The sequence below is a fragment of the Nicotiana tomentosiformis genome, chromosome 4 (genome assembly GCF_000390325.3).
Source record: "Nicotiana tomentosiformis chromosome 4, ASM39032v3, whole genome shotgun sequence".
In the NCBI taxonomy this organism is placed as follows: domain Eukaryota; kingdom Viridiplantae; phylum Streptophyta; class Magnoliopsida; order Solanales; family Solanaceae; genus Nicotiana; species Nicotiana tomentosiformis.
Window position 1 is genome coordinate 9,155,562 of NC_090815.1, and position 72,089 is coordinate 9,227,650.

Below are 72,089 nucleotides of genomic sequence, written 5' to 3' on the forward strand. Positions count from 1 at the left end.
GCATGACCCTCGGCAGTGTACATATTATTCTGGATCAGGCCGAACGACCTCGGCAGAATCATGTGTTATATCGCTAGTAGTCAGAATATTCACGAGCTAATCTTTCCACTGATGCCCAAAATTTTATATGGTATTTCTTATTTATTTGATAATGACACTTGGTATTTTCTAAGTTGTTCAGGTAGAATACAAGATTTAGAAATTCATGCTTTAAAAGAAGTAATTTGAAGATTATGTAACTTACAGATTTACCCATCATTGCTGTATGCTTCATATCTGCTCATGTTTTATTATATTATTTTATTGGACCTTTAGTAAGTATCGATGTCGACCCCTCGTCACTACTTCTCCGGGTTTAGGCTAGATACTTACTGGGTATGCGTTGATTTACGAACTCATACTGCACTTCTACACTAAATATGCATGATCTGACAGGTTCATTTGATGACCACCTTGGTGCGTAGGCGCACCTGTTGAGGAGACTTTATGTGAGTTGCATTCCAGGATATGCATCACAGTCCTCCGAGTCGCCATTGTATTGTTTATTTTATTCTGTCTTATTACATTTGGGGACAAATATTGTATTATTATTGTACTCCTTAGAAAATGGTCATGCACTTGTGACACCGGATTTTAGGGGTTCCTATGGGTTGTTTGTTATTGTAGTTGTGTAAATATTATCATCTATCCTGTAAATTTTATTTCATTTGATTTAAATACGGAAAATTATGATTTCAAAATACTAAAACAAGTAATTAAGTTGATCAATCACAGTTGGCTTGCCTGACGCCGGTGTTAGACGCCATCATGACCTTTAGTGAATTTTGGGATCGTGGCAGCTTAGTATCAGAGCGTTAGGTTCTCTTAGGTTGAGCAAGTCTAGTAGAATCTTGCGGATCTGTACGGAGACGTCTGCACTTATCTTCGAGAGGCTACAGGGCTGTTAGGAGTACTTCTCTTCTTGATTTCTCGTCGTGCGATTTTATTTCCATTGAAGCTTATGCCTTTATTACCTTCCTACTGATTCTTATACGATGTTGAGCGCTCGTGTCAATTGGGCATCGAGGAGTTGCTGTGGTACTACGGACGTGGAGCAGGATGTTTCTCCTTGCGTGTTCGAATGAGTTATTATCGTCTTCTGGTGGAAGGGTGTTCTGTCATCTCAGCCCGTTATCAGTATTGCCTATGATTTTGAGGTCGTGCACGAATTGTTATGGTATTCGTGCATTGTTATCACACAGTGTTGGTGTAGTGGTAGGGTGCTTATTTATGGATCACGGTAGTGAATGACTCGAAAGGAGGATTTTTCAGTTCACGACTTAGAGGTTCAGCATTTAATTCCAGCGAAGGAAAGGTAATCGGACTATGGATGTTCAGGCCTTGGTAGATGGAGTAACGAGACTTGATATTTTCGAGCGTGGTGGAATTCTCATTTGTGATGCGGTATCATCGTCCTTGTTTGAACGCATTAAGGATTTGTCGGTGTTATGGTCTTCTTTGATTTTTGCCTTCAGGGTAGGGTGTGGTGAAATGGTGCCTAATACGCGGTTGATAGAGATAGCAATGTGTAGCGATTTCCGAATCGAATTGGTGATTCTAATGCTGATGGCTCGAGAAAGACGATTTTCCAGGAGATTTAGAGTTGGTAGCAATTCATTAGTTCTGGTTCTACAGGTATGGATTTGATTTGAGGCAACATTTGGGTAGTGAAATATGAGGCAGGACATGGCGGGAGGTGTCTCGTGGTGGTTGAATTACTAGCAGGTCAAGTATGAACAACATAGGTCGAGAAAGGAGATGGTTTAACTGAAGTAAGAGTGGCAGATTAGCATATGAAGTCTGTGGTAGAATAGCCGCGTACCTTGAGAAAGTGTAGAACGGTTTGGGAATCGTGGTGGAAGGTGATTTGGTCTACGGATTTTATTTGAAATGGTGATTACTGTACGGAGAAAGATTTAATATGGCAGAAAGGAGTTTGCTTGAAATGAAGAGGGGGTGAATATTTGATTATCGTTTCAGATGCAACATGACTTGAGTTTGGAAGGTATTGTTAAACTTTCAGTTGATGTCTATGGGGAATGAACGGACTTGTACAGCTGGTGGATTAGCACGGGCTCAGGAGGGTTTACTAATTTCGTGGTAATTGTATGTAACACCCCGGAAAATTTTGAAGTATTTCAGTGTAAAGCCCCGTAATATTCGCAAGTGAATTCAAGGTTTCGTGGTGCTAGAGTAGGCTTATGTGTTTGAGGATGGTAAAGGAAAATACACCGGAAAGTAAAGGAAAATATTTGGCGGAAAAGCGCGTTTATGCGACAAATTATGCGGCCGCATAATCACTCTGCGGACCGTATAATGGCCGCAGAGTGAAGCAGTAAGTTTGGCCAATTTGAGGTCAGTATTGCGGTCGATTGTGCGACCGCATAATCGATATGCGGACCGCATATCGATCGCATAATCCCTCTTGAGTTTTTGCAGAGGGAGTTTTGCGGTGCATTATGTGACCGCAGAATGAGTATGCGGACCGCATACTGGTCGTATACCTGGGCCGTAAGTTCAGGCCCCTGAGGGCCATTTCTGCGGTCACTTTACAGACCGCATAACCATTATGTGGTCGCATATGCGACCGCAGACCTGTGTCGGGGCACCCATTTTCTTAATTTAAAACCCGACCCCCATTCCGTTAAAATACCCCTTAGGTCTATTTTGAGTTCCTTTTCAGGTGTTTCTAGAGTGAGAGAGAGAGGGTTCAAGAGGGAGGGTCTAAGTTTTCATCAAATTGATCTTCAATCATCACTCAAAGCCTTGGAAATATTCAAGTAGAGCACTAAAATTCTTCACCCTAAAAGGTAAGGCTTTATCACCCCAGCTCTTAATTTCAAACATAACTATAATGGGGTATTAGTGTGATACTTCATGGGTATGAGGGTGGTTCATCTTGCATGCATGTGATAAAGAGTGTGGGAAAAATAAAAAGTAAACTAGAACCATGAACGTTTTCCTAATTTTAGGTTCAATTTATATATTGCTAAAATAGATTGAGGTTGCTAAGGGTTCCGAAAAATTGTAGAGTCTAAAGAAGCGCAATTGAGGTATGTTGGCTAAACTTTCTCTCTTGGAATTGAATTCCATAATATTTCTGTAAGTTTTAAAGTGTGAGTTACGTATTAAAAGGTTATGGCTTTGAGTCGTGTTTCAATGAAATATAGAATTGTCTAAAAGCTTTTGTACTAAATTCATGCCCATTAGTGGCTGCTTTAACTAATGCTTTAATTTATAAATATATCCAGTGTGATTCGAGTTCTATATACTCATGTGTTGAAATTGTACATTGTCATTTCTGGGGGAGAGTATTGCAAGAGTAAATGGTGTATTGACTGTTTATGATTTTTCATGTGTGTTTCTATTGTTGGTTGGTATGCTTCATTTTTTGGGAAGAAACCATTTGTATTTGAAGTTTCCATTTCAAATGGATTTGAAGTATATGATTTTTAAAATATCCTATATGTTGATACTTGATGGTGATTTTTGAAATTGAAAGAGGTGAAAGTGTGGAATATGAAATACGGCCATCGTGCCAAGAATAAAGAATCTTGTGAATGGCCTAATGAGCCAAGGAAATATTGTCGTTGTGAATGACTGGAAATACTAATGAGAATTCATACAATGTGAAAGATGTTGAGGTGAGTACAATTATATTTATGATATTTCTGTTTGCAAATCAAATCAAAACTATTTTTGGGAGCATCATTAGCAATACCGAGGAAGGGTGGGTCATAAGGCCCATACCGGAAAACTACACGTGCCGGTGTAGGGGTGGATTGTGATATTATTCCCCTTAATTGGGATGAAACTGAAACCTTCGTGGATTGGAAAAGTCAACCCGCACGGCATATGTAGAAAGGCGGCCTAGCTGATCGGGTGGAGATCAGACGCCATATTGCGCATATGGTGGTACTACTCTTGGTAACAACTTTCTTTCGTATCACATGTCAAACCACATTGTTCATGGGGAGATGGCCTAGCCGATCGGGCATGATCGGACTCCGTACTAACAAAGACGGTGGTATATCGGTGCTAATGATCTCCCAACCAAAATTATATATGAAGTTTGTATTTTGGAAATTATTATGTTTTAACTGGACGTTTGGATATTGTTGATTGTGACTTGATGTTTTTATGTGTTGCCTTTTCTTATCTGGGCATTCTATTTTGAAAGAGGATTTTTAGCCATACATACTAGTGCTATTCGACAGTACTAACGTCCCTTTTGCCGGGGGCACTGCATCTTTAATGGATGCAGGTGGTTCTTCAGCAGGCGGCATTGATTAGTGATAGCAGTACACTCTTTTCAGCTGATTGGGTGAGCCCCACTTCATTCCGGGGTCATGTATCTTTTGTTTCTCATGTACAGTGTTTTGAGGTATAGCCGGGGCCTTGTTGCCGGCATTTCCATATTACTCTTCTATTGTATTTAGAGGCTCCGTAGACAGGTTGTGGGTTATGGTTGATGTTGGGAATTGAACTAGAAATGTTGGTACATGGAAATTATATTTTTTATTAAATCTATAAACTCATAATGTTTTGGAAATTATGAATGAAGCTACTAATGGGAATGAAAAGGGAGTTGTCAATAAAATCTTTTCAGTGATTGATTAATGGAGTACATCTCCTCTTTATTCATGGATGAGTTTGGGTAGAAGTAAGCCTTATAGGCTTGCTTGGCCGGGTTCTCTCAGTTGAGCGCCGGTCGTGCTCCCTGAGTTTGGGGTGTGACATTGTACCCAGTGAAGCGCCGTTGGAAGATGTCGGCATGGAATGTCACAGGTGGGTTACCTCGTGTGAGCGGGTTAACAGTACGGGATCATGGCGATTAAGAAAGAGGAATCGTTGTGGGCTCTACATTATGTGATGGTAGCTTAAAGCTAAGTGGGCTCCGTCTACGATTGGATCGCGTGGTTGTCTACTTGTGCGGGTTTTGGTTATCGATGCGTTGCTGGATTATTTATGTAACGACCCGGCCGATCATTTTTGAGAGTTGTAGCCCTGTTCCCTCATTTATTGCTCATATTTTATAGCTGTTATGTGACTTGCCAGGGTAGTCAGTTCGAGTCCGGAGTGAATTCAGAATGAAATGAGACACTTAGTCTTAAGGTTGAAAGCTTAAGTTGAAATGATTGATCGAATATCGGTCTATGAGTAAACGACTTCATAATAGAGTTTTGATGGTTCCGTTAGCTCCGTTGGGTGATTTTGGACTTAGGAGCGTGTCCGGATTATGATTTGGAGGTCCGTAGTGGAATTAGACTTGGAATGGCGAAAGTTGAATTTTTGGGAAGTTTGAACGGGAGTGGACTTTTTGATATCGGGATTGAATTCCAATTCTAGAAATTAGAGTAGGTCCGTAATGTCAAATGTGACTTGTGTGAAAAATTTGGGGTCAATCGGACGTATATTGATAGGTTTCGGCGTCGTTTGTAGAAGTTAAATTTCCTTAGTTTCAATAGGCTTGAATCGGGGTGCGATTCGTGTTTTTGAAGTTGTTTGATGTGATTTGAGGGCTCGACTAAGTTCGTATGAGGTTTTAGGACTTGTTGGTATGTTTGGTTTAGGTCACGGGGGTCTCGGGTTGATTCCGGATGGTTAACGGATCAAAAGTTGAAGTTGAGTGATTGCTGAAGTTGGACCTCTATTGGTGCAACCGCACTTGCAAAGCATTGATCGTAGGTGCGAGCTCGCAGGTGCGGGGCGTGATGCGCAGATGCGGTTTGCGCAGATACCGCCGAGGTCACGGTAGGGGCAGAGGTGCAGCTTGTACAACAGCTAGAGCAGCACCTGCAGATCCACCAGTTGTTCCAGCTCAAGAGCAGGTTCCAGATGTAGTTGAGTCAGTGGGGGCCATCTTAGACACCAGCTGTGCCCATTGTGATTCCAGGCCTTCAGGAGGCTTTGACCGAGATATTGACAGTTTGCACTGGCTTTGCTCAAGTGGTATCGGCTCAGGCCGCACCAGCCACTTCTCAGGCCGGGGGAGGTACTCATACCCTCGCTGCCCGTACTCCAGAGTAGGCCATGCAGGGACTTCAGACACAGGAGGTACTACCAGCACAGCCGGTTGCAGCTACTCAGGCCCCGGTGGTCCCTGTTATGACTGATGATGAGCAGAGGAGACTTGAGAGATTTGGGAGGCTTCGGCCTCTATCATTTAGCGGTGCTGAGTCAGAGGATGCCCAGGGCTTCTTGGATAAGTACCAGTGGATTCTTCGTACAACAGGTATTCTGGAGACCAGTGAGGTCTCGTTCACTACTTTTCAGTTTTCTAGGGCTTCCTTCAGATGGTGGGAGGCTTATGAGACGCGCAGGCCGGTCGGTGAAGCACCACTTACATGGCAGGAGTTCTCCGTTCTCTTCTTGGAGAAGTTCATGCCGCAGTCTCGCGGGGAGGAGCTGCGCAGAAAGTTTGAGCAGCTTCGGCAGGATGGCATGTCTGTGACCTAGTACGAGATGAAGTTTTCTGAGTTAGCTCGCTATGCAGTTTGGTTGGTTCCCACTTATAGGGAGAGGATCGTGAGGTTCATCGATGGCCTCACGTATCAGTTGCGGTTGCTTATGACTAGGGAGAGGGTATCTGGTGCCACTTTTGACGAGGTGGTTGACATTGCTCGGCGGATAGAGATGGTCCGTATCCAGGAGCGTGGTGAGAGGGAGGCCAAGAAGCCTTGAGGTTCGGGCGGTTTTGGTGGTGTATCTTCTGGGGGCAGTCCTACCACAATATGGGTCGTCCTTATAGGCCCGCTCAAACGACTCGTCTAGCTCATCGTGGTGCATCAACTAGACACGGTTCTTACAGTGCTCACTCAAGCCAGTCTTCATTCAGTGCACTACCACCGTAGAGTTCTCATTATGCCTCATCCGCTCAGGTTTCTAAAGGTAGTTTCTCGGGTTATCAGCAGCAAAAGTTCTATCAGAGGAGGGGTTGTTTCGAGTGCGGAGACTTTGGTCATATCAAGAGAGATTGCCCTAGGTTGTTGAGTAGGGCTCCACAGTAGAGTTCTCGACCGATGGCACCAGCACCATCAGTTACACCACCCACTTGTTCGTATGTATGATCGTATTTTGCTCATTATCTGGATATGCCCCGTGAGTCCTTAGTTTTATCTGTTCATGTATCTACGCCAGTGGGCAATACTATTGTTGTGGACCGTGTATATCGGTCGTGTGTAGTGACTATTGGGGGATTCGAGAATAGAGTTGATCTATTATTGTTTAGTATGGTGGACTTCGATGAGATCTTGGGTATGGATTGGCTGTCTCCATGTCATGTTGTTCTGGATTGTCACGCTAAGACTGTGACGTTGGCGATGCCGGGGTTGCCAAGGATTGAGTGGAGAGGTTCTCTAGACTATGTCCCTAGCAGAGTGATTTCATATTTGAAGGCCCAACAGATGATTAGGAAGGGTTTCTTATCTTACTTGGCCTTTGTGAGGGATGTTGGTACTGATACTCCTTCTATTGATTCTATTTCGGTGGTGCGAGATTTTTAGGATGTGTTTCCTGTAGACTTGTCGGGCATGCCGCCTGACAGAGATATTGACTTTGGTATTGACTTGGTGCCAGACACTCAGCCCATTTGTACTCCACTGTATCATATGGCACCGACTGAGTTGAAGGAATTAAAGGAGCAGCTTCAGGAACTCCTTGATAAGGGGTTTATAGGCTTAGTGTGTCGCCTTGGGAAGCACCGATTCTGTTTGTGAAGAAGAAGGATGGTACTATGCGGATGTGCATTGATTATAGGCAGTTGAACAAAGTTAAAATCAAGAACAAGTATCCTTTGTCGCGCATTGATGATGTATTCGACTAGCTTCAGGGAGCGAGGGCGTTCTCTAAGATTGACTTGAGGTCTGGGTATCACCTGTTGAAGATTCGGGACTCGGATATTCTAAAGACAACATTCAGGATCCGTTATGGTCATTATGAGTTCTTTGTGATGTCTTTTGGGCTGACCAACGCCCCAACAACATTCATACACATGATAAACAGTGTATTTAAGCCTTATCTTGACTCGTTTTTCATAGTGTTCATTGATGATATCCTGGTGTACTCTCGAAGCCAGGAGGAGCATGCCCAGTAATTGAGGATTGTGTTGCAGCAGTTGAGGGAGGAGAAGCTTTATGCTAAGTTCTCCAAATGAGAGTTTTGGCTTAGTTCGGTTGAGAAAGATAGAGGCAATTCAGAGTTAGCCCAGACCGTCCTCAGCTACGGAGATTTAGAGCTTTCTCGGCTTAGCCGGTTATTATCGTCGCATCGTTGAGGGTTTCTCGTCTATTGCATTGCCTTTGACCAAATTGACCCAAAAGGGTGCTATTTTCAGATGGTCGGATGAGTGTGAGGAGAGATTTCAGAAGCTCAAGGTTGCCTTGACCACAACTCCAGTGCTAATTCTACCTTCAACTTCTGGTTCTTATACAGTGTGTTGTGATGCTTCCCGGATCGGTAATGGATGTGTTTTGATGCAGGAGGGTTGAGTGATTACTTATGCTTCGCGTCAGTTGAAACCCCATGAGAAGAACTACCCTGTCCATGATTTGGAGTTAGCTGCCATCGTTCATGCATTGAAGATTTGGAGGCATTATCTCTACGGTGTGTCTTGTGAGGTGTTTACAGATCATCGGAGTCTCCAGCACTTGTTCAAACAGAAGGATCTAAATTTGAGCCAGCGGAGATGGTTGGAGCTGCTAAAGGACTATGATATCACTATTCTGTATCATCCCGGGAAGGCCAATGTGGTGACCGATGCCTTGAGTAGAAAGGCAGTGAGTATGGGTAGCCTTGTGTTCATTCCTATTGGTGAGAGACCTCTTGCAGTTGATGTTCAGGCCTTGGCCAACCAGTTCGAGAGATTAGATGTCTCGGAGCCCAGTCGGGTTCTAGCCTGTGTGGTTTCTCGGTCTTCTTTATATGATCGCATCAGAGAGAACTAGTATGATGACCCTCATTTTCTTGTCCTTAAGGACACGGTGATGCCAAAGATGTTACTATTGAGGATAATGGAGTATTGAGGATATGGGGTCAGATTTGTGTGCCTAATGTAGATCGGCTACGTGAGTTGATTCTTGAAGAGGCCCACAGTTTGCGGTATTCAATTCATCCAGCTGCCGCGAAGATGTATCATGACTTGAGGCAGCATTATTGGTGGAGAAGAATGAAGAAGGATATAGTGGGTTTTTTAACTCGGTGCCTCAACTATCAGCATGTGAAGTATGAGCATCAGAGATAGGGCAGATTGCTTCAGAGGTTAGAGATTCCAGCGTGGAAATGGGAGCGTATCACCATGAATTTTGTAGTTGGGCTCCCATGGGCTTCGAGGAAGTTTGATGCTATTTGGGTGATTGTGGATCGGCTGACCAAGTCCGCGCACTTCATTCCAGTTGGGACTACTTATACTTCGGAGTGGTTGGCTGTGATTTACATCCGAGAGATTGTTCGCCTCCACGGCGTGCCAGTGTCCATCATTTTAGATCGGGACACGCAGTTTTGGAGAGCCGTGCAGCGAGAGTTGGGTACCCAGGTTGAGTTGAGCACAACATTTGGGGTTATTGGGATCAGTTTCTGCCACTCGCAGAGTTTGCCTACAACTACAGCTACCAGCCGAGCATTCATATGGATCCGTATGAGGCTTTGCATGGGAGACGGTGTAGATCTCCGGTGGGTTGGTTTGAGCCTGGTGAGGATAGGCTATTGGGTACTGACTTGGTCCAGGATGCTTTGGACAAGGTTAAGATGATTCAGGAGCGGCTTCGCACGGCGTAGTCTAGACAGAAGAGTTATGCCGACAGGAAGGTCCGTGATGTTGCTTACATGGTTTGGGAGAAGGTACTGCTCAAGGTTTCACCCATGAAGGATGTTATGAGGTTCGGAAAGAAGGGAAAGTTGAGCCCTTGGTATATTAGGTCGTTCGAGGTACTTCAGAGGATTAGGGAGGTGCCTTACAAGCTTGCCTTGCCACCTAGTTTGTCGAGTGTGCATCTAGTATTTCATGTTTCTATGCTCCGAAAGTATGTCGGCGATCCGTCTCATATTTTGGATTTCAGCACAGTTCAGTTGGATGGTGATTTGACTTATGATATGGAGTCGGTGGCCATTTTGGGTCGGCAGGTTCGTAAGTTGAGGTCAAAGGACATAGCTTCAGTGAAGATGCAGTGGAGAGGTCAGCTAGTTGAGGAGGCTACTTGGGAGACCAAGCGAGAGATGCAAAGCAGATATCCACACTTATTTGGGACTCCAGGTATGTTTCTAGAACCGTTCGAGGACGAATGTTTGTTTAAGATGAGGGGATGTAACGACCCGATCGATCATTTTTGAGATTTGTAGCCCTATTCCCTCATTTACTGCTCATACTTTATAGCTGTTATGTGACTTGCTAGGGTAGTCGGTTTGGGTCCGGAGTGAATTCAGAATGAAAATGAGATACTTAGTCTCAAGGTTGAAAGCTTAAGTTGAAATGATTGACCGGATGTCGATCTATGCGTAAGCGACTTCGGAATATAGTTTTAATGGTTCCGTTAGTACTGTTGGGTGATTTTGGACTTAGGAGCGTGTCCGGATTGTGATTTGGAGGTCCGTAGTGGAATTAGACTTGAAATGGCGAAAGTTGAATTTTTGGGAAGTTTGACCGGGAGTAGACTTTTTGATATCGGGGTTGGATTCTGATTCCGAAAGTTAGAATAGGTCTGTAATGTCAAATGTGACTTGTGTGCAAAATTTGGGGTCAATCAGACGTGTTTTGATTGGTTTCGGCATCGTTTGTAGAAGTTGAATTTTCTAAGTTTCAATAGGCGTGAATCGGGTTGCGATTCATGTTTTTGAAGTTGTTTGATGTGATTTGAGGGCTCGACTAAGTTTGCACGAGGATTTACGACTTGTTGGTATGTTTGGTTGAGATCTCGGGGGCCTCGGGTTGATTTCGGATGGTTAACGGATCAAAAGTTGAACTTGAGTGATTACTGAAGTTGGACCTCTGTAGGTTTAACTGCACCTACGGAGCTTTGATCGCAAGTGCAGGGTGTGATGCGCAGATGCGATTTGGAGGGGAGTGTGCAGGTGGTCGCAGGTGCGAAGAGCTTTCTGCACCTGCGTGGCCGCATGTGCGGCGAGAGGTGCGCAGAAGCGGAAGTGGGCAGATGAGCTGGGACTGCACAAGTGGCATGCTCGCAGAAGCGGAGTGAGGGACCGCAGATGCGTGGGTGATGTCGCTTCTGCGATGCCGTAGAAGCAGTTAAGTGTCCGCAGAAGCGGAAAGCCTGGCAGATTATTAAAACAAGGGTTCGCTATTTTGGCTTCATTTCAAACATTTCAAGCACGGTTTAGGCGATTTTTGAGAGGGTTTTCGAGGGGATTCTTGAGGTAAGTCCCCTGTGCTCATTTTTTATAAATAATATTGCTTCCCCATTGATATTCTCACCTAGTTGGTGTGTATTTAAAGTGTAAATTGGGAGTTTGAGGTTAGGAATTTGTTGAGTTTGATTTGGGGATTTGAGTGACAATTTGGTATTGGATTTTGATAAATTTAGTATGGTTAGACTCGTGGTTGAGTAGGCTTTCGGGTTTTGTGACTTTATCAAATTTTGAGACGTGGGCCCAGGGGCCGGCTTTTGAGCCGATCTTTGATTTTGATTAATAGCTTAGCATTTTCTTATGGAGTTGATTCCTTTAGCCCGTATGGATTATATCGCATTGTTTATGGTTAGATTCGAGGCATTCAGAGGCTGTTTTGCGAGGCAAGGGTGTGTTGGAGTAGAGATTTTCTCGGATTGAGGTAAGTAATAGTTCTAAATTTGGTTCTGAGGGTACGAAGCCCCGAGTTACGCGTCAGGTATTTGGTTTTGAGGTGACGCACATGCTAGGTGATGGGCGTGTGGGCGTGCACCGTAGGAATTGTGACTTGGTCAAATTCCGTGGAACAGTGTAGTTGAACAATATGTTGTTATCTGTACATTCTCCATGTAGTAGAGAAATCGAACCACAAAATCATGTTAGAAATCACGTTTAGACTATGTGTTAGCAATGTAGGGACCCACATAGGTTGTGTATAAGTTGAATTATCTGCTAAATTGATATTTTGTACTCACTCACAGTTTTACTTCTTTATTATATCTCAGTCTCTATTGTTCCTTGATGACACATTGTATCATTTCTGTTGGGGTTGACTTTCATCACTGGGAGCCCGAGAGATTGGAGAGATTGATGACTGAGTGAGGCCAAGGGCTTGATTGTGAGATATTGATTCTATAGTACGTGAGTTTTCCATGCAGCACGTGAGTTTTCTGTGAAGATCTAGATATTATACTATAGCACGTGAGTTGTCAATGCGGATTATAGCGCTTGGGCTGAAAAAACCCCTCCGGAGTCTGTACACACCCCTAGTGAGCACAAGTACCTACTGAGTGCGAGTGCCGAGTGCTGAGTGAATGGGAGGGCTGAGTGACTGTGGCCCTGAGAGGATGCATTTGATTTCATTATTGTTGCACTTAGATTCCATGTATCACTGTGTTGAAATTTCTGAAAGATATTACACTCTGTTTCACTTAAACTTGTCATGGAATAACTGTTTGTCCTAATTTATCGAAGTTGAGAGCATGCCTACTTTCCTATGTTGAAATCACTATAATTGAACTATAACTGTGAAGCTCGTCACTACTTTCAGTTCTTTATTTAGTCTTGTTACTTACTGAGTTGGTTGTACTCACGCTACACCCTGCACCTTGTGTGCAGACCCAGGTGCTTCCGGTCACGGCGGCTGCCGAGTTGTGGAGTTTGGATTCTCAGAGACTATTGAGGTAGTTGCTTGGCGTTTCGCAGATCTTGTTTCTCCTTCCCTATCTTTCTACTTATTGTATTTAGTTTTAGATTATCATAGATAGTATTTTCCAGACTTGTGATGTATAGATGCTCATGTACTCTGTGACACCCGGGTAGTTGGGAACTTCCATGTTGTATTTTGGGTTTCTATCCAGTTTATGAAATCTTTTATTATTTAAACTGCCTAAATTCGTTTTCTGTTAAAAGTGTTGGAAATATTTTTAAATGTCGGCTTGCCTAGTACCACCATAGGCGCCATCACGACAGGTTAGGATTTTGGGTTGTGATAATTTATGACTAAGAAAAGAAAATATCAGGAGTAATTCGAGCAAGGAACTTGATGAATGTGTGTTATACTTTGCCTTATTGATTGAAGTGTAGGTTTTGGGAAGACTCAGAGTTTATGCTTCTTGTGGATGTAATGTACAAGGAAACAAATTCAGCTGGTTGCTTCTTTGAGAGGGTGTTCGTGTGCTAGCAGAACATTGAAGTTTGGTTATATTCGGGATCAGGTCAGAGTGGGTGACTCTCAATAACGGTCCTAGTGGGTTCAAGGATTAAATTTTAGTGCTTGAGGATTTCGGGTCCGTTGAGTGGTTAAGGATCGAGTTTTCATAATGGATTATGAACATGACTTGAAATGTTTGATGTTATCATCGGGTATGCAGTGCAATATTGGAGGAAAGGAAGAAATAGTCTTGGATTCGCGGAATGTCTTGCAGAATGGGTGTACCAGTTGGAGATGTTATTGTGCGCATAAGGAGAGTATGAAATGGTTTATGAGTATTGAGACGATATGGTCTCGTGATGTGGGTCGCCCGAGATGAGTGCGGATTTGGCTCGTTACGTTTTTGAATGGAGCTATTATTATTTCTAAGGCAAGTCAAGAGTAAAATTGGAAGAAGTTGGGTCGGTTAATAATGGCTGAATTAGTATGATTGTGTCAAAGATCAGTTCCTTCAGCATGTGAAGTTATACATGTGGTTTGTGGTTGTACGCTCGGGCTTTACATCTACCACAACTTGATTGATTTGGGAGGTATTTGATTCAAATGGCCTTGTGGTGTAAATGGATTTTGGAGAAGTCATAGCAGTTTAGATCACGACTTGAGGTTTGTATTTTCTGCAGCTTGGGAATTCAGTTGCGTGTTGCATTGGTTCTTCTGAAATGAGCTAAGTGAAAGGTTTCTAGCCAATGAAGTGCTTATTCTACTAGTTGTTCAGGGGTTATGATGAATTCTTGTATTCTCACGTAGCGGCATGATAGGTGCAGTGAGTGGAATGGGAATTTGAAAGTTGAGGATCAAGGCTGCAGTTCGGTGTTGACAAGAATGTCACAAGCTCAGGTTAGCCGGGAAGAATTTAGATGTTCAGAGTAAGCTGACATTATCATAGTGTCGCATGGGAATGGTGTTCTGTGAAAGGAGCATTGTATATTGATTTACGGGTTCTTGAATTGCCTTACAGATTAGTCCGATTGGTGGTATGGATGTACAAACTTTGCTACCTGGTGCGGGAGGTCGTAGGAGTGTACCCCACAGGGAAATTTGTATAAGTGTGACATGTTAGTCACTTGATGGTTAAGGATTGAGACCAAGGATGGAGATTCTGGTACTATCCTAATGTGAGAGTTTATGTCTAAAAGGCACTCCATTCCTTTGGTTGTGGACTATGAGAGTTTGTTCTGAATTGGACGGTCGCTCATGTGTGTCATGAATAGGGCCATTGTGGATTCTTGAAATGTTAGTAGCCCAGTATGGTATGATCAGAATCAGTTTGAGGTCCGTTGGTGGGTCTAATGTGAATGTGTGCTTTAAGTCAGGTCGGATATGTTCATTCATCATAGCATTACTTACGGAGGAGTCGTCGGGCATTTAATGTTATTCCCGTCGTCAGCTATTCCATGTTAATCTCTATTATGCCATGTGGGTTGTGAGACGACTTGATTATTCGCATATGTGTTGAGGTCCCGTGTAGCTTGTGGTGTTATGTGAGCAGGATGGTTCTCGAGATGCAGATCATTTATTGCACCTTAGTTGTGCTTGGGTTTCGTAGCGTATCGCGCTATCCGTCTCCCCAGGATTTGTATTATGCGCTTGGCTTGTTTGTGGTCGATATTCGGGTATTTTGTAAGTATAAGCATTACGGTTTGATGTGTATGTTTTCTTCTTGATTGTTATGGGCGGATCGGGTGGCACACCGCCACGGGTATATTATTTGGATCGGGTTGCACACCGCAACAACGAGATGTTGATCATAGTTCCTTACACTTATTTTGTGTGCCTTGTTTTTCATCCCCGAGGTAGGTTCATAGCATCTATTCGACCGTTTTATTCATTATGCAGGCTGGGTAATTCCCTGTCAAAGTTCGTTCTTCCTTATGAATTATATTCGAGTGGTAGCTTGTTGGCGCTTTGATGGTGCTGCATAAGATCTTGGTCAGTGTTTGAGGTGACTCATTGCCTGAGCAGTTTGTATTGGGTGAGACGAGATTATTGGACCTGAAATTAGTGCAATCAGATTTATATAAGGTATATTTAAGAGCAAATATCATTATTTAGTTCAGAATGAGGTAATGGTCCTTGTCAGGAGGAGAGACTCCATGATTTGTTGATTCGGCAAGTGGTTATTAGTTTCTACGCATCTCTTCCGTCGTGGAAGAATTGCGAGAGTTGGAACATGACTTAGAAAATGTATTGCGGGCATCGAATTCGTGAAATTGTGGCTATTGTGATCGGAGGATGTTATTATGGGCATGCGAATTATGCGGTGCATGGTATAATTTCATTAAAAGTGCACGATTATATTTTGGTACAGTGTGTAGTGATTGATGCGGTGTTCGTATGTTAGAATTGGGTCTCGTGAGAATTCAGGATGTTGGAATTTGGTTCTTAGGCTTGTTAGCCAAGGTTATAAGGAAGATCTTCAGTCTGGATCAAGCTAATGTGCTCCACTGGGTTGTGGTGGCACGGGCAGGTACCCAAGGTGTTAAACAATGATTTTGGACAACTCCGCAGCAATTCTTAGCACGTTCAAGGACGAACGTATGTTTAAGTGGGGGAGAATGTAATGACTCGATCGGTCGTTTTGAGCTCTAGCGCGTTGTTCGACGGTTTGAGGCCTTGAGTAACTTCACTTCAGGTATTATGACTAGTACGTGTGGTCAAAATTGAATTTCGGAAGTTCTGGATTGATTTGGAAAGCAAATTTTAATTTCGGAAGCTTTAAGTTGGAAGAATTGACTAAGGTTTGACTTTTGGGTTAATAACATCGGAAATCGGGATTTTAAGTTCCAATAGGTTCGTATGATGATTTCGGACTTGGATGTATGTTCGGGTTGAGTATCGGATCACCCGAGAGTATTCTGTACACACCTTTACAAATTGTATTTCATCACTATTTGTCTACTTCCGTAGAAACTAACTAGTAAACAATAAATTCTAGCCATAATCATTTATTAATGATCATTAATAAATGATCACCGGAGAGTATTTCGGCGGCTTATTGTGGAAAGTTGGCATTTTGAATTTATAAGAAATTCTTAAGTTTGACTTAAAGTGGATTCTAATGTTATCGATGTCTGTTTAGGATTCCGAACCTTGGAATAGGTTCGTATTGTGATTTATGACTTGTGCGAAAAGTTTGGCGTCATTCCAAAATATTTTGGTATGATTCGAACGTGCTCGTCAAAGTTTGGAAGTTTGAAATTTTAATGAAGGATTTTTATCATCGATTCGTAGTTTGTATATTGTTTGTGTGATTTTAGGCCTCGAGAAAGTTTGCATCATGTTTTGGTAATAGTTGGTATGATTGGTCGGGGTCCCGGGGAGCCTCGGGTGAGTTTCAGATCGATTTGAGCCTTGATGGAGTTGCTGGGAATTTCTTATACTGGTGCAATCGCTTCTGTGAAAGTTTGGTCACAGAAGCGACCTCGCAGAAGCGAGGTGAGGCTCACAGAAGCGTCTTGGGCAGCCTGGGCGTGAAGTCGCAAAAGCGGAGGCGAGCAGCGCACCTGCGTGTGCACAGAAGCGAGGCCAGTGCCGCATGTGCGGGAAATTGCGCAGATGCGTGAGGCTGTGTCGCACCTACGGTTGCGCAGGAACGGAAGAATTTCTGCAGGTGCGATGGGCTGCTAACATTGGGCTTCCGTAGGAGCGAGACTGGTTCCCGCAGAAGCGGGCTCACATGTGCGCATGGAGTTTCACAGGTGCGGAATATCAACTGGGTAGAATATATATGCTAGCCAATACTGGATTTGCTCATTTCATCTCATTTTTCTCTCTTGGAGCCGACTTTGGGGCGATTTTGGAGAGCTATTTCATCTACCTCTTGGGGGAAAGTGTTTCAAACCCACTTTTGATTATATTTCATGATCATATATGGAATTTTAACATGCAAATTAGTAAAAATTGGGGAATTTAAAAGAAACCTAGAATTTGGTATTTTGAACTTTTGACCACCAAATTGGACATGGACTTATGAATAAATTATATATTTGAGTCCGTAATACCAAATTCTAGGTTTCTTTCTTATGAATAAATTATATATTTGAGTTCGTAATTTTATAGGTAATATATATCTCTGAATGTTTTTGGAATCCGGGCACGTGGGCCCTAGGGTTGACTTTATCGACTTTTCGAGCGGAGTTGTGGATTGTTATTAATTGATTACTTATGGGTAATAGAGCATATATTTATGTATTTGCACATTTGTTTGACTAATTTTGAAGAGATGGGCATCAGGTTGAAGTGTTTGAGTGGCATTGGAGCCGGTTAAGGAACGTCGGAGCGAGGTAAGTTTCTTGTCTAATCTTGTGAGGGAGAAACTACCCCTAGGTAATATTTATTGTTATGTGCAACTAGTTGGGGTGCTATGTACGTACGAGGTGACGAGAGTCCGTACGTAGCTAAAGCATGTTTATGTCCGGGTAGACTTGGAACTTTTGTCATGACCCAAACCGATGGACAGAGACGAGCACTCGATATCTTACTCAACCGAGTACCAACGTAACGTGTCTTTTTTATCATACTATCATAGATAAATGAGCTTGAGAGATTGTCATGAGATAAATAGGATAAAACATGAGGAAACACTCAACATTGGACGACCCAACATGTACTACAAACTTATACATATGACATATGAGCCTATAAGGCCAAAATGATCACTCGTACACTGAACATAGGCCGACAAGGCCATATAATCTTTCATGTATATGACATATGTCTACAAGCCTCTAAGAGTAGATAAACACCATAAAGGTCTGGACAGGGCCCCTCCATAATCATACTGACCAAATAAGCAACTCTGGAGTAAATGGAGCGCACCAACACCTTCTGCTGAGCTGATAGCCTACTTGGAGGACTCTCACCCTATCTATCGGGACCTGCAGGCATGAAACATAGCATCCCCAGGCAAAAGGGACGTCAGTACAAATAATGTACCGAGTATGTAAGGAATGAAAATTAGTAAATAATAGACATGAGAGAAACATAGAGTAAAGGACTCAACATGTATGTCTGAATAGCTCTGTGAATCATTTCATATTTATAATGTCATGCATATGCATATAAATGTCATACCATGCATAGGTATATGCGTTCATAATATCATCATGCCTCTGAGGGCATCCCATCATTTCATCTCGGCCACTATGGGCAAATCATCAACGTATACCAGCTGATCAGGTGGTGGTACGTATATAATATCGTAACATTTTTTCCATATCCCATGTACATATAATATACTTGTATATAGAGCCATCTGGTCATGGGTCAATGTGCATGTATATAAATGCATGAAATGCATAAGAAATACGTTAGTAAGATTCCTCAGAATGTCATAAGATCAATATGCCTTTGATTAATATCATAAAATAAACTTTATTAACTTACGTATTTTCTGAGACCTGTGAACAGATGATAGAATAATAGGACACATGGGGAATCAAGAATATAGGCACTTCTAGTACTTCTATGAATAGAGTCTTTTATGAAAGTTGTGCATTTACTCGTTTCGTTTGTATCGCATGGATTATGCCAAAAGGAAAGAAGGGATAGCCTTAACATACCTGAGCTGGTTCTCTTGACAATCCCTCTAACACACGACAATCGCGACAAAACGCGTGTCGGCAAGATCGGAGTAGGAAAAACTCCGTATGATATTCTTGAGAACGATTGCACCGTATTCCCCTAGAATCGCAAATTCTCACGTTGCTAAGATATTGATTCATCTCGTAGGAAATTTGAAGCAATCACGTTGCTATTGAAAAATATGATCTTTGCTGAAGCATTTTCATCCATTAGTAAGTGTGACCATCTTCATTTGGTGATTTTAGAGAAGACTTTTGTATTAGTGGGTATGGGCCCCACTTGTAATGACTAAGCCACAAAAATTCCTCCAAATGTGCCACCTTACCATATAACTTAAGAGTCACTAATTGACTAAAGACGTTGCTGCCATATTAAAGTTCCATAAGCTTATCCAAAGATTTTAACTAATTATTCACCAATTTCTTAATCAACTTGTTAATCTCCTATTAACTAATAATTGACCAATTACCCACATAATTAAGAATTATCTCAAATTACTTATAATACTACTCATTTTTAATACACTTTATACATCTTGCTATCATGGTCATGTGGTACCTTGCATGGCACTAGTCCATAAATATGGGGTATTATAGCTTGGACCGTATTATATACCAAAATGTCAAACTTCGACGAAATTCATTTTCTTCGAATTGCTTACCCTCTCACCTTCACGAATTTACTCATCACTTGTTTGAAATAGCATAATTATAATCTCAAAATAATCTCATTCCCGAACTTACGTCGATTAACTTATGACGAAACTTTAACATACAAAAATGTGGGATGTAACATCTCATTTCCGAGCTTCCATCAATTTACTTATGGCGTCATTTCACGTACGAAAACATGGGGTGTAACATCATTCCCCCCTTTGGAACATTCGTCCTCGAATGTTGACTGATGCACTTTATCATTCTCATAACCCATATCTCTTACGAATACTTTAATACTCTCCTTGCTATTTAGGCAACTGTTTTGTGAATAAATCTAAAGGCCAGGGCATTCCCACCTTTAGGCCTCTTTATGACACCATGGCCTATGGTCAGAATGCTTCCAATCTCGTAACTTTTGCTACCTTATGTCATGCAGCCTGTACGATGTTTTCCTTGTATATGCGCCTATGTGACTCTTCCCTTCAGCTTTTAGCCAATCTCTAGGCCTCACTTTGTGAACATATATAGAAATATGACAAGATGTCCCTCTGGGCATCATTAGCTTTACTACATCTAAATGCTATTAGTCTTAGACTCCTTTGAGTTCATTCAGGCTATACTGAGCTTTCTATAACTTAGAAAAACCATCAGCTCTCTTGTTTTCATGGGCTTAATCCCGAGGACTTATCCATTCTCGTCATCTTCTCCCTTGCCTTTCCTTATCCTTACTCATGTCTTTCTAATACCTTGTCGCTCTACCATACTTTAGCTTGCGACCTACACATATCCATTTATACTACTCGCAACCTTCCTTTAACTTGCTTGCACCATAGATTTCCTTATGTTATTCTGGAATATCAAGCGAGACATCACATCGTCTCTAACTCTTCTTTACTCTCTTAATTAGACTTCTCAATACCTAGAAACTATAGGCTGGAAAATATGCCACTAACAACGCCGCTATCATTCCTGGATACTGAATCCCAGTGCTTCTAGCCTTCTATCCGAAGTATGGACTACTCACAACCTTCTGCATTTAAGTATCTCGTACGTTGTTCATCTTTACCTTACTTACCTTAAAGTCTCACATTACATCTTCTATCTCTTTTATGACCTCCCTTCCATATAGGTATCATTCACATCCACAATTCGAAGCTCTATTATAATACTTGGACCTCTGGTGCATACACAATCCGGTGGGAGCTTCATACTGACTTTTGATGAGGCTGGTACTCTTCTAACTGGCTTTCTTGTAGAGCCGTTATAGAATATGGTTGTTGTATTATCTCTCTTGTACCTCTGATATTAAAAGTAATTCTGCAATGTTCTCAATCATGATGTCTATAACTTTCTGGTCCAATAATCAGACTCCTAATTTACTTAGTTGATGTAACCCTTTAGTTTCCTCTTCCTTCTGATCGGCCTTTATGTAGGCTTAAGATATCTCTCGATCTGCGGCTTCTGGTATTAGCTATTACTTTAGCCTTTCATGGGCGCTATAGAATATCCATGATACAATCTTTTAACAATTCAATCCTTTGTCTATGACCTGAACTCAATTCTTTCTTAACTTATACCGGAGTCTTCTACGGCTGTATGATTGTCAACATATATGATGCATGGATAATACTCTGAAATCTTAGGCGCATTCATAATGTAATTAACTTGGGATCATTGAACGAATAATTCCTTTCGTCCCTTCTTAGCTTTCTTTAAACAAAAGAAATTACTTTTCCTGGTCTTTCTGCCCCTTGGTGCGTGCATACTTAGCTTATCTTAGTTCCCACACATGCCGGAATTTTTGTACAACTCATATAATCTCGAATATTACTTTTGATTTTTACTCCCCATTCATTAGCCACAATAGCTTCCACTTTCTTATGGAGTGCATACATTGTTGTTGTGAGACTGTTGTTACAAGACCATTTCCTTTTTAGGTCACTGTGCTTAGGTTGAAGCCTTCTTCCTTATTTCCTCAGGTAGTGTTTCATTGTAGCACTTAGGGAGGACCCTTTGAATCTTGTAAAGCTGCAAGCTTATTACATCGTATACCCGATAGAATTTTTGACATTCTTCCTCGCCTATAATTATCCGTAGTTACTTACCTCCCCGCCCTTGTGCTTGTAGGGTTGCTTCTGCACTTATATTTTGACTATCTTCCCAGTGGCACTCTCTTTTGTTTCCGTAACACTCATACGGTACCTTTAACTACCCCAACTCCTATCTGAATATTTTTTAAGGGTCACGATGTCATATCTGCGAGATTGAATTCCCCATGTTGGGGTTCACTATGTTTATCTTGCACGATATGTTGATTTGTCTGTATCTTCTTGTCTATCCATAACTAGGCTCTTCCTGAATCAACTACTAACTACTCGTTGGCCCATTCTCATATCAATATTCCGCGTAATCTTTCTTGGGTTATTTCCTTTGTCTTAACTTACGTCTCGCACTGGCTCCTTATTTATCAATAACATCCCAGGCAGGAACCCTTACTTCCTTTCCTTGACGTCGTGCTTGCATAATGTTCTAGAATCGTAGCATATATGTAGGATTTGGATAAGTGTAATCTCATTCCTTTCTCATGTTTATCGTATTCTTCCTTTACCATTCCATAGTTACTAGGACCACTTAACTCTGACTTAATGCCACATCACTCCATATTCTCCCCTTTAGGGGAGTACTCAGATTTAGAGCTACGACAATCTACCTATAGATGTTTTACCTCTCCATCTTTGGCGTCTTTTCACATCATCGATGACCTTTACTTGCCTTGCGGTAATACTTCTGTACCAAGGATTACAAAATTCTTTACTCACGAGGGAGACACTTAGTGTAACTGGCACACATAGTCCCTTAAGCTTAACTTTGCTCACATTGCTTGCTTTAGGGAAGAGTCTTCCTAAATGGCCTTTGAAGGTTATACTTCTATCGTCCATTCTATTATCACCGGAACGCAATCTCTGAAATTCTCATGATGCCAACTATTATCAAATCACTCAGTCCATAATTCATGTTTAGTTTACCTTGTTCACCAGCCCATACTGATTTGTATTACTCTGGAGTCTAACGTTTCCTTCTGGTAAACACGTTAGAGTGACGAACTTATTTCTCGAAATGAGGATATGACTTTATTGCCTATACTTTTTTGTTGTCTCAAGGCCTGTCACTTCTCGTCTTTTCCTTCCCTTGACTATAGACTCTGTAATACTGTTATTTTTTTATCTATCGTTGTCATCCATGTATCACACCTTACTCATAATGCTCCATTAATTCTCTTCTTATTTCTTGCTAACATTTCTGTCTATCACTTTATTCTGAAAACTTCGACAAGATATTCTTTTGCTTTTAGCTCCCCTTGCTCCATCCACTAGCTCTTCGAGTTGCCTAATATCCTCTCTCTACTAGGGACGGGAGCCACACTAAGGTAATATTTATCCCTTCCAGGCTTTCAGTGCCTATTTTTGTAGTACTCATATCTAGCTGTACTATTTTAGAGTGCACCATTTGGGTGTCTCACAAGGAGATCTATTAGCACATTTGCAATATCCTTCGAAAATGTTAACTAACGCACACAATCCATTCACCATTTTGGGTTACTCTAACCCCAGCCGGATCCTGATATCCGTCCTTCTCTTATACTACTTCTGTTATCCCCCATAGGGCATAAATGAGATGGGTGTGGCCAATTGTACATACATATATCACTGTTGAAAGTAACTCAAAATGCTTATATTTCTCTGCTTGAATTGTAAATACTGATAATCTTCTGGGCGTCTTGTACCCTTCTTCACCTTGCTTCTTTTACTTATTGAAACTGGTATCTAGCTTCTGAATCTCTCATTGCCTTTCACCATAGGGGTGGATAGATATTCTTGCCTTAAGGCTCCTTATCAAGAGGCTTACACGTCTTAGTACACACATGATCTGCTGAAGACCTCACATTTATCCATCATAAGCATGATGCAAAATCGAGTTCCACTAACTCAACTCTTCCACAGCTATATCTCTTACCAATCATCTTTCGGGATGTAGGTATCATCTTATTACAAATAAAATAGAATTTAGGAATCTGAATTCTTACAAGTGAGCTCTACCACACGATCTAGAGTAAGAAGAAAGAGTGACAGTCCTAAATGCCCTATAGCCTCTTGCTTATAAGTGTGGTGCACAACACACCCATAAATAAAACTTTACTAGACACGGCTTGTAGACTCCCTAGGACAAAACTGCTCTGATACCACTTTTGTCACGACCCAAACCGATGGGCCGCGACGGACACCCGATACCTTACTCAACCGAGTACCAACGTAACGTGTCTTTCGTATCATATTATCATAGATAAATGAGCCTGAGAGGCTGTCATTAGATAAGTAGAATAAAACATGAAGAAACACTCAACATTGGACGATCCAACATGTACTACAAACTTATGCATATGACATATGGGCCTATAAGGCTAAAATGATCACTCATACACTTAACATAGGCCGACAAGGCTATACAATATTTCACATACATGACATATGTCTACAAGTCTCTAAGAGTAGATAAACACCATAAAGGTTAGGACAGGGCCCCACCATACTAATCAATACATGACAAAATTATACTGATCAAATAAGCAACTTCGGATCAAATGAAGCGTACCAACACCTTCCGTTGAGCTAATAACCTACTTGGAGGACTCTCAACCTGTCTATCGGGACCTGTGGGCATGAAACGCAGCATTCCCAGCCAAAAGAGACGTCAGTACAAATAATGTATCAGTATGTAAGGAATAAAAATTAGTAAATAATAGACATGAGAGAAACATGGAGTAAAAGACTCAACATGTATGTCTGAATAGCTCTGTGAATCATTTCATATTTATAATGTCATGCATATGCATATAAATATCATACCATGCATAGGTATAAGCATTCATAACATCATCAAGCCTCCGAGGGCATCCCATTATTTCATCTCGGCCACTGTGGGCAAATCATCAACGTATACCAGCTGATCAGGTGGTGGTACGTATATAATGTCGTAACCTTTTTCCCATATCTCATATACATATAATATACGCGTATATAGAGCCATCTGGTCATGGGTCAATGTGCATGTATAAATGCATGAAATGCATAAGAAATACGTCAGTAAGATTCCTCAGAATGTCATAAGATCAATATGTCTTTGATTAATATCATGAAATAAACTTTATCAACTTACGTATTTTCTGAGACCCATGAACAGATGATAGAATAATAGGATACATGGGGAATCAAGAACATAGGCACTTCTAGTACTTCTATGAATAGAGTCATTTATGAAAGTTGTGCATTTACTCGTTTTGTTTGTATCGTATGGATCATGCCAAAAGGAAAGGAGGGATAGCCTTGACATACCTGAGCCGGTTCTCTTGATAATCCCTCTAACACATGACAATCGCGACAAAACACGTGACGGCAAGATTAGAGTAGGAAAAAATCCGTATGATATTCTTGAGAACGATTGCACCGTATTCCCTTAGAATCGCAAATTCTCACGTTGCTAAGATATTGATTCGTCTCGTAGGAATTTTGAAGCAATCACGTTGCTATTGAAAAATATGATCTTTGCTGAAGCATTTTCATCCGTTAGTAAGTGTGACCATCTTCATTTGGTGATTTTAGAGAAGACTTTTGTATTAGTGAGTGTGGGCCCCACTTGTGATGACTATGCCACAAAAATTCCACCAAATGTGCCACCTTACTATATAACTTAAGAGTCATTAATTGACTAAAGACTTTGCTGCCACGTTAAAGTTCCATAAGCTTATACAAAGATTTTAACTAATTATCCACCAATTTCTTAATCAACTTATTAATCTTTCATTAACCAATAATTAACCAATTACCCACATAATTAAGAATTATCTCAAATTACTTATAATACTACTCACTTTTAACACACTTTATACATCTTGCTATCATGAGCATGTGGTACCTTGTATGACACTAGTGCATAAATACGGGGTATTGTAGCTTTGACCGTATTTTATTCCAAAATGTCAAACTTCGACGAAATTCGTTTTCTTCGAATTGCTTACCCTCTCACCTTCACGAATTTACTCATCACTTGTTTGAAATAGCATAATTATAATCTCATTTCCGAACTTACGTCGATTAATTTACGACGAAACTTTAACACACGAAAATGCGGGATGTAACATCTAATTTCCGAGCTTCCATCAATTTACTTATGGCGTACTTTTACGCACGAAAATATAGGGTGTAATAACTTTATCCTGTAATAATTGAATTATTTGAACTTGTTCTGCTAGTTTAATTAATTAAAGTTATAACTGAATTTGATTTAGCAATAAATATATGTATAATAGGCTGAGCCTTAACACTTTGAGTGTGGGCGAGTAAATTGAGAAGCGTAAAGATTATATTCGTTATGTGCTCATGTATTGTGTTGTAAACACATGTCTCATAATTCGGTAACTTCTTTTATTTCTTGTGGAGCGGGACGAATGCCTCGGCAGTATATAGATACATCTATGATCCGTGTCGCATGACCCTCGGCAGTGTACATATTATTCTGGATCGGGCCGAACGACCTCGGCAGAATTATGCGTTATATCGCTAGTAGTCCGAATATTCACGAGCTAATCTTTTCACTGATGCCCGACATTTTATATGATATTCATTATTTATTTGATAATGACACTTGACATTTTCTGAGCTGTTAAGATAGAATACAAAATTTAGAAATTCATGTTTTAAAAGAAGTAATTGAAAGATTATGTAACTTACAGATTTACCCATAATTGCCGTATGCTTCATATCTGCTCATGTTTTATTACATTATTTTATTGGACCTTTAGTAAGTGTCGATGTCGACCCCTCGTCACTATTTCTCCGGGTTAGGCTAGATACTTACTGGATACGCGTTGATTTACGTACTCATACTGTACTTCTACACTAAATGTGCAGGATCTGACAGGTTCATTTGATAACCACCTTGGCGCGTAGGCGCACCTGTTGAGGAGACTTTATGTGACTTGAATTCCAGGCTACGCATCCCAGTCCTCCGAGTCTCCATTGTACTGTTTATTTTTTCTATCTTATTACATTCGGGACAGATGTTGTATTATTATTGAACTCCTTAGAAAATGCTCATGCACTTGTGACACCGGGTTTTGGGGGTTTCTATGGGTTGTTCGTTAATGTAGTTGTGTAAATATTATCATCTATCCTGTAAATTTTATTTCATGCGATTTAACTAAGAAAAATTATGATTTCAAATTACTGAAACGAGTAATTAAGTTGATCAATCACCGTTGGCTTGCCTGACAACGGTGTTAGGCGTCATCACGATCTTTAGTGGATTTTGGGGTCGTGACAAGTGTTTGGCCATGAAAATTTTAAATTTTATTTGAAGTTGAATTTCAAATTTTTCGAAAATTAAAAAAACTCCAAAAAGCTATTTTTCAAAATTTTCGCTTCAAAACGCTCACAAAAATTCAAAAACAGCTCCTATTCATGTTCAAACACAACTATAATTTTTAAATATATTTTCATTTGAATTTATTTTTTTTTACTTTTTTTTCCGGAATTTCACATTCTTATGCCCAAACGCCCACTTAGTAAACTGGATAGTACTACCAGTCCACAAGAAATTTGTGAATCTTTCCCCACCACTCCCGTATGAAAATCTACTTTCTTAAATCTCAACCAAGAAAAGTGTGGGTGGGCGCAGACGGCCATGTGAGTACATGAACAAATGGAGCCTGCAGCCGTCAATATGGCACATTATGTCCTGTCTCGACCTCATAGATACGGATTCACAATTTTAGAGTTTAAGTTAATACTATAAACCATAATAATTGAGTTCAAATAAATATTTTTAAATAGTTTGTAATTATATATAAAAAATTTGAGCAAAAACTACTGATTCATATATCCGCTCCTGGGTGGACATGTAAAAAGGACAATCCGGTATATTAAATTTTCGCTATGCACGAATTTTGGGGAAAAAGCCGGATCACAAGGTTCTATTTTATACCGCTTACCTTGCATTTCCGATATGACTGAACAAGAAAGCACCTGCATATGAAACATATGTGCTAAACTATCTAAAGCAAACCACACTTGCTCCCTTTTGTCTTGTTCCCCTTTGTGCATGCAAATTTTCCCAGCATTTTTGCCACAATATAAGGCAGTTGTTCTTTCCATCTTGTTTTCATTATATTGGCATCTTCTGCCAAACGTTTTTTCTTGGAAATTTAAGTTTTATGTTCTAACAATGTACAATGTATTTATACAATAAAATTAGGTTATTTAATGAATTTAAATAGATTTAAATAATTAAGATTTATAATAAAATCTCAAACTTCATTTATTTTTGTTGAGATTAAGATATATGAATATACATTGGAATATTAAGATCTGAATTCACTTTTAACCATCATCAATTACCACTTCCTCGGCCTATCACTATCAACTGCCACCACACACTATCCTCAACCACAATTAATTACTGTTGAGGTTTTCGTTATTTAAGATGAAATAATCTTAAAATGAGGATGAATGGAAAATGGAGGGAAAATAAAATTTTTTAGTAAAATTTTAAGTTTCCCCCTCTTGACAATGAGACATTGTCCCATATTGGAAGAGGAAAAGATTTTTGGTGGGTATATATATAATTGCTCTTCTTGTAGCTCTTAAAGAGTTGAGAAGAAAGCAAGCCTCGCGCCGTCGTCGTCGTCGCTCGCTCGGCCCGGCTACGGCTTTATTCGGATTTATTCAAATGATCGATTGATTGATTAATTTTTTGGACTAATAGTAAATATTAACGTAAGATTATCCACATTTGTAACGGATATTTTCCAATCCGTGTATTGACCACCAGCTGCAATAGCAGCCGCCTAATGTTCTTTCCACCATGGCCAAGTGCTTGCTCCACAAACAAGCTAGTGCATGGTCCACCATGGAGGATGGAGGGTCGTTCATCTTCAAAGTTGGCTGCTATATATATGTGCAGCAGCTGTTGAAGAAAGACACGGACGAAAAATGAAAACAACACAAAACTGAAAACGCTCAACTTTGGCTATACATTGCACTTCTTCCTCTCAGCATTTCCATACGATTTTCTGAGTTTTTACTCCTTTGTTCTGCATTGTTTTAACTTCAAACAAAGCAATTGTAAGTGTGATTTGCTACCGAACTTTGTGTTCGCTGAAACATTGGGGTTTGAAGTACTGCTACACTAGTGTGTGATTCGTTCTATCCTGGGAGGAAATAATCCATAACCTTGAGTACTAGGAGGGGATTAAATTCCTTAAGGAAACACTGTGAATTCAGTGGGCTCGAATTAATTACTGTTTCATTACGATAATTTATATTTTACAGAATTATTATTTACAAATACAACAATATTGACGGGACTAACAATCTTAAGGAATTTAATATTTATTTTTGTATTTGTGTTATTCTTATTATTCTGCAAACTAAAACCTTTTGTGGTTTTGTGTACTCCCGTATTGGAGAGTAAAGCCTTCGTGGCGTTTTGTTGGAGATTCAAATCTACGTGATTTTTACTCCAATTTGAAAACGTGTATTAAATGTTTGTTTGTGTCATTTTTTTTTCCTGAAAAAAAATGACGACTGAAAGCGAAAACCAAGCTGTTCCGATGGTGACTGCCAACGCATCGACAAGCCAAACACCGGTGTTGGCACCGGCAGAAAAACCCAAAAAAATTTTCGGGATTGATTTCAAGCGCTGGCAGCAGAAGATATTCTTCTACTTAACTACGTTATGTCTACAGAAGTTCATCAAGGAAGATGTTCCTGATCTGCCAGATAAAACTCTAGAGAATGAACGCTTTATCGTGATTGAAGCGTGGAAGCATTCTGATTTTTTATGCAAGAATTATATTCTTAGCGGACTGGATGATAATCTGTATAATGTATACAGTAGCGTGGAGACGTCAAAAGAATTATGGAATGCGCTTGAAAAGAAATATAAAACTGAAGATGCCGGGATAAAGAAATTCGTTGCCGCAAAATTTCTGGACTACAAAATGGTAGATAGCAAGTCTGTTATTACCTAAGTTCAGGAATTGCAAATGATTATTCATGATCTACTTGCTGAAGGTCTTGTCATCAATGAAGAATTTTAAGTAGCAGCAATGATTGAGAAGTTGCCTCCATTGTGGAAGGACTTCAAAAATTATTTGAAACACAAACGAAAGGAAATGTCCCTTGAAGATCTCATTGTTCGGTTGAGAATCGAAGAGGACAATAAAGCTGCTGAAAGGAGAGGCCATGGAAATTCAACAATAATGGGAGCAAATATTGTTGAAGATAACAAAAAAGGAAGAAGGCTTCTGGTCCGAAATACAACCCAAGCAAGAAGCGGTTCAGTAGAAACTGCTACAACTGTGAGAAAATCAGACACAAATCTATGGAGTGTCGTGCTCCGAAAAAAGACAAGAAAAGGGGTCAAGCAAACATGGTAGTAAACCATGATGATGTTGATAACTTATGTGCCATGCTTTCTGAATGTAACTTGGTGGGAAATCCTAAACTGTGGTGGTTTGATTCAGGAGCCACTCGCCATGTTTGTGCAGTTAGAGAAGCTTTTGCTACTTATGCTCCTGCTGGACCCGGAGAGACAGTTTATATGGGAAATACTTCAACAGCAAAAGTTGAAGGATATGGGAAGATATTTCTGAAAATGACATCTGGCAAGGTCATGACTTTGAACAATGTCCTTCATGTTCCCGAAATGAGAAAGAATTTAGTCTCTACTGGACTTCTTATTAAGCACGGTTTTAAGTGCATTTTTGTGTCCGACAAGGTTGTCATAAGTAAGAATGAAATATTTGTAGGAAAAGGTTACCTCACCGAGGGCCTTTTCAATCTGAATGTAATGGTTGTGGAAAACAATAATAATATTTCAGCTTCTTCTTATTTACTTGAGTCAAATGATTTATGGCATGTACGTTTGGGTCATGTCAATTATAAAACCTTGCGAAAAATGATTAACTTGGAAGTACTGCCTAAGTTTGAATGCGAAAAATCAAAATGTCAAACATGTGTGGAATCTAAGTATGTTAAACATCCTTATAAGTCAGTTGAAAGGAATTCAAATCCTTTAGACTTAATTCACACAGATATTTGTGACATGAAGTCAATACCATCTCGCGGTGGAAAGAAGTATTTCATAACTTTTATTGACGATGGTACTCGATATTGCTATGTTTACTTACTGAATAGTAAAGATGAAGCAATAGACACATTCAGGCAATACAAAAATGAAGTTGAAACGCAACTTAACAAGAAAGTAAAAATGATAAGAAGTGATAGGGGTGGTGAATATGAATCTCTTTTTGAAAAAATATGTTTAGAATATGGAATTATTCATCAAACAACAGCCCCTTACACGCCCCAATCTAATGGGATTGCGGAAAGAAAGAATCGCACATTAAAGGAGATGATGAACGCGTTGTTAATAAGTTCTGGTTTGCCACAGAACTTGTGGGGGGAAGCCATTCTTACGGCTAATCGAATATTAAATCGAGTGCCCCATAGCAAAACACAATCCATTCCATATGAAAAATAAAAAGGAAGGAAGCCCAACTTGAATTATTTTAAAGTGTGGGGGTGTTTGGCAAAAGTGCAAGTTCCTAAACCCAAAAGGGTAAAGATATGACCGAAAACCGTTGATTGTGTTTTCATAGGATGTGCGACAAATAGTAAAGCATATCGATTTTTGGTTCATAAATCAGAAAATCCCGACATTCATAATAATACGGTTATAGAATCAGATAATGCTGAGTTCTTTGAAAATATATATCCGTATAAAAAGGAATGTGAGTCGTTTGGTGAAGGATCTAAATGACCTCGGGAAGAAATAAAAGAAAGTACATGTAATTAGGAGGATCCAAGACGTAGTAAACGTCAAAGAACGTCTAATTCATTTGGACCAGATTTTGTGACTTTCTTATTGGAGAATGAGCCTCAAACATTTAAAGAAGCTATGACTTCTTCGGAATCATTGTTTTGGAAAGAGGCAGTTAACAGTAAAATAGAATCCATATTGAACAACCATACATGGGAATTGGTTGATCTTCCTCCTGGAAATAAACCTTTGGGTTCTAAATGGATTTTTAAGAGAAAAATCAAAAATGATGGCACTATTGATAAATTCAAGGCAAGACTCGTAGTCAAAGGGTATAAACAACGAGAAGGTCTAGACTACTTTGATACATACTCTCCAGTTACAAGAATTACGTCCATACGGATGTTAGTAGCATTAGCTGTGGTGTATGGTCTTAAAATTCATCAAATGGATGTTAAGACAGCCTTCTTAAATAGAGAGTTGGAGGAAAAATTTACATGGAACAACCTGAAGGGTTTGTGGTTCCAGGTAAAGAAAAGAAGGTATGTAGACTTGTTAAGTCTCTTTACGGACTAAAACAAGCACCCAAACAATGGCATGCGAAATTTGACCAAACAATGTTGTCAAATAGTTTTAAGATAAATGAATGTGATAAATGTGTGTACATTAAAAATGTTCCAAATCACATAGTCATTGTTTGCCTATATGTGGATGATATGCTGATAATGAGTAATGACATTGCCAACATAAATGCTACTAAGCGTATGCTCAATAGCAAGTTTGATATGAAAGACTTGGGAGTTGCTGATTTAATTCTGAGAATTAAGATCCATAAGACTCCTTAAGGTATGGCATTGTCACAATCTCATTATATTAAGACAGTACTTGAAAAATTCAAGCATTTGGGCTTTAAAGTTGCAAAGACTCCAATTGACGTGAATCTTGCATTAGCAAAGAATAAAGGCCAAAGCATATCACAATTGAATTATGCTCGTGTGTTGGGATGCTTAATGTATATCATGAATTGTACACGACCAGATATAGCTTGTGCTATAAGTAAACTGAGTCGATATACGAGCAATCCAGGCCAATCTCATTGGATGGCAATGAAACGAGTTTTGGGATATTTAGAACATACCCAGAACTTTGACTTGCACTACAGTAAATTTCCTGCAGTGATTGAGGGATACTGTAATGCAAATTGGATCACCGGTTCGACTGATTCTAAGTCCACGAGTGGATATGTATTCACTATTGATAGAGGAGTGGTATCTTGGAAGTCGTCCAAACAAACATGTATTGCCCGCTCTACAATGGAGGCTGAATTCATAGCCTTAGATAAAGCTGGTGAAGAAGCTGAATGGCTCCAGAATTTCTTGAAAGACATTCCATTTTGGCCCAAACCGTTGGCACTAATATGCATACATTGTGATAGTCAAGCGGCAATTGGAAGGGCTGGGAGCATTATGTATAACGGTAAATCTCGTCATATACGACGAATACATAAAACCGTTAGGCAATTACTCTCTAGAGGAATTATCACGATTGATTATGTAAAGTCAAGTGATAATGTGTCGGATCCACTTACAAAAGACCTAACTAGAGAGGTAATTGAGAAATCATCAAGGGGAATGGGGCTATGGCCGAGAACAAGTCATTGTGGCGGTAACTCTACCTAGAAGAATGGAGATCCCAAGATCTAGGTTCAAGGAGATCAAACAAAGTCATTAATGACGGTTCAACATTGTCAAATAAAATTTTAGTTCGTTCTCGTGATGAGACAATGTTCAGTACCAAGGATAAAGCATTAAGGCTTTTTAATGATTTCTAAATTTGATACAGGGTATATCAAATAGTGTATCTACAGGATGACACGTTTAGGAATCACCTATGTAAGTGTGAAGTGTTAGCCGCTTCAAGGAGAACTTTGTAAGGCCAGTTCTCTACGCACTTATGAAACCAGGCGGTGTTCATGGCTGAAACGAACACAACAATGAGAACCAAAGACGGTTAAGGGTTGATTGTGTGACTTATGGTTGTCTAGGTATACACCAAAGATCGACGGTTCAAAGATATCAAATCTACCGATTGACCGAGTATATCCGACATAAGTTTACTACGAAAAGTTTAAAGGGAAACCTACTTATCCAGATGCGATTAATCCTTGCTTGCAAATCACACAGTTTTTCCATGCATACTTCCATGATATAGCCATTCCCCATTCATGTGGGGGATTGTTGAGGTTTTCGTTATTTAAGATGAAATAGTCTTAAAATGAGGGTGAATGGAAAATGGAGGAAAAACGAAATTTTTGAGTAAAATTTTAAGTTTCTCCCTCTTGACAATGAGACATTATCCCATATTGGAAGAGGAAAAGATTTTTTGGTGGGTATATATATAATTGCCCTTCTTGTAGCTCTTAAAGAGATAAGAAGAAAGCAAGCCTCGTGCTGTCGTCGTCGTCGCTCGCTCGGCTCGGCTTCGGCTACGGCTACGGCTTCGGATTTGGATTTGGATTTGGATTTGGATTTGGTCAAATGATCGATTGATTGATTAATTTTTTGGATCAAATTTATTTATTAATAGTAAATATTAACGTAAGATTATCCGCATTTATAACGGATATTTTTCAATCCGTGTATTGACCACCAGCTGCAATAGCAGCCGCCTAATGCTCTTCCCACCATGGCCAAGTGCTTGCTCCACAAACAAACTAGTGCATGCTCCACCATGGAGGATGGAGGGTCGTTCATCTTCAAAGCTGACTGCTATATATATGTGCAGCAGCTGTTGAAGAAAGTCACGAACGAAAAACGAAAATAACACAAAACTGAAAACGCTCAACTATGGCTATACATTGCACTCCTTCCTCTCAGCATTTCCATACGATTTTTTGAGTTTCTACTCCTTTGTTCTACATTGTTTTAACTTCAAACAAAGTAACTGTAAGTGTGATTTGCTACCGAACTTTGTGTTTGCTGAAACACTGGGGTTTGAAGTACCGCTATACTAGTGTATGATTCGTTCTATCCTGGGAGGAAATAATCCATAACCTTGGGTATTAAGAGGGGATTAAATTCCTTAAGGAAACACTGTGAATTCAGTGGGCTCGAATTAATTACTGTTTCATTACGATAATTTATATTTTACAGAATTATTATTTACAAATACAGCAATATTGGCGGGACTAACAATTACCACCGCCGCCAATCACCACAGTCGATTATCATCACCACTAGCTACTACTTACAATCATCACCGCCAATATAATCACTACTAAGAACCAGTAGTGTTTATATATATATCGCCAACCACCACAACAGTCACCACTATCATTTGTTATTACTATCACCCATTGCAATTATCAGCCGCCACCATCAACTACCACTATCAACCACGCCAACTATCATTGTCACCAACACCCTTAGTCGATACTTACAACTATCACTGTTATCCATCACCACCGCCACCCGCCATATAACTTTTTAAAAAAGTACTATTGGAATAATATTACACTTTTTTATTTGAATTTTATATTTATTAATTTCTAAATAAATACAAGTTTTATACATTCAGATGTCGAGAAAACAAACAAAGTTAATTAAACAATATTTTAATATTCGGATATTTTTATCTTAATAAAAAAAAAGGAAGGGGCTTTAAGTCCATTGTTACTCAGTATTTGTCATTTTGAAATTGATTCGATAGCATCTTATTTGAATTTTGAAATGATTGATATGAACTCTATCAGCTTAAATGCGTTTGATTTCTTGAAACAAGAACAGCTTCGAAACTTCAAAATTACTGCTAGGCTTACTTTAAGGAGTAATAGTTTCTTGGAAATTAGGAGCTGAGATAAAAATGAAAATTATCATTTGAATGAGTCAATAAATATTTACTTACCTAAATTGACATTATAGATAGATTGTGTTAAATGCTCACCTTCTCTAGTCTTCTCCTCTATTGTCACGTTCTGAAGAAAGTAGACACCAAAAAAGGAAAAAGAAAAGGTTAGGGACACTAGTGGAGAAAACCAGGCTAGATAGCAACACCTGAGAATTTGTTGTTATTTTATTTGTCACTTTCTTATTCTTTAATCAACCGGGTCCCTCTTTGTCCGAGAGTCAGTCCAAAGAATAAAGTTAAAAATTATTAACAAGTATATATTTATTTAGAATTTTTTTTTTGAATTATACTCCTCTGTTCTTAATTAGAAATTTCGTATTTCATGTATGACATGGATTTTGATAGCGAGCGTTTTATAACCAATAAGTGAATTTTTATTTTTTGCGAGAATCCAAATTAATTAAACTTCAGAGAGGATATTAAACATCGAATGAAACCAAAACTAAAGATATTCGGCAAAAGTTCAGTCTGATGTGTTGTTTTAATCATAGAAGACGAAGCAGACTGCTTTACAGCCTCAATCATTAAAAGGATATTGGACTATTATTATCGTGACTGTACGGTATATTAATTAAATAGAATTCACCCTTTAAATGTGCGTTCCAACAAAAAAGGAATCACTTAATTTATGTGGCTTTGTTTGGAGAATTAGGCTCAATGATATATAGAAGAAAAAAAGAAGCAAACGATCTCTAATAGAAAAAATAAGTTACATGATGGGAATCTTTGGTTTAGAATAAGAGACCGCCTTTTCTAATTGCGTGATCATATAATTTAAAAATTTAAAGTTCTAATAAAGAGTATATTTTTTATTTATTTAATTATGTATTCAAATACACATAATAGGTAAATATTTATTTATAAGTGAGAACAATCTTCCACAAAAATTTAGACATGGAAAGTCTAGAGTATTGTTAATTGTTAAAAGAGTGCCAAATCAAGTCAAGTAACATGTTTGTCTACATGTTTGACTAAGTCAAGATTGTCTTAGTCAATCTTGTGACTGCAAGTTAAATATCCGTTGACCTTCTTTGTTAACCAAAAAATAGATAACCCTAAAAAAATGTTGACATATGCAGTGACTGTATTGCAAGAATTAATACAGTCGTAGTAACATAGTGTCTATGTATATAGGAAATTATACTATGTATATAAGTTTAAAATTACTTTTTATAAATATGTATTAAACTTTAAATATTCTTTGTATCCCTAAAATTACTATATATCACTTGCATTAGTCCTATATTTTAACAATGAAATATTAGCGTGCAAACAGAGGCCACGTTGCATAGTGAAAAGAAAATCAAAGAAAGCTACTAACTTCTTTGTCGATGGTATATATGCTAGCTCATGGGAAGCTTCTTGATTACAGATATTATTTCTTAAAAAATTATTTCTTAAAAAAAATATTTCCTTTGTTTATAGTGGGGGGTGGGGGTGGGGGTGGGGAGGGGGGTGACGAAGGCAGCAAGAAAAGAAAGCTAGTACTTTCATGTATGCAAATTTCTCATCCATTGTCTTCAGACACCTCAAATTTTTCACTACAGGAGGAATATTGTTGGAAGTTTTCAAAGCTAATTTGGACACTTTTGCAAAGATTAGCTAGAATAGCACACAGTAACAGACAAGAAAGCTTTTGGACACTTTTGCAAAATTAGCTAGAATAGCACACAATAACATACAAGAATAGTTACACTTTCCAGTCCCTGACCAGTAGTTTAATTTCTTTTGCAACTTGTGACCATATATACATTACTCAGTTTCAGTTTATTGAACCTATTTTCTTTTGGTCCGTTTCCAAAAAAAAAAAGATCCTTTTCTAAATTTGAAAATAATTTTACTTAAACTTACAATTCTACCCTTAATGAAAAACTTTTATAACCACACAAATACTTTGGGCCCCTTTTTAATTGTTTAGGACCCCAAATTTTAAAAATCTTCATTTTTTCTTAAACTCCGTGCTCAGTCAAACAGGTTCACGGAATGAAGGGAGTACTATATTATAAGTTCTTAGATTCCATGTGCCCCACCCAACCCCATTAGCTCTTTTAGCTAATGTTTTAAACATTATTAAACAATTCATTTTTCTCTAAAGTTTGTCGCTTTATACAGTAACAGTGAAATATTTTTATACATATCAATTTAAGTACCTACACATAAGCAGGGCTAAAATTTTAATAAATTTTAGAACGACGATTTTAAAAGTTAATAATTAAGTTCTAGATAATTATGTTCTAGACTTCTCAGTATAAATACACTGTTCGGCCGAACTTGTATCTTAACTTTTACCTATATGTACTTGAATTTATAATAACAAGTAACTCTCTTTATCAAGCCTCATGAGATAAACGGAAAGATGACTATAATCAGTAGTATATTGTAACATATTTTGAGTTTAACTTTTATACTCGTAATACAAAAAGGAGGTTACCTGGGAAAAAAAAAAAAAACTACGAGTACCCATTCACAAAAAGTAGAAAAAGTAATCTGAAAATATAAGACTACGAGCTGCAATACATTAAACTATTATAATGCTTACACAGATAAAACTTAATTCCATTAATTTTGTTTTTACACGTCAAGTGTTATAAAGTAAAATCCTTTTCTCTATATAAACTATTACTCCTTCAAACCAATTCGACGAGCCTCTAGTTTTTCCTGATCATCAACATGATCAGTTCATACCCTAGAACCGTCGGCACCGCCGCCATCACCACCGTAGACTGCCAGAAACAAGTCCGGTCATGGCGGCTCCTCCGCTCTCTCATAGAGCTACTCATCCCCACCTGCAATTGCACCTTTGTTGAAGATCAAGAAGAAAATGAACATCACAAAAGCTTAAATTTTGCCTACAACTACAATCACCGCCGCCCGCCACCGTCGTCATCTTCCTCGAATATTACAGGGACCATCTTTGGCTATCGCCGTGGAAAAGTCAGCTTCTGTATCCAAACAAACCCTAAATCCGCCACACCAATTCTCCTCCTTGAACTTGCTGTCTCCACCTCCACTCTTGCCAGGTATTGGACTGTGTGACCCTCTAGTTTAAAATTTTAAGTTGTTAGAGAAAGTATTCTTTTAACTACTCCCTCTTCAAAATAGAACATATTCTAGAGTCAAACATTATAAAATTTGATCAATATTTTAAAATATTTTTTTTATCATATTGACATGAGAAAAATTACTAACTCGTATAGTTTTTGAATATCTAAATTTTAATTTAAAAATATTGAGTTGAGCTAATCCAATTTAGCTTCGAAATTTAGTCAAATTGACTCTCCAAAAGCGAAATATGTCATATAAACTGAAATATAGGTAGTAGTATTTAATTATATTGTGTCTCAATAAGAATTTGAATTTTTTATGACCCAAACACATGAAATATTTTTTACTTTTTGAGTGGCGGTGATATTTGAAGCAAGATTTTTGTATCACGTTGAAAGTGTTATAAAAACTTAAACTATATATTAGAGAGAAGACTCTTTTGAATTATTTAATTATATTATGTTTAAACGCCAGGGAAATGAATGGAGGGATTGTGAGAATCGCATTGGAGAGTGGCAGTAATGGTGAAGATCAATCGCTTTTGAGGATGTATTGTAATGGTAAAAAAGTAGGGTTTGCTGTGAAAAGAAAACCTACAAAAGCTGATTTACAAGTATTGGGACAAATTGAATCAGTTAATGTGGGAGCAGGGACTATTCATGGGAAAGATGATGATATTATGTATCTTAGAGGAAAATTTGAGAGGGTCCATGGATCTTATGATGACTCAGAATCATTTCATTTAATTGATCCTGAAGGAAGTATGGGTCAAGAATTAAGCATTTACTTTCTACCTTCTCGCGACTAATAACATGTTTGAGACTGAGACGTAATTAATAGTCCTCGATGATCAGTACTTTGGAGACCATTCCTCTACTATCCGTTGTTGGACTCAGAATTTATCTCATCCGAAGCTACCATTTACTCGAGTTTTATCTTATCTGAAGCTACCATTTAACTATATTTTGGGCAAGATAACGTTCATTCAAGTACCAGAATTGAGGTTTTCCTAAGTTTTTCATGCATGGGATTAAGCTATGCAGATGTTTCTAGTCATTTTTAATTTTCTTGATTTTATGTCCTTTGTTTATGAGTTTCTCTTGGGTGTAGCCATGCAACCCTTATTTTTTGAGTTATGCATAATTGCATGACTTTTTCCCTGTGGGAATGTTTGTATGGGGTGTTTGACAACAACCTAAGATGAAACTTTGTTAAAATAAAATAAAAAGGAGGACTTCTTTTGTTTATTTTCGTTTAAGTTGATTGTTATGATTTATTCAATCATCATCCATTTTTGTGTTTCGGAAGATAGATTTAACAATTTCTATGTCATGATACACATTACTGAAATTCTAACATTTTACAAACCCTTTTAACCCATTTTACCACTAGATAGGGCACCTAGTGTAGAAGGATCATAATAAAGGACATAGGGTTTGTCAAGAGCTATAAGGTTCAAATCTGCTAAGAATAACAAATAAACCAACAAAACAAAGTTTCGAGTTCTTATGTTTGTTTGGATTTTACTGTTATTATTATCATAAATAGGAGAATAAAATCTAATTAAGGTACAGCAGATACTAGTTTGTATGGTGACCAACGTTTCTGATTTTTATTTTCTTGGGACAAAAATAATGTTTAGATAATTTTGTGTCTTCAAGCAAAGAAAAAGTATCTTTTCACACTACTAAAAAACTGTCAAAAAGCCTCCACAAAAACCGACCGAAGTCGGTCGGAATCGAACAAAAATTGATCAATTACCGATCGATTTCAATTCATCGAGAAACAATGGTCGCAATACGGTACTGACCGCAGTCAGTCGATATTACCGATCGATTTCGATCGGTATTCAACGCACTTTGACCATACCGACCGCTTCGATCGAAATGTTTAAAATATTTAAAATAACCATACCGACCGACTTTGATCGGTAGTTTTGAAAATAATTTTAAATTATTTTTAAATTAGTGACCGACGTCGGTCGGAACTTTAATTATTAATATTTTTTAAAATTGTTCAATTCCGACCGATTTCAGTCAGAATGTTTAAAATATTTAAAATGTAAAATTAAAAATTCCGACTACAGTCGGTCGGAATTGTTAAAATATTTAATATTTAAATTCAACAATTCCGGCCGAAGTCGGTTGGTAACTTTGAATTTCTGGGAAATTCAAATAAACAGTTCCGACCGACTTCGGTCGGTAGGCGGTCGTTTTTTGGGTATTTGTTTGGCAGAATACAACTATTTTATAGCTGCACCACCTGCCAACAACCAATCATCTATAATGTCAGTATTACATTGCTGCCATTCAACCAATATCAACAACAATAACAACAATAACAACTATCAAAACTCTATTATTAATAAAACATCATCTTCATCTCCATTAAACTATATTAACAAAGTATAATACCCAACAACAAAATATTTCACAAGTTAAAAGTTCAAACATCATTCAATAAGTATTTTGTACTGCATCACCTCCATCTTCACTACTAGAAGCTTCATCGTCGGCATGGTTCGAAGGATCACGACGAGAAGGACTAGCATATGGGGAAGGCTCACGAGACCGGGGAATAGGAAAAGTACCACTAGCAAGAAGATTGGCCAGCTGACCTTGAAGGAGATTAAACTATTGGTCTCTCTTTTCTAGATGAACTTGACGGGTATCAAATTGTTTATCTCTCTTTTTTTCTCTAGCCTTTGTCTCTTCAAGCTCTGCTGTCAGCTTTGCGATCTTCTTCTTCATAGACGAGATAGTCGACCTATCAATTGCCTCGCCTTGGGCGGAAGTCCCTATTCCTTGCAATCCAGTCCTGTAGCACATAAATGATCTCTTTGGAAGGCCGTATGCTATCCCCTTTTTAAGACCACCGACAATATCCAACCATATCTTCTGCGCTTCTTCGTCGGAAATAGGTGGTCGCTCGCCTTGCTCATTCGGTGGCAAGCTCTGAGTGTACTCCTCCACATTAATCTTATAGCAATCCTTTATTTAGAAGATAAAAAATTATTAACTATATAATATTATAAACATTAATTTTAAATTATAGTAGTTATGAAACTTACATATGTAGTCTCCGCCCGGTCTTCAACCCATCTAGTTGAATCTGTCGGTGCCTTCTTCTTCCGAATGTGAGTCTCCATGAAGAATGCATCATGAGTTATCTTCCTCCCATATTTTTTTTCCTACAAATATAATAAAATATGTTAACTAAATTAAAATATATAAATATAGTTTGATATATATAGAATTAAATATTTTAAGAAATTACCAGTAGTCTCCTCGGAGTCCCCATGCTCCTTGCACCCATACAGTGCAAGGAGCCACCCTTCTCAGATGCTCGAGCCTTATTTCCCTGTTCACTCTTCTTCTCGAACTTGTCGGTGGTCCAATACCTCAATAGATCCTCCCATATGTGTGGTAGAACCCATGAAGGCTTCTTGGTTTTCTTCTGAGCAGAATAGAAGGAATCAGATAGTCTCTTACGACATTTGAACTCAAAATTTGCAAGAATGGCATTGTTCTGCCGGTTCTCCCAGGCACACTTAGTCTGCAAATGAAGTGTGTAACGTTAAATAAAAATATTGATAATATAATGCTTAAATAGATAAGTATTGTATTAAAACCTTAAATTGGTTGAAAATTTGCTCCACAAGTTCCGGTGAAAAGTCACTCCAAGTCGCATAGGGTGCATCATACAACCGGCCAAGAGCTTCAGTGATTATCTTTGTAGTCTGATGATTAAGTATGAACCTGCAACATAGCAATTACATTAAATAAACAAGACTAGCTATTATAATTCAGCAAAAACAAAGAAGTAATAAATAAATCTTTCCCATTGCCCTCAGGCCTGATGATCATCCTATGATAACGATCATACCGCACTTCCTCTGGATCATCTTCCTCTGATGAACCGAAAGCGTGCGCAGAAGGGAAGGCATCTGGCTCAGCGCTACTATCCCGAATGCGAAGTCTAGAAATGCTAGGAGACGAACTCCGTGGAGAGGGAGACGGGGTCGCTGATGAAGATGGCTACGATCCACACCCTTGCTGCGATCTAGACCCCTACTGCGATCCAGACCCCTGATGCGATCCGGCTGGCTGAAATCTAAATGGTTGTGATCCAGCTGGTGATGAAGCAAATGGAGCAGATGACAGTTGTATCACCACATGGCTCTGTGACTGATGACTCGATGGACCAATGTAACTATATGCAGGATCATGTGGAGGAAGCAGGGTATAGCCCTATGGTGGAGAATGGTAAGAATATTGCTAGGAGGGTGAATGGTAGGTAGTCTGATGAGTAGATAGATGTGGTAGAAAAGATGTGTGCCTAGAATATTGTTGTCGGCCATCAGTAGCGGAGGGATGCAAGTGTCGATTGGAAGGAAGCGAGGGTGTAGCACTGTCATCATGATCAATAGGCCTCTTATCCTTCTTAGACCTACCTTGACCCCTACCGGTCATTTGCTTAAATTAAAGAAAATGTTAGAATTGAGAATATAAATCTATATAAGTTGAGAGCAGTTGAAAAAACTAACATGCTATTCGTCTTCGAAGTATCCTTCCTCATCCGAAAATTCTTCCTCTTCACTTATTTAATTTTCATTAGGTGATTCTTCGTCCTCATTTTCTATGATTGTTATTTCATCCATATCAACTTCTTCTAATATGCGTTGAGGATGCTCCAAGTCATTTTCTAACTGATCATCTACCATTTGGTTAACACTTGAGGCATCGTTTTGGTAAGCAACATCTAGCACATTCTCAACTTTCACCCTACCAGCAGGCTTAGTTTTGATTACAACCAACAAACAGCCTTATCCCTCCGCAATGGATATGGAGCATAATACACTTGCCTAACTTTTTCTGCAATTATAAAAGGATCATAATGATTATACTCCCTCTTTTTATTAACCTCAATTATGTTGTACTGCGAGTGAACATTTGTACTTCTTCTAGGTGTTGGGTCAACCCACTTGCATCGGAAAAAGTATGATCTTCTTTTTTGTCCAACATGAATATGATAATTCTAGAATCTCTTTTACCACGCAATAATAATTATTTTCCCTATCCTGGTTGCCTTCACCACCTTTGACACACACCCCCACTGTTATTGTTTTTTTATACTTGGAGCATTCCTCGGTGTGAAATTTGTAACCATTCACAAAATACTTAGACATAGTTGTAACCGTAGGTGTAGGTCCCCAAGATATATCTTTCAAAAATTGATTAACACTGTTGTTTGGATTATTGATCTACATGTAGTGTTAAATAAATCACAAGTGAGAAAGTATATTCACAAGGGACCAAGTATGTATATTTACATATGAGAAAGTATGTAAGATGCACTTACACACTCTTTAAACCATGCCTCAAATGTTGAATATGCAGCATCATGGCCAAATTGACTCACGAAGTCACTGAGCGACACATTGAAAATTTTGTTAGTTGTATCAACCAAATTAAATAGTAGTCTGTGTAAATTAATCTTATTTCAATACTTAATTAAGAAAGGGTTGAACTTCCGGACAATTTAGCAGCACATGATTTGGAGCTGATTTGTGTTCGATCTTTAGAACCTCAGCCTGGTTGATTGAATATGGACATTGGTGGATATAATGGATCAATCTCAATCACGACATTGTACCGATTGTGCTTATTTCTAGCACATGGAACATGACTGTCGAAGTAGTAAGAACAAAAATGGGCAGTTTCCTTTGCAAGATAGGCTTCGCATATGGATCCTTTAATTCTATTCCTCTATTTAACAAATCATTTACAATTGCCGATAGTCCTGCACATTGTCACTTATTAAATTATTATGTTACAGAAAATTATAAGAATAAATCAAGGTTTGATCATTACCTCTCGAATGGATACATCCACCTGCATTGAACCGACCCTCCTAGCCGCGCCTCTTGTAAAAGGTGAATTGGAAGGTGTTCCATCACATCAAAGAAACCACATGGAAAAATTGTTTCCAGCTTATTACTGACTACATGAATGTTCTAATTCATTTGAAATAGGTTTTCTTCCCTTAATGTGGTAGAACATAAGTCTTTGAAGAACAAACTTATCTCTGTGATGGGTTTCCAGATATTTTCAAGCAAACCACACAATGCAATAAGGATTAAGGTTTCCATGAAGATATGACAATCATGACTTTTCATATGAGTTAGCTTTCTTTGAACCATATCGGTTCGAAGTATAGCCCTCGGGTATCTTTAGGTTTGCAACCCACTCACAAATCTGCCGTCTTTGTTCCAAAGTGAATGTGTAGCTGGCCTTGGGCTTGAACACCTTACCATTATTCGCAGACTGCAAATGTAATTCAGGTCACCTACAATATTCTTATAAGTCCAGTCTAGCCTTCGGGTTATCTTTTGTCTTTTTCTTATCATCCATCATTGTGTTGAACAAATTATCAAAATAGTTCTTCTCAATATGCATGACATCAAGATTTTGTCGGAGAAGATTATCCTTACAATATGGAAACTCCCAAAATATGCTCTGTTTTGTCCAGTTATGAGTAACACCATATCTAGGAAATCTAGAAGGTGGGGCCTCGGTAACTTTAGTGAAGTTTTGAACCCTCTCCCAAATTTCCTCATCGGACAAAATTGGAGGTGGCAAATCACGTTCAATTGTATTGTTTTTGAATGCGTTCTTCATCCTTCTGAACTCATGATCAACTAGCAAGAACTGACGATGACAATCAAACCATGACTGCTTTCGGTCATGTCTTAAAGTGAACGTTTTACCATTTTCCATGCAGTAAGGACATGCTAACTTTCCAGCAGTCATCCACCCAGACAACATTCCATACGCAGAAAAATCATTAATGGTCCACATTAAGTTATCACGCAAGTTGAAATTTTGCTTAGTTGATATGTTATATGTATCAACTCCATCATGCCACAACTGTTTTAGCTCATCAATCAGAGGTTGCAAATATACATCAATCAAACTCCTTGGATTATGGGGACGGGGAATAACATAATTTAAGAAAATATATGGACTAGTCATATGCATTTCAGGAGGAAGATTATACGGCATAATAAAGACTGGCCAGCATGAATATGGTGATGCAGAAACAGAAAATAGCGTGAAACCATCAGCACACAAACCCAACCGAACATTCCTCGGTTCACTAGCATAATCCGGATATGTCTTATCAAAATGCTTCCAAGCTTTCCCATATGAAGGATGACACATAACACCAGGCGACCTTCTATTTTCATAGTGCCATCTCATATGAGGAGCGGAACTCATCGATGCGTACAACCTCTTTAATCTAGGAATAAGAGGTAAGTAATGCATCGACTTCACATCAACCTTCTTCCCGTTGGAAACCCGCTTAAAACGAGGTTTTTCACAAAATTTACAAATTTCTAAATCTGCATTACCCTTATAATACAACATGCAACCATCTTCACAATAATCGATTCTCATAGACGAGAGTCCTAACTTAGAAACCAATCTTTTAGCCTTATAGAAATCTTCAGGTATGTTGAAAGTTGGGTCAACTAGTTCACTCACAAGGCCAATGAAAGAATCCATTCCCACTTGAGAAATATTAGTATCTGATTTGATACTTAATAATCTAACCGCAACAGACAATTGAGAGTGCATACTCCCTTCACTTAGTGGACGACTCGCGGCCTCTAACTGTTCATAAAAATATTTTGCCTCTTCATTAGGAGCTTGTTCAACACTTTCATGGGGTTCAAACTCGAAGTGAATCCCAAAAGCATCCGCAACCATTTCATGGTATCTAGGATGTTGAACGTTATTCCCCACCGACCTACTACTTTCACCAACAACTATGTTATGAAATACACCATCACTACCATCAACCTCTCCATGACTAGTCCATACAAAATAATTATCCATAAACCCTTTTTTATAAAGATGAGTCTTAACATCCTCCAAACCAAAAAAATGCAAACACTTGTATTTCACACAAGGACACCTAATCATCCCTCCAATTTAAAATGTTTCAAGTGACATTGCATACCTAATAAATTCATTAACCCCTTCTATAAATTTCTCCCTAAAAAACCGACGATTAGGATAATTGTGATGACCTAAAATGTCATCTTTAAATTTAATGATTAATTATGTGATCTAAGCACTTATTTATCATTACTCGACTTACGTGTGCAGTCCGTAAAATTTTCCGAAAAGTTTTTATTTGAAAATGGATTAAAATACGAATTAGAGCTTTAAAACTCAACTGAGTTAACTTTGGTCAACATTTTGAGCAAACGGACTCAAATCAGTATTTTGACAGTTCCGGTAGGTCCGTATCGTGAATTGGGACTTGGGCATATGCCTGGAATCAAATTCCGAGGTCCCTAGCCCGAGATATAAAATTTTAATAAAAATTTTAAAGTTTAAGTTCAAATAGTGACCGGATGTCGAATTATGTGCAAATGACCCCGGAATAGAATTTTGATAATTCTAAAAGCTCTGTATGGTGATTTTGGACTTAGGAGCGTGATCAGAATTTTATTTGGAAGTCCGTAGTGGAATTAGGCTTGAAATGCCGAAAGTTGAATTTTTGAGAAGTTTGACTGAGGAGTTGACTTTTTGATATCGGGGTTGAAATCCGATTCTAAAAATTTTCATAGCTCCATTATGTCATTTATGACTTGCGTACAAAATTTGAGGTCAATCGGACTTGATTTGATAGGTTCCGGTATTGTTTGTAGAAATTGAAAGTTTCAAAGTTCATTAGGCTTGAATCTATGTGTGATTCGTGTTTTTAGTGTTGTTGGATGTGATTTGACGATTCGACTAAGTTCGTATGGTGTTTTAGGACTTGTTGGTATGTTTGGTTAAGGTCCCGGGGGCCTCGGGTGTGTTTCGGATGCTCAACGGGTTATTTTTGGACTTAGAGAAGTAGCAGAGTTTTTCTGGTTTTTGTTGCAGAAGTTTGTTCTTCGCGTTCGCAAAGAAGATCTCGCGTTCGCAAAGAAGATCTCGCGTTCGTGAAGGTGTGGTAAGTGGAAGCATCGCGAACGCGAGGAGTAGGACGTGTTCGCGAAGAGTGTTTTCTGAGTGTGAGTTTTTGTTCTTCGCATTCGCGAAGGGGAGGACGCGAACACGAAGGTATGGTCAGTGTGTGCATCGCGAACGCATGAGTGGCATCGCGTTCGCGAAGGAGAGCGAGGCAGATGGGAGCCCCCAGTATTTTGTTCTATGCGTTCGCGAGATAAGGGACGCGTTCGTGAAGGTCTGAGTTTGCAAAGCTTCGCGTTCGCGAAGCGTTGGTCGCGTTCGCGAAGAGAAAAGTTGGGCAGCACATTTTTGTGCTTCACGAACGCGAGGCAAGGGTCGCGTTCGCGAAGAAGAAACCACTGGACAGAATGTTTAAGTTCAGATTTTCCTTTGTTTAACGATTTGGAGCTCAGATTGTGGCGATATTTGAGAGATTTTCAGAGAAAACGTTGGGGTAAGTGTTCTTAACTCAATCTTTGTTAGATTACCCGAATCTATCACCGTTTTTAACAATTAATTGGTGATTTAAGTTGGAAAATTTTGAAAAATGCTTTTGGATAGATTTGAGGATTTGAGGGCCGAACTATTATTGGAATTTAGTCATTTTGGTATGGTTAGGCTCGTCGTTGAATGGACGTTCATATTTTGTAACTTTCGTCGGATTCCGAGATGTTGGCCCCACTGGCCATTTTTGAGTTAATTTCGGATATTTATTGAAAAATATAGTATTTTCTTATAGAATTAATTCTATAATTTTTGTTCACTGTATCGAATTAATTATGACTTGATACGAGTCGATCGGAATTGAAAAATCGAGGAAAAAACATACTATTTGGTTTAATTGGAGCAAGTCGAGGTAAGTGACTTGTCTAACCTTGTGTGGGGAAAATTTTCCCTAGAATTGATATTAATGTGATTATTGAAATATGTTGAAACTCGTGTACACGAGGTGACGAGTATGTACACGGGCTAAATGTGAAAAATTATATTTTTAAATTGTGTAGATCATTGTTGCGCATTTATTAAATTATTTTATCTTGTTATATTCTTCATCATTGATCTGAGATATATATTTAAAATTTGTTTTACCTGTTTAATTGAAACATGGTTTCTTTTATACTGTGCATTATTTGAAGGTTGATTTTTTTAAAATTAAATATTATTAATATGAAGTATTTGATATTTTTAAATTTGATATTGAAGCACCGTATTAAAGATTTAAAATATTATTTTCCTGAATTATTTATTCTTGAATATTTTCGTAAGATTTTTGGTACTCATTGTGATGGAAATGTGAGCTCTTTATTGTGAAAAAATATTATTGTTGGATTATTCTGGCATGAGCTGTGAGCTCTTTATTATTGAAAAATATTGTTGTTGATTTATTTGTGAAAAATTGAAATATTGGGCGCTTGAGGTGCAAATTGTGATATATTGTGATATTGATACGCATGTGGTGGTATAAGGTTTCGGTATTGAAACGCATGCGGTGAGATAAGGGTGGCTTGATACGCGTGGCTAGTAGGGGTGACTACTAAAAGTCATGCAGTGTGATAAGGGTGGCTAAAACGCGGGATGCTATTTCGGAAAAAATATTTTCTTTAAATAAATCGTGAAGGCTCCTGCGGTGATATAAGGAAATGAGATATTGTGAAATTATTTATAACTTGGGACTACGAAGCGGTACCTCGGTAGTTCCCTTGTTGATATTGATTTATGGCCATAGTTGCCTTCGATTAATTGTTGTAATTTTCATTAAGTTGAAAGAAATTCTGTTTTGATTCCATGAGATATTATTTGCAATTATTTGGTGTCATTAAATGTGACTTACTATTTGATTCATTTTCATAGTCATTTTATCTTATTAAATTGTTTAAATATTTTTTCATGTCATTATCTATTCTCTAGTAGGGCCTGACCTGACCTCGTCACTACTCTACTGAGGTTAGACCTGGCACTTACTGGGTACCGATGTGGTATACTCATACTACGCTTATGCACATCATTTTGTGCAGATCCAGGTACATCTTACCAGTCTAGACATCAGTGAGTTACCTGCGCACGGAAACTTCGAGGTATATCTACCAGCGTCCGCAGACTCCGGAGTCCCCTTCTATCATTTATTGTTGCTTCCTTATTTGTCTTTAGATCTTGATACATAGAAACATTGAGAATAAATTTTTAGAAGCTTGTGACTTATTTCTACCGGGTTTTGGGAGTTGTAATTATTTGAATTGTAGTTTGTTTATTTTCAGATATTTATGATTATTCCGCATTGATAGGCTTACCTAGTCTTAGAGACTAGGTACCATCACGACATCCTACGGAGGGAATTTGGGGTCGTGACAATAATTCCTATTATACATCCAACTACGATATTCCATCTACACAGAGAACAAATAAATTGCATGTTATATTAATTTGAAAGTTCATATATATCCATAAATGAATTCAATTAGCTTAGATTGTATCGTTACACTTAGTATTAGATTGAGAACTAGCTTAATATATCCTTGTAATTTATTTTAAGTTTGATATAATTTATTTAAAAGTCCATATAATAAGATTGATTTATCCTTACAATTTATTGTTCTAACCCTATCATTAATCATATAATTAGACTCGCTAGACAATGAATTACTTAAGCCATTCAATTAAATAATTTAAATGCATTAATTTGAATTCTATTAAGAACCATAAGTTCATAATTTAAAGTAGTTCATAATTTATACCTTAATTCTAAATCTAATGTAGTTCAAACCAAAACCCCTGAAAAATTATAATTTTAGGTAGTTCAATTCTAAATCTAAATCTAATGTAGTTCAAAAACCCTATTTAGTCACAGAAATCCTAAATAGACAAAAACCCTAAATAATTGCATAAAATTGTATTCCGAAAATTAAACATTAAAAATCTAATAAGGTAGATTACTAACCTTGAACAACAATGGCAGTGGTGGTTCCGCCGAGGAGGTAAAATGGTGGTGGTGGTAGTGGCAGCACAGCAGTGGTGGTTGCGGAGGCGCGGAACAGTGGCGGCGGCTGGGGGCTTAGGTGTCACGACCCCAATTTCCCTTCGTAGGATGTCGTGATGGAACCTGGTCTCTAAGACTAGGTAAGCCTATCAATTATGCGGAATACAAAACTGAAACTCAAATCTTAACAACTGAAATAAATAAGAACGACAACTTAAATAATCACAACTCCAAAAACCCGGTAGAAATAAGTCACAAGCTTCTAAGAATTTATTCTAAGTGTCTCTATACATTAGAGTCTAAAGAGAATAAGGATAGAAGGGGACTCCGAGGTCTGCGGACGCTAGTAGATATACCTTAAAGTCTCCCCGTGCAGCTAGTTCACTGATACCTGGTCTGATAGAAAGTACTTGGATCTGCACAAAAAGATGTGCAGAAGTGTAGTATGAGTACACCACAGTGGTACCCAGTAAGTGACAAGCCTAACCTCGGTAGAGTAGTGACGAGGTCAGGTCAGGCCCTATTGGAAATAATAAAAAGACAAGGTGAAAATTTAACAATATAATAATAAAAGTGACAATGGAAATGAATCCAGTAGTATGTCACAATTTAACTACACAAAACAAGGGCAATTAATACCTCACGGAAGGAAAACAGAAATTTACAACTTTAAGGAAAACATAAAATGACCAAAGGCAAATGCAGCCATAAAGAAATATCAACAAGGGCACTCCCGAGGTACCACCTTGTGGTCCCAAATCATAAATAAATTCACAATATCTCATTTTCCTTATATCACCGCGGGAGCCTTTACATTTAATTTTTAAAGAAAATATTTTTCCGAAAAAGCATCCCGCGTTTTAGCCACACTTATCACACCACATGACTTCTAGTAGTTCACCTACTAGCCACGCGTATCAAGCCACCCTTATCTCACCGCATGCATTTCAACACCCAGATCTTATACCACCGCATGCGTATCAATATCATAATATATCACAATTTGCACCTTAAGTGCCCAAATATTTTAACTTGCCAAAATAAATCAACGACAATAATATTTTCCATAATAAGGAGCTCACGACTCAATCATAATGAGTATAAAAATCTCACAAAATATTCGGGAATTAATATCTCAACAAAAATAATATTTCACAATTTTTAGTACGTTTCCTCAATACCAAATTTAAAAATGTCAAACAGTTTATATTAATAATAATTCAATTAAGAAATTCAACTTTCAAATATTGAGCACAGAATAAAAGAAACAAAGTTTCAACTAAACAAGTAAAACAATTAGCAAAAATGTCAGGCAAATTTAAAATATGAAAATAGATTAATGATTGATGAATATATCCGGATAAAATAATTTAATTAATGTGTAACAGAGATCTACACAATTTAAAAATAGAATTTTTCACATTTAGCCCGTGTACACACTTGTCACCTCACGTACACGACTTTTCACACATCACAATTATCATATCAATACCAATTCTAAGGAAAATTTCTCCCACACAAGGTTAGACAAGTCACTTACCTCGAACCGGGTAATTCTTTACTCTGCAATGCCTTTGCCTCGTGAATTAGCCTCCAAAAGCCTCGTATCTAGTCACAATTAATTCGATTTAATCAATACAAATTATTAAAAATTAATTCCATATGAAAATACTAATTTTCCAACAAAATCCGAAATTTAACTCAAATATTGACCGTGGGGCCCACGTATCGGAACCCCACAAAAGTTATATAATATGAACGCCCATTCAACCACGAGTCCAACCATACCAAAATCACTAAATTCCGACATCAACTCGACCCTCAAATCTTCAATCTAAACTTAGGGATTTTTACAATTTTTCCAACTTAATCCACAAATTAAATATTAAAAACTATCACAAATTCGGGTACTTTAACCAAAATTGAGTTAAGAATACTTATCCCGATATTTTCCTTGAAAATCTACCGAAAATTGCCTCTCCCCAAGCTCCAAATCAGTAAAAATGAAATTTTCAGAACTTAAATTCTCTGCCCAGCGATTCCTTCTTCGCGAACGCGGCCAGTGCCTCACGTTCGCGAAGCACAAATTTGCTGCCCAGAAATTTCTTCATCGCAAATGCGGCCAGTGCCTCTCATTCGTGAAGCACAAAATGTTGTTGGCCGGATTTCTTCTTCGCGAATGCGTAGGCCAAAAGCGTGAAGTCCCCAGTCTGCCTCTCTCTTCTTCTTCCGAACACGACTGCCCTCTCGTGTTCGCGATGCACACTCGCCCAAACCTTCGCGAACGTGTTGTCCTATTTGCGAATGTGAAGAACAAATCTTTGCCTGCCTCCAGGTACTCTTCGCGAACGCGAGACCTCCCTCGGGAACGTGAAGAACGAAACCAGTAGAAGTAGGTTCAGCAGTTTAAAGCTTCTGAAATGCGCCAAACATGATCCGAATTACGCCAGGCCCTCGAGACCTCAACCAATCATACCAACAAGTCCTAAAACATCATACAGACTTAGCCGAAACCTAAAATCACATTAAATAGCGCTAAAATAACAAATCACATCCCAATTCAAGCTTAATAAAACTTAAGAATTTCCAACTTCTACATTCGATGCCGAAACCTATCAAATCAAATACGATTGACCTCAAATTTTGCGCACAAGTCACAAATGACATAAGAGAGCTATGAAAATTTTCAAAACTGGATTTCGACTCCGATATCAAAAAGGCAACTCCCCGGTCAAACTTCCAAACTTAAATTTCTATTTTAGCCATTTTAAGCTTAATTTTGCTTTGGACTTTCAAATAATTTTCCGGACACTCTCCTAAGTTCAAAATCACCATACAGAGCTATTGGAATCATCAAAACTCTATTCCGGAGTCATTTACACATAAGTCAATATCCGGTCAACCTTTTCAACTTAAGTTTTCAACCTTGAGACTAAGCGTCTCAATTCATTCCAAAATCTCGCCGGACTCGAATTGACTACCCGGCAAGTCACAATACAGCTATAAATATAGAATGAGCAGTAAATGGGGAAATAGGGCTACAACTCTCCAAACGACCAGCCGGGTCGTTACATCCTCCCCTTCTTAAACAAATATTCGTCCTCGAATGGGTTTAGAATTATACCTCGATCTCCCAAGTCGCCTCCTCGACCGGATGACCCCTCCACTGTACGTTTACTGAAGCAATGCTCTTCGATCTTAACTTTCTAACCTGTCTGTCCAAAATGACCATTGGTTCCTCGACATGAGATAGATCCTTGTTCAACTAGACTGAGCTGAAGTTTAACACATGAGACAGATCGCTGTGATACTTTGGAGCATGGAATCATGGAACACTGGATGAACTGCAGAGAGACTAGGTGGTAGTGCAAGTCTGTAAGCCACCTCTCCAACTCTCTCGAGAATCTCAAAAGGTCCGATTTACCTTGGGCTCAACTTGCCCTTCTTTCTGAACCTCATAACACCCTTCATAGGCGAAACCCGGAGCAAGACCCGCTCACCAACCATGAATGCAATATCATGAACCATACGATCCGCATAACTCTTCTATCTAGATTGGGCTGTACGAAGTCGATCTTGAATCAACTTAACCTTTTTCAAAGCATCCTGAACCAGGTCTGTACCCAATAGTCTAGCCTCGCCCGGTTCAAACCAAACCACTGGAGATCGACACCGCCTACCATACAAAGCCTCATACGGAGCCATCTGAATGCTCGACTGGTAGCTATTGTTGTAAACAAACTCCACAAGTGGCAAGAACTGATCCCAAGCTCCCCCAAAATCCATCACACATGCACGAAGCATATCCTCCAATATCTGAATAGTGCACTCGGACTGTCCGTCCGTCTGAGGGTGAAATGTTGTACTCAACTCCACACGAGTACCCAAATCTCGTTGTACGGCTCTCCAAAACTGTGATGTAAACTACGTGCCCCAGTCAAAGATGATAGATATCGGTACGCCATGAAACCTGACAATCTCGTGAATGTAAACCTGAGCCAACTACTCTGAAGAGTAAGTAGGAACCATATGAATGAAATGAGCTGACTTGGTCAATCTATCCATAATTACCCAAACTGCATCGAACTTCCTCTACGTCTGTGGGAGCCCAACAACGAAATCCATAGTGATCCGCTCCCATTTCCATTCTAGAATCTCCAACTTTTGAAGTAATACACCTGGTCGTTGATGCTCATATTTCACCTGTTGATAATTTATGCATCGGGAGACAGACTCCACTATGTCTTTATTCATCCGTCCCCACCAATAGTGTTGTCTCAAGTCCTGATACATCTTTGTAGCACCCTGATGAATGAAGTACCATGAACTGTGAGCCTCATAGAGAATCAATTCACGCAAGCCATCTACATTGGGTACACATAGCATGCCCTGCATCCATAATACACTGTCATCTCCAATAGTGACTTCCTTGGCATCACCGTGCTGAACTGTGTCCATAAGGACAAGCAGATGGGGGTCATCATACTGACGCTCTCTAATACGATCATAAAGAGAAGACTAATAAACCACACAAGCCAAAACTCGGCTCGGTTCAGCTCGGCTCGGAAACATCAAATCTAACAAACTGGTTGGACAAGGCCTGGACATCCAAGGCTAAAGGCCTTTCTGCTACCGGTATGTATGCTAAGCTGCCCAAACTCTCCGCCTTACGACTCAAGACATCGGCCACCACATTGGCCTTCCCGGGATGATAAAGAATGATGATATCATAATCCTTAAGAACTTCCAACCACCTCCGTTGTCGCAAATTAAGATCCTTCTATTTAAACAGATGGTGTAGACTCCAGTGATCGGTATAAACCTCACAATGGACATCGTACCGTACAAATAATGCAACCAAATTATCGAGGCATGAACAATAGCTGCTAACTCAAGGTCGTGGATTGGATAATTTTTCTGATGTACCTTTAACTGTCTGGACACATAGGCAATCACCCTACTATCTTGCATCAACACTACGCCGAGACCAATGCGCGGCGCAGCACAATAAACATTATAAGACCCTGAACCTGTAGGTGTAACGACCTTGCCAATCATTTTGAGTATTACTGCCCCGTTCCCCCATTTACTGCTCAATTTATGCCTTACAGTTGATTTATGACTTATCGGGTTATTTGGTTTGGGTCCGGAAGGATTTCAGAGTGAAATGAGACACTTAGTCTCATAATTAAAAACTTAAGTTGGAAAAGATAATCGGATATTCACTTATGTGTAAACGACCTCGGAATTGAATTCTGATGATTCCAATAGCTCTGTATGGTAATTTTGGAGTTAGGAGCGTGTCCAGAAAATTATTTGGAGGTCCGTAGTGGAATTAGGCTTGAAATGGCGAAAGTCAAATTTTTAGGAAGATTGACTGGGGTTGACTTTCTGATATCGGGGTCAGAATCTAGTTCTGAAAATTTTCATAGCTTCATTATGTCATTTATGACTTGTGTGCAAAATTTGAGGTCAATCGGACCTGATTTGATAGGTTTCTGCATTGAAGGTAGAAGTTAGAAATTGTTAGTTTTTCATTAGGCTTGAATTGGAGTACGATTTGTGTTTTTGATGTTGTTTGATGTGATTTGAGGGCGTGACTAAGTTCAAATGATGTTTTAGGACTTGTTGGTGTATTTGGTTGAGGTCCTGAGGGCCTCGGGTGAGTTTCAGACGATTAATGGATCAATTCTTGGACTTGGACTATTTTGATGTCTGTATTTGGTTTACTTATACGCGATCGCGTGAACTTGTCTGTGATCGCGTAGGCTTAGCTGGATAGTGGAGGTTTTGTTCTATGTGATCATGTAGGTATATCCGCGATCGTGTAGGGTTAATGGGAGGCTGTTGAGTTTTGTTCTATGCGATCGTGTGAGGAGGGATGCAATCACGTAGCTCTGGGATTTTGTGATTCGCGAACGCGTGGCTAAGGTCGCATTCTCGTAGAGGAAATGTAGCAGGAGTGGAGGTCACGCGTTTGTGCTTCGCGATCGCGTGGGCGAGTCCGCGGTCGCATAGGCCTGGGAAGCTCGTGCTTCGCGTTCGCGTGTGTTATGATGCGGTCGCGTAGTGTAGTTTTGGGAGGCAGTGTATTTTGGTCTTCGCGATCGTATAACCTTGTACGCAGTCACATAGGGTTATTTTGGCAGTGAAAATGTTGTGCTTCGCGATCGCGGGACTTGGTCCGCGATCGCATAGAAGAAATGACTGTGCATAGAGTTTAAGTTCTAAAAATGGGACTTCGTCCCATTTTTCATTTTTGACGGATTGGAGCTCGGGAAGAGGTGATTTTCGGGAGTTTTTCAAGGAAAACAATGGGGTAAGTGTTCTTAACTCAATATTGGTCAAATTACCCGAATCCATGATTGTTTTTAATATTTAATTGGTGAATTAAATTGGAAAATTGTGAAAAATCTTCTTGGTTTAATTTGAAGATTTGAGGGTCGAGTTGATGTCGAATTTGAGTAAACTTTATATGGTTGGACTCGTGGTTGAATGAGCATTCATATTTTGTAACTTATTTTGGGCTCCGATACGTGGTCTCCACGAGCGATATTTTGAGTGTAAGTTCGGATTTTTTGGAAAAATTAGTATTTTGATATGGAATAAATTCCTATAATTTGTGTTGATTGAATCAAATTAATTGTGACTAGATTCGAGCCGTTTGGAAGTTGATACGCGTATAATGGAATTTTAGGAGCATTGTTTAGCCTGCTCGACATTGAATTTGGTTTGTTCGAGGTAAGTAACTCTTCTAATCTTGGAGCTGAGGTTATGAACCCTGAATATATGTATTATGTGAATTGTTGGGAGGTGACGCACATGCTAGGTAACGGGCGTGTGGGTGTGCACCATGGAAATTGTGACATAATTGTTTCCGTGAAAGGCATTTTCTATATAGTTTTATGTGCTAGAGAAATTGAGCTGAGAATCATATTAAAAATCATGTTGAGACTATGTGCCAGTATTATTGGGACCCACAGAGGTCATATTACTGTGAATTATTTGTTTAAATTGAAGATTTATACTTAGTCATATTCATCTCATTACATATCATATCTCAGTCTCTGTTGCTATTTATTGATTCATCATATCATCATTTTGGGCTAATTTCATGACATTCTGAGCCCGAGAGACTGGAGAGATTGATGAATGAGTGAGGCCGAGGGCCTGATTATGAGGATAATTATGGGATCGGGTTGCACGCCGCAGCAGGCCATATTGGCTTTATATACTTTATTATTATATGGATCGGGACTACCCGCCTGCAGCAGGCCTTATAGGCTTTATTATTGCACGTGAGTTATCCGTGCAGCACATGAGGTGTCCGTACAGATTATAGCGCTTGGGCTGAAGGAGCCCCTCCGGAGTCTATACACACCCCCAGTGAGCACAGGTACCTACTAAGTGCGAATGCCGAGCGATTGGGAGGACTGAGTGACTGTGAGGACTAAGTGACTGTGAGGACTGAGTGATGGGGAGGACTGAGTGAGTTGATACTCTGAGAGTATGTATATGAGTTCATCTCTGAGATACATTGCATTGACATGCACACATGACATACATGCATAGAGATGTATTTTTTTTTCATGTTGTACGATATTATGTCATTCATGATTTCTCTCACATGTTGGCAGACGGGCATAGTGATGTATTTGTTTTACACTGGTTATCTGGAAAGAAAAATGAAACATCTTATTTATTATTGAAAGGATTTTGGAAAAATTATTGTTTTCAAACTTATTCATATTTTTGGCAATTCCGGTAAATGATTTGGGGTTTTCATTGATGCATTTGATAGGCAGAACTATTTTCAGAAATCATGTTTTTGCTGAGCATTTGATTGTTGAGTTACTTCTGGTATTACTTGTTTAAGTTGTTATGAACTATTGTTGGTTATTGAAGTTGGGACCCGACCTTGGTACAAGCTCGTCACTACTTTCAACCTAAGGTTAGGTTTGTTACTTATTGAGTACATGGGGTCGGTTGTACTCATACTACACTTCTACACCTTGCGTGCAGATATTAGATGTTGATGTTGCTGTGATTGACGGGAGCTGGATTTGAAGATGTACCTGCGTTCTGGTTGTAGCTGCCTCTTGTTCATGGTAGCCTTAGATTCATAAAACTCTATTTATGTACTTTTCAAATAGATGATTTATTTACTTCATACCAGCTTTGTAAACTCCGTTCTTAGAAGCTCATGATTTGTACTACCTGTTCTTTGAGAGATGTATTAGTTTCAAATATTTTCTTTTAATTAATTGCCTTATTAAATTTCATTGGAATTGGAGAGTTGGTAATTGTCTTACCTAACGGGTTGGGTTAGGTGCCATCAGGACTAGTTGGATTTTGGGTCGTGACAAGGTGGTATCAGAGCTCTAGGTTCATAGGTTCTACAAGTCATGAGCAAGTGTCTAGTAGAGTCTTGTGGATCGGTATGATGACGTCCATACTTATCTTCGAGAGGCTACAGGGAATTTAGGATAATTTTCCATCTTTCTTTCCTTATCATGCGGAATTGATTCAACTTGAAATATACCTCTTTGAATTCCTTCCACGCATTCGTGTGTGCATGTGAGTGCTCGATATCAGTTATGTATCGCCGGCTTGTGATTTCAGGGATGATGTGCGAGATGTGTATTCTGTGTTTTGGTGATAGGCCAGTCTAGAGGACTTGAGGCCATGGTTGAACTGCAGCTTAAGCTCAGTAGCTTTAGTTATAACTTGTACATTTGGACTCATATGTACGGTAATGTCCCTACGAGTGGAATTTGTGGCTCGATGAGCGGTGAAATGGCTTTGTGATGAGTATGATGTAACTGCGGGATGTGTTAAGACGATGTGAATGTGGCGAGAAGTGTTTCCTTGAAGTGTAAAGGAAGGCCATTGGGTGCTTGATTTTTGTTTTGATGTGACGTACAGTCTCGAGTGTGAATGTTCTGAAGGATCTTTCACGTTGCTAAATTTTGGGGCAAATTAAATTCTCGTGTCTGGTTAATGAGTTTGGACTCAGAAAGATTAAGAGATTTCATAGTAATTGTAGCTGTGAAAGGTTTTAACAAGATTCCAATTTGAGACTAAGAAGGTGGGTTATCTCTTGCGGAGTAATCTACGTAGGTGTATTCCTTATGATGTGAATAGAGAGTTTCTTTTCTGCCCGCGGGGCGTATGTGTTGAGACTTGAATTTGAATCTGGTTGAGAAAGTTGACTTGAGTGTTAAGGGAATGGATGTCAGCTTAGCGGACGATTGAGGTATTTTTATGATTGGCGTGATATGAGCTTGAGAAGAATTTTTGTTGAACTGACTACGGTGTTATGGCAGTAATAGAATATGGGTACTGCAAATTATTGAGTGTTTTAATTGATGACTTTGAGCCAAGTGGGGGAGCCTGCTATTGACAATTCAATTCATGGTTATGTGTCAATATTTTTTGTTTTGGTCTGAAGTATACTTGGGAATCAGTGATGAATTGTAGAGGTGGAGTTCGAGAATGACTCGAGTAAGGAAACTTCTGGATACAGGTTATATTGCGCTTTATGAGTATATGAAAATCGTGGGATGAGTGAGTTGTTATTTGTGAATGATGTAGTGCGCACGGAGTATGAATTTGATAGGTGGTATTAAAGTAGAGTTACTTTTTTGAGTGTTATTGTGCTAATGGGGCACGTGTCTTTTGGCTCATTTGGGCTGTGTAATGTGGATTTGAACAAAGGGGGTGACTCTCGAGAAAGTTCTAATGGATTCGAGATTAATATGTAACAATTGAGAATTTTGGGCGAATTTGTTTATGGCTAAAATCTAAGATTTAAGTTGGATGGTGTCGAGACTTGTGGAATTTTTGTATATTATTATGGATTTTATATTTAGGTATCAAGAAGGTGAATAAAACGGTCTTAGACTCTAATAAGGTATTTTCAGAGTGGGTGTTTCAGTTGTGGTATTTATAGGGGTAATTATGATGTGGTGAGACTCTACAGATGTTTTGGTGGCAATATTCGTGGGTTTTGGTGACCTACGTGGTTTGTTCGAGTTAGAGGAATTTAGTTCTAATAGCTTGGTAATGTGCAGATGGATTTCAAAATGTTCTTGATGGTTTCTACCATGGTTTGAACCGAATATTTTCTACTGGTGTGGGAAACATGTTGTATATTATGATTTCCTCCTGGAAGGAAGCAAGAGGAAGGTTTCTAACTAATCGAGTATGTAATTTGCTGGTGACTCAGAGTTGATAATGGGATTCTTGTGCTTGTCACGTGATGGCATAATAGATGTGTTGTGTTGTGCGGGATTAGGATATACATGTACAAGGTGACAGTTCAGTCTTGAAGAGAAGGTAACGAATATTGTACAGCATGGTCAGTTTCAGATATTTCGATGAATGTTATAACTGCTCGGTAATTCTTGAGAAAGGTGCACATTTCAGAAGGCGCGTTGTGTTTTGACTTACGGATGTTCATCAGTATTGTAGTACTCACCTGGTTTATAGATTGCTGATATTCAAATTATTGCTATGTGGCACATAAGAATTATGAAAGTATTCCTCATGGGATTATCGTGAAAGGAAGATGTGTTAGTCATTTTAGTGCTAGAGTTAGTATCAGTTATGGTGATTCATGTGTTCGATGAATTTGGAGACTGGGAGTTCTCAGAAGTATATTATTTCGAGTTGCGGCCTATTTGAGGTGAGTATTTTATTTTAACTCAGTGGAGGCACTAGTTGTGTTAATTATTTGTGATAGCTACGCGCTATAAGTGTGCATATATGTGAGGTTTGAGCCAATGTGCAAGCATTGGGGCATGTATTTATACTCGAAAGAATGCTTAGGCTATGATATGCCTAGAGTTGACTGTTAAGCATAAAGTTATAACGTTTCTCGTATTTTTACCTTTGTTGAGAACTATCTGGGCTACACTTGATGTTACAAAGAGGCTAATTCCATAAATAAACGGGGTAGTTACTATTTCTGCGTTAAATTGCCGATTTGAAGTGTGATAGCAGACTTTGCACATACTTACACTTTGGCGTGCTATTTATACCAGTCCAGGAGCATGCGACTCTTATTTTATTATCATATACAAGTGTACTTGTTTAATTACTCCTATATGATATGCGGGGACTATAGACCTGTGACCATGCCAGGCGATTCATATTATTGGCACGTGAGTTGTCCGTGCCGTGTGTGGGAATTTTATTTCTATAATAATTTATTTGATTCATTAATTTCCTTCCTCTACAATTTTGCACATGCTCCTACGGTTATCCTCTTTACGAAATTTGAAGAGTTAGTTGTAACATTGTGGTTGTGGTGGTGCTTGTTGAATTTGCAATATGGTTCTCTTTCTTGAGACCTCTCCCATATTTGGGTACACTAATTGCACAGATGTGACTGGAGTTATATTGATGTGGCGTGTATGTAGGATAGTTGCATTTAATAATGTAAGGTCATTGGACCTAGAATAGGTACTATCATGTTTGATTACAGTATATTCAGAAGGATAATATTGAAAATCGGCTTAGAAAGTAAGTATGGTTCTGGTTGGGGCAAGAGAGCTTCATGACTTGTTGATCTGATAAGATGTTATGAGATTTTGCGTGTTTATTTTATTATCAACAGTGTACGAAGGTGTTGGGATGAGGTTCTATTCGATATGGGGTTTAATGCTAGTACTTGGTTGGTTTGGAGTAGTTACTGTGATCAAGAATGATGCTACGAGCGGGCGAGTTGTGTAATATGCTGGGTGATTATATCCGTGATTATAGTTATAGCTCGATGTAGCTTGTTCAGACTCATATAGTGTGTAAATGTAAGTTCATGTCTTGAAAAGAAATTTTGAAGGTTGGGAATTGAATTCCAAGGTTTTTGGACTAAGGTTAAATTAAGGATTTTCAGTTGTATTGTGTTGTCATGCCTATGTAAGTTCGAGGACAAACGTATGTTTAACTGGGGGAGAATGTAACGACCCAGCCGGTCGTTTTGCGTATTACAGGCCCGTTCCCCCATTTACTGCTCAATTTATGCCTTACAGTTGATCTATGACTTATCGGGTTAGTTGGTTCGGGTCCGAAAGGATTTCAGAGTGAAATGAGACACTTAGTCTCATAATTAAAAACTTAAGTTGGAAAAGTTGACTGGATATTCACTTATGTGTAAACGACCTCGGAATTGAATTCTGATGATTCCAATAGCTCCGTATGGTGATTTTGGAGTTAGGAGCGTGTCCGAAAATTATTTGGAGGTCCGTAGTGGAATTAGGCTTGAAATGGTAAAAGTCGAATTTTTGGGAAGTTTGACTGGGGGGTTGACTTTTTTATATCGGGGTCAGAATCTAGTTCTGAAATTTTTTATAGCTCTGTTATGTCATTTATGACTTGTGTACAAAAATTTGAGGTCAATCGGACTTGATTTGATAGGTTTCAGCATTGAAGGTAGAAGTTGGAAATTGTTAGTTTTTCATTAGGCTTGAATTGGAGTGCGATTTGTATTTTTGATGTTGTTTGATGTGATTTGAGGTCTCAACTAAGTTCGTGTGATGTTTTAGAACTTATTGGTGTATTTTGTTGAGGTCTCGAGGGCCTTGGGTGAGTTTCGGACGGTTAACGGATCAATTCTTGGACTTAGAATTTTCTGATGTCTGTATTTGGTTTCCTTATACGCGATCGCGTGAGTAGGGATGTGATCGCGTAGCTCTAAGATTTTGTGATTCGTAAATGCATGGCTAAGGTCGCATTCGCGTAGAGTAAATGGAGTAGAAGTGAAGGTCAAGCGTTTGTGCTTCGCGATCGCATGGGCGAGTCCGCGGTCGCGTAGGCCTGGGAAGATCGTGCTTCACGTTCGCGTGTGTTATGGTGCGGTCGCGTAGTGAAGTTTTGGGGGGCAGTGTATTTTGATCTTCGCGATCGCATAACCTTGTACGCGATCGCATAGGGTTATTTTGGCAGTGGAAATGTTGTGCTTCGCGATCGCGGGACTTGGTCCGCGATCGCATATAAGAAATGACTGGGCATAGAGTTTAAGTTCTGAAAATGGGACTTCGTCCCATTTTTTATTTTTGACGGTTTGGAGCTTGGGAAGAGGCGATTTTCGGGAGTTTTTTAAGGAAAATAACAGGGTAAGTGTTCTTAACTCAATATTGGTCAAATTACCCGAATTCATGGTTGTTTTTAACATTTAATTGGTGAATTAAATTGGAAAATTGTGAAAAACCCTCTTGGTTTAATTTGAAGATTTGAGGGTTGAGTTGATGTCAGATTTGAGTAAAATTTTTATGGTTGGACTCGTGGTTGAATGGTCGTTTATATTTTGTAATTTTTGTCGGGTTCCGAGACGTGGGCCCCACAGACGATGTTTTGAGTGTAATTTCAGATTTTGTGCAAAAATTAGTATTTTGATATGGAATAAATTCCTATAATTTGTGTTGATTGAATCAAATTAATTGTGACTAGATTTGAGTCGTTTGGAAGTTGATACGCGCAGAATGGAATTTCTGGAGCATTGTTTAGCCTGCTCGACATTGGATTTGGCTTGTTCGAGGTAGGTAACTCTTCTAATCTTGGAGCTGAGGGTAGGAACCCTGAATATATGTATTATGTGAATTGTTGGGAGGTGACGCACATGCTAGGTGACGTGCGTGTGGGCGTGCACCATGAAAATTGTGACATAATTATTTCCGTGAAATTTTGTAGTCAAATAATCTTGGCATTTTCTCTTTAGTTTTATGTGCTAAAGAAATTGAGCTGAGAATCATATTAAAAATCATGTTGAGGCTATGTGCCAGTATTATTGGGACACATAGAGGCCATATTGCTGTGAATTATTTGTTTAAATTGAAGATTTATGCTCAGTCATATTCATTTCATTACATATCATATCTCAGACTTTGTTGCTATTTATTGATTCATCATATCATCATTTTGGGCTAATTTCATAACATTCTGAGCCCGAGAGACTGGAGAGATTGATGACTGAGTTAGGCTGAGGGACTGATTGTGAGGATAATTATGGGATCGGGTTGCACGCCGCAGCAGGCCATATTGGCTTTATATACTTTATTATTATGTGTATAGGGGCTGCCCGCCTGCAGCAGGTCTTATAGGCTTTATTATAACACGTGAGTTATCTGTGAAATACGTGAATTGTATGTGCAATACGTGAGTTGTATGTGCAATACGTGAGTTGTCCATGCAGATTATAGCGCTTGGGCTGAAGGATCCCCTCCGGAGTTTGTACACACCCCCGGTGAGCGCAGGTACCTACTGTGTGCGAGTGCCGAGCGATTGTGAGGAGTGAGTGATTGAGAGGACTGAGTGACTGGGAGGACTGAGTGACTGGGAAGACTGAGTGATGGGGAGGACTAAGTGAATTGATACTCTGAGAGTATGCATATGAGTTCATCTCTGAGATATATTGCATTGACATGCACACAAGACATGCAAGCATAGAGATGTATTTTTCCTCATGCTATACGATATTACGTCATTCATGATTTCTCACACATGTTGGCAGATGGGCATAGTGATGTATTTGTTTTACACTGGTTATCTGGAAAGAAAAATGAAACATCTTATTTATTATTGAAAGGATTTTGGAAAAATTATTGTTTTCAAACTTATTCATATTTTCGGCAATTCCGGTAAATGATTTGGGGTTTTTATTGATGTATTTGAAAGGCAGAACTATTTTCAGAAATCATGTTTTTGCTGAGCATTTGATTGTTGAGTTACTTCTGGTATTACTTGTTTAAGTTGTTATGAACTATTGTTGGTTATTGAAGTTGGGACCCGACCTTGGTACAAGCTCGTCACTACTTTCAACCTAAGGTTAGGTTTGTTACTTATTGAGTACATGGGGTCGGTTGTACTCATACTACACTTCTTCACCTTACGTGCAGATATTGGATGCTGATGTTGCTGTGATCGACGAGAGCTGGATTTGAAGACGTACCTGCGTTCCAGCTGTAGCTGCCTCATGTTCATGGTAGCCTTAGATTCATAAAACTCGGTTTATGTACTTTTCTAACAGATGATTTATTTACTTCATACCAGCTTTGTAAACTCTGTTCTTAGAAGCTCATGATTTGTACTACCAATTCTTGGGGAGATGTATTAGTTTCAGATATTTTCTTTTAATTAATTGCCTTATTAAATTTCATTGGAATTGGAGAGTTGGTAATTGGCTTACCTAACGGGTTGGGTTAGGTGCCATCACGACTAGTTGGATTTTGGGTCGTGACAGTAGGCAATACCAATACTGGGGCTATAGTCAAAGATGCCTTGAGCTTTTGAAAGCTCTCCTCACATTCCTCGGCCCACCTGAACGGAGCACCCTTCTGAGTCAATTTGGTCATAGGTCTAACAATAGAAGAGAAACCCTCTACAAATTGGCGATAATACCCCGCCAAGCCAAGAATACTCCGGATCTCAGTAGCTGATGACGGTCTGGGCCAACTTTGCACTGCTTTAATTTTCTTCGGATATACTAAGATCTCTTTGTTCATTACCACATGACCCAAAAATCCTACTGAATCAAGCCAGAATTTACACTTTGAAAATTTTGCATACAACTTCTTTTCTCTCAAAGTCTGAAGCACAGTCCTCAAGTGTTTCTCATGATCTTCCCGACTCTGGGAGTACACCAGTATGTCATCAATAAATACAATGACGAATGAGTCAAGATAGGACTGAAATACACTATTCATTAAGTGCATAAATGTTGCTGGGGCGTTGGTCAACCCAAATGACATTGAAAGGAACTCATAATGACCATACCAAGTCCTGAAAGCAGTCTTTGGGATATTTGGTTCCCAAATCTTCAACTGATGATAGCCTGAATGCAAGTCAATTTTAGAGAACACCCTGACACCCTGAAGTTGATCAAATAGGTCATCAATGCGATGTAATGGGTACATGTTGTTCACTGTAACCTTGTTCAACTGGCGGTAATCAATACACATTCGCATAAAACCATCCTTCTTCTTCACAAATAAGACAGGAACACCCAAAGGCGATACATTGGGCCGAACAAAACCCTTATCGAGCAGCTTGTAACTGCTCTTTTAATTCTTTCAATTCTGCTGGGGCCATGCGATATGGTGGAATAGAAGTGGGCTGAGTGTCTGGTAACAAATCAATGCCAAAGTCAATATCCCTGTCGGGCGGCATACTCGGAAGATCCGTGGGAAATACATCAGGAAAGTCCCTTACTACAGGAACTGACTCCACGGTAGGAGTATCAACACTAACATCTCTCACATAGGCCAGATAAGCATCACACCCCTTCTCAACCATTCGTTGAGCCTTAAGAAATGAAAAATCCTTGCTAGGAACATAATCCAAGGTACCTCTCCACTCTAGCCGCGGTAGACCTTGCATAGCCAACGTCACCGTCTTGGCGTGACAATCAAGGATAGCATGATAGGGAGACAACTAGTCCATGCCCAAGATAATATTGAAATACACCATACTGAGCAATAATAAATCATCTCTCGTCTCAAAACCACTGATAACAATCAAACACGACCGATACACGCAGTCAACAATAATAGAATCACCCACGGGTGTAGATACATAAATAGAAGAACTCAAAGAATCACGGGCTATGCCCAAATACGGGGCAAAATAAGATGACACATAAGAATAAGTGGAGCCTGGATCAAATAAGACTGATGCATCCCTATGACAGACCGGAACAATACATGTGATAACAGAATCGGATGCAACTGCCTCCGTCCTAACAGGAAGGGCATAATATCTGGCCTGGCCTCCCCCTCTAGGGCGACCTCTACTTATCCGACCTCCATCTCTAGCTAGCTGTGCAGGTGGAGTGGAAACTAGTGCAGTAATCATGGCCTTAGAAGCCTGAGGGCCCTGTGGAATGGGTGGGGCCTGAGAATTCTGTGGAGGTGCACCCCTCCTAAGTCTGGGGCAATCCCTCATGATATGACGAGTGTCACCACACTCAAAATAAGCCCTCGGAGGACGTGGCTGTTGGGACTGGCTCGGGCCTGATCAGCCGGACTGACCGTTGAAAGCACCCCATACAGGAGGTACAGTAGACACTGGCGGGGTATAATATGGAACCTGAGGTCTGGGAGTAGCCGAAATACCGCTCGAAGCTGGAAGTGTTGAATGAATAGGATGACTCACATAGCCTCTACCATGACGGGCTGCAGCTGGGGCACGAGAATTGTTATATGCGCCAGAATCTCGAGGTCTCTTAGCTTCCCTCTCTTCTCTCTTCTGGATTCGCATACCCTCCAATATCCTAGCAATTGACACCACCTGCTAGTATGCAATGTCCATCTTCAGCTCTCGGGCCATACTGGAATCTAATACTAGGGTGGAGCCCCTCAATAAATCGACGAACCCGCTCTCGAACAGTAGCAACCAAGGTTGGTGCATGCCTAGCCAAATCACTAAATCGGACCGCATACTCTGACACAGTCATAGAACCCTAGCGCAATTGTTCAAACTCCGCGCGCCATGCATCTCTGAGACTCTGAGGAACTTATCTGAAAACTGAGTTCAAGTGAGTGAAGCTGCCTCAGCCGGAGTATCCAACTCGTATGCCCGCCACCACTGGTAGGCCGATCCTATAAGCTGGAATGCAATGAAAAAACCCCCACTAGAATCCACAATACCCATAGTACGGAGGATACGGTGACATTCCTCAAGAAAACCCTGAGCATCCTCTGAAGCCAAACTCCTGAAAGTGGAAGGGTGGTACTTCTTGTACCTCTCGAGCCGGAGTTGCTCCCCCTCAGAAACTGCTACCCTAACCTCGGGCCAAACTGGGACAACTGGCTGCACTGGTATAACCTTTAGAGCATGGTCAACCTGGGCCCGTGGCTCTGGGGCACGGGCAGTAGGGGTTTGTGCTCCTCCCCCGACCTGAGATATGGCAGGAACGAGTGGAATCAACCCTGCTTGAGCTAGAGTGCCAAACATGCTCAAAAATTGAGGAAGAGTCTCTTTAAGTGCAGGAGTAGTAACAGACGTCTCAGGTGCCTGCTCTGCAATAGCTCGTGCAGGTGCTCTGGCTGCACCACGTGGTCTTCCTCGGCCTCTTCCCCGGCCTCTTGCGGCTCCAACAGAGGGCGTGGGTGTCTAATAATCGGATCCAGTTATGCGTGTCCTCATAATCTGTGAGAGAATAGAAAGACAAGGGTTTAAAATTTCGAAGTCAACAATGTGCACGATAAGGAATCAAAGAAGTGAACATTTTCCTAACAGTTCCACAGCCTCCCGAAGATAAGTACAGACGTCTCCGTACCGATCCGCGAGACTCTACTAAACCTGCTTGTGACTCATAACACCTATGAACCTAGAGCTCTGATACCATCTTGTCACGATCCCAATTTCCCTTGGTAGGATGTCATGATGGCACCTAGTCTCTAAGACTAGGTAAGCCTATCAATTATGCGGAATACAAAACTGAAACTCAAATCTTAACAACTGAAATAAATAAGAATGGAAACTTAAATAATAACAACTCCAAAGATCCGATAGAAATAAGTCACAAGCTTCTAAGAATTTATTCTAAGTGTCTCTATACATCAGAGTCTAAAGAGAATAAGGAAAGCAACACAATAAGGATAGAAGGGGACTCCGAGGTCTGTGGAGGCTGGCATCTATACCTTGAAGTCTCCGCGTGCAGCTAGTTCACTGATACCTGGTCTGATGGGAAGTACCTGGATCTACACAAAAAGATGTGCAGAAGTTTAGTATGAGTATACCACATCGGTATCCAATAAGTACCAAGCCTAACCTCGGTAGAGTAGTGACGAGGTCAGGTCAGGCCCTACTGGAAATAATAAAAAGACAGGGTGAAAAGTGTAACAATATAATAATAAAAATAACAATGGAAATGAATCAAGTAGTATGTCACAATTTAACTACACAGAACAAGGGCACCTCACAGAAGGAAAACAAAAATTTACAACTTTAAGGAAAACACAAAATAACCAAAGGCAAATGCAGCCGTAAAGAAGTATCAACAAGGGCACTCCCGAGGTACCGCCTCGTAGTCCCAAATCATAAATAAATTCATAATATCTCATTTTTCTTATATCACCGTGGAATCCTTCACATTTAATTTTTAAAGAATATATTTTTTCCGAAATAGCATCTCACGTTTTAGCCACCCTTATCACACCACATGACTTCTAGTAGTTCCTCTATTAGCCAGGCGTATCAAGCCACCCTTATCTCACCGCATGCGTTTCAACACCCAGACCTTATACCACCGCATGCGTATCAATATCACAATATATCACAATTTTTACCTTAAGTGCCCAAATATTTCAACTTGCCAAAATAAATCAACGACAACAATATTTTCCACAATAAGGAGCTCACGGCTCAATCACAATGAGTATAAAAATCTCACAAAATACTCGAAAATGAATAACTCAACAAAAATAATATTTCACAATTTTTAGTACGTTGCCTCAATACCAAATTTAAAAATGTCAAACATTTTATATTAATAATAATTCAATTAAGAAATTCAACTTTCAAATATTGAGCACAGAATAAAAGAAACAAAGTTTTAACTAAACAGGTAAAGCAATTAGCAGGAAAAATATCAGGCAAATTTAAAATATGAAAATAGATCAATGATGATGAATATATCTAGATAAAATAATTTAATTAATGTGTAACAGAGATCTACACAATTTAAAAACAGAGTTTTTTCACATTTAGCTCGTGCACACACTCGTCATCTCGCGTACACAACTTTTCACACATCACAATTATCGTTTCAATACCAATCCTAAGGGGCATTTCCCCCACACAAGGTTAGACAAGTCACTTACCTCGAACCGGATAATTCTTTACTCTGTTATTCCTTTGCCTCGTGAATTGGCCTTCGAAAACCTCGTATCTAGTCGCAATTAATTATATTTAATCAATACAAATTATTAAAAATTAATTTCATATAAAAATACTAATTTTCCAACAAAATCCAAAATTTAACTCAAAAATCGCATGTGGGGTCCACGTCTCGGAACCCAACAAAAGTTACAAAATATGAACGCTCATTCAACCACGAGTCCAACCATACTAAAATCACTAAATTCTGACATCAACTCGACCCTCAAATCTTCAATCTAAACTTAGGAATTTTCACACTTTTTCCAACTTAATCCACCAATTAAATATTAAAAACTACCATAGATTCGGGTACTTTAACCAAAATTGAGTTAAGAACATTTACCCTGATATTTTCCTCAAAAATCTCCCAAAAATCGCCTCTCCCCGAGCTCCAAATCGGTAAAAATGGAATTTTCAGAACTTAAATTTTCTGCCCAGCGATTCCTTCTTCGCGAACACGGCTAGTGCCTCGCGTTCGCTAAGTACAAATTTGCTGTCCAGAAATTTCTTCATCGCGAATGCGGCCAGTGCCTCGCGTTCGCAAAGCACAAAATGTTGTTGGCCGGATTTCTTCTTCGCGAACGCGATACTGCCCTCGCGAATGCGTAGGCCAAAAGCGTAAAGTCCCCAGTCTGCCTCTCTCTTCTTCTTCGCGAACGCGACTTCCCTCTCGCGTTCGCGATGCACACTCGCCCAAACATTCGCGAACGCGTTGTCCTCTTTGTGAACGTGAAGAAAAAATCTTCGCCTGCCTCCAGGTACTCTTTGCGAACGCGAGACCTTCCTCGCGAACGCGAAGAAGAAACCAATAGCAGCAGGTTCAGCAGTTTCAAGCTTCCGAAATGCGCCGAATATGATCCGAATTACGCCAGGCCCTCGAGACCTCAACCAATAATACCAACATGTCCTAAAATATCATACGGACTTAGTCAAAATCTCAAATCACATCAAATAGCGCTAAAATAAAAAATCACACCCCAATTCAAGCTTAAGGAAACTTAAGAATTTCCAACTTCTACATTCGATGTCGAAACCTATCAAATCAAATATGATTGACCTTAAATTTTGCACACAAGTCATAAATGACATAACAGAGCAATGAAAAATTTCAGAATTAGATTCTGACTCCGATATCAAAAAGGCAACTCCCCGGTCAAACTTCCAAACTTAAATTTCTATTTTAGCCATTTCAAACCTAATTTATCTACGGACTTCCAAATAATTTCGACACTCTCCTAAGTCCAAAATCACCATACAGAGCTATTGGAATCATCAAAACTCTATTTCGGGGTCGTTTACACATAAATTAATATCCGATCAACCTTTTTAACTTAAGTCAACGGAGATGGAAGGGAGATAGAAGAGAGAGAGAGAGAGAGAGAGAGAGAGAGAGAGAGAGAGAGAGAGAGAGAGAGAGAGTGAAAAGATGAAAATGGGGAAGAAACCCGTCTAGTCTCTGCTATTTATATAAATTGACTAAAACCAACCGACTTCGGTCGGTTTCTTCATTAAATTAATATTTTAAAAAATTTAAAATTAAAATACCGATCGCATTCGGTCAGAATATTTAATTAAAACTTATTTTGGTTGGTAAATTATGTTTAAAAATCAATTGCCTTGGGCGGGAAAGAATAATTTCAAATATACCGACCGATTTCGATCGATATTTTTAAAAATTTTAATTAAAAATTATTTTGGTAGATAATATGCAAGTATGACCATGTCTTGGTCAAAGATTGACCAATTTCCGACCGACCTCAGTCGAAATTTGCATATCTTTGTTTTGGGAC

At 39.1% G+C, this 72,089-nt stretch overlaps 1 protein-coding gene across 1 annotated transcript; it reads left to right on the forward strand.

Moving 5' to 3' along the window:
• The first annotated feature begins 38,017 nt into the window (after positions 1–38,017).
• On the forward strand, positions 38,018–39,683 carry LOC104106900 (protein MIZU-KUSSEI 1-like). Its single transcript, XM_009615559.4, has 2 exons — positions 38,018–38,411; positions 38,911–39,683. Exons 1-2 carry the CDS (start codon positions 38,062–38,064, stop codon positions 39,242–39,244), a joined length of 684 nt encoding a protein of 227 aa, XP_009613854.1. The 5' UTR covers positions 38,018–38,061; the 3' UTR covers positions 39,245–39,683.
• The last annotated feature ends 32,406 nt before the right edge of the window (positions 39,684–72,089 follow it).

Excerpts from the sequence above, each read along its gene's own strand:
- LOC104106900 (XM_009615559.4), top strand. The coding sequence starts at position 38,062 with ATGATCAGTTCATACCCTAGAACCGTCGGCACCGCCGCCATCACCACC. Across the intron at positions 38,412-38,910 it reads TCCACCTCCACTCTTGCCAG|GGAAATGAATGGAGGGATTG; the intron begins GTATTGGACTGT and ends TTTAAACGCCAG.